This window comes from Haliaeetus leucocephalus, unplaced genomic scaffold (genome assembly GCF_000737465.1).
Source record: "Haliaeetus leucocephalus isolate CR32 unplaced genomic scaffold, Haliaeetus_leucocephalus-4.0 Scaffold151, whole genome shotgun sequence".
NCBI lineage: Eukaryota > Metazoa > Chordata > Aves > Accipitriformes > Accipitridae > Haliaeetus > Haliaeetus leucocephalus.
The window spans coordinates 9,016,498-9,085,383 of record NW_010972587.1 but is presented as its reverse complement, the minus strand read 5'-3'; the positions used below and the strand labels follow the sequence as shown (position 1 = coordinate 9,085,383).

The following is a 68,886-nucleotide window of genomic DNA, read 5'->3' as shown; positions in this document are numbered from 1 at the left end:
GGGCTGCGGTGGCCGGGTGGGGAGGGCTGGGCTGGGCTGGGCTGAGGAGGGAGGGAGGAAGGTGAGGAAGACCGTCGGCCGCCCGGGCGCTGCATTGTTGCGGCGGAGCCTGGGCGTCGCCCGGCGGGGACCGGCGAGGCTTCCCCTTCCCGCCGCCCCCCGCATCCCTCGCCCCGCGGAGGCTGGAGCGGCCCCGACGGGCTGGTGCACCCCGGTGTCAGCCATGTTTGGGTGGGTATGGTAATGAGGACCTTTTTTCGCAACCTTTGTGCGTCTCGGGTTGGTTTTCTGCTCAGGATTTTTTTTTGGGGGGGGGGGGGGGGGTTGCAGTCCTCTGTGTACGACGGCGTATCCGCTGGCTGGCTTCATACCTAACAGTTTTCTCCCAGTGCTTTTCTTACTAATTCTTGCTGTTTCCCATGCCCGTGTTGGCTGGTTTTGTTGCGATTTTGCTAGTATCGGAGCGAGCTGGAATTTCTTCGCAAGGCTTTGCTTTTGTAGTGGAAGTAAATGGGATGATTGAAATGGGTCTGCACAGTCACACTGACCTGCCACATGAGAGGGTGCGGTGGGACTCGTTCCATTTAAGTAAATGGCACTTTGTTTTATTTGTAAGAGATGTAGTCGAGACCTCGTCCTCATCAGCCATTTTATTTTCTGTCTGGTATTGCTACATAAGCAGCTCACTGCTGTCGTATTGATTTCTAAGAGAAGCCTAATTATTTTTTAATAGTATGTCGCCATCGATATGTCACTGTGGCATACTCTAGGACAGGGATCCAAATCTCTGTTTCCCTCTCCGAAGAAAAGTATAAATGGAGTAAAGATTCTGTTACCCGATGTCATGTACATGTGCGCTGGGTGTCTTACGCAGGCAGCTTACTCCCTTTGATTAAAAAATGATGACAACATCCTCAGTTTTCTTCTATTTAGCAGTGTGTTTCCCGTTATCAACATCTCATTAAAAAGGAAACTTTAAAAAATACTTAGGAAAGATTGCTTAATTTTGTCTTGGCTAATATACAAGATTTTAGTTTAGACATAGACCATAGTAAGATAACTGTAGAATTACAGCCTGCATTCGGTGCATATCAAACACTCCCTCTGGGCTCATCTCTGTACTTCAGATTCAAGAACAAAAAATCCCATTGGTTTTGATCTGTGAGTGAAAAACCAAACCATTTCATAGGTGTTCAGATGTGCCACCAATAGTGAAACTGAGTGAGTGAAACTGCTAAGGCATCTTGAAACTAGTTTTGCACCATAAGCTGATTCCTGTTGACCTTTAGTGTCTTGTCATTCTTACCATTTTCTTTTTTCTTACAGGCAAGCAAGCGAAAAAGTAGTGCAGATGAGAACCATGTAGATTGAACAACTCTGTCAACTCTCTTTGCTGTATATTGCAAAAGTCTGTATGCACAAAACTTTTAAAGTGTTGAATTTATCAGGAACGAAGAAAAATCACAGGTTATTCAGAAACATAATCTACTAATTACAGCTATTCCTTTTGGTATAAATTGCATTGTTAAGATATATTGGAGTAGTTGCTGCTCAAGTGATATGGAATTACATCACTTGGGAAGTATTTGTAGTAGGAATCTTTTTGGGAAGACAGATTTTTTTTTTTTTTTTTCCCCTGAAATTCTCTAGTGTACAACCAGAAGTGTCCTCAACATAAAGGATGCGTTCATCTGTGTCCCCAGCTACTTTCCACTGTGCTGATTGTTTCACTGATACCAAGGAATAACGTTCTTGCTTGAAAGACAAAATATCCGTTGATTTTGGAAGGATGGTTTTGGGTCCTTTGCTTATAAAGTTTATAGATTGGAATGGCAATGGATTGTCAAAAATGATAATACCAGTAGCAGCTTTTCCATGTGACTTTAAAGATCTCTGAACTCTCGGTTGCAGAATAACTTTGACAGATCAGCAGGTGGCATCTCAAAACTTAAGCAGCTCCCTTCTTCCTTGAAATTTGATTTAAAGTAACCTTGCCATTACTCAGGAAATGTTCTTAAATAATTTAGGAAAAAAGTGTCATTGACAAACTGAACACTATTCTACTGAAGAGCTGGATGCACAAAACCTGACAAGCCCATACAAAGTAGTGTGAAAGAGCAATGGTAACTGCCAGAACAGTTGCTCTAGGCAATGGCAATGACTGGGCTGAGCTTCCCAGAAGCCTACCCTGAAACAGAGCTCTTTATTCTTATCCTTTGCTCTTAGGACTAGGGCTTCCTTAATTTCTGTATGGGAGAAAGAGAGGAAAAAGGTTGTGTAATGGTGTGTACGGCAATGCCTTGAACCTAACTCACAGTGCCAGTAGTTTTTTGCTGCTGGCAAATGATATTATTTTTGCATTTCAAGTGTCAGAAATGTGTACTGCAGTGCTAATGATTCAGCATGCTCTTCTTAAGCCAAAATGGGGAAGGGATGCAAAACCGGAACAGGACATTTACAGTGTTGGATTTTCTATAGTGGAATTAATATTAATCATTTTCTTTTTAAGGACATGGGGATTTACTGTAATGTAACTTGAAAGCCTGATTTATATTGTGAAATTAAATAATCAGATTTGAGGAGAAGCAAGATTTCTGCTAACCTATTTATGAATAGTTCAGCTTCTTTGCTTATGTATAAAAAACAGACAAAGAAGTAATGACATAAATTCTTCCCGAGGACAACTTGATTTACTTATTCATCCATTCTGAAGCACAGAGGGCAGAGAAGTAAGGTCTCAGGCAAGTTATGTATCTGGTAACATCTAACTTCCAGTACTTGATTTTGCAACTTAGATAACTTCAGTACTGTAATGAAATACTTAATATACTTTTATATCCTCTCACTTCTCAGAAGTGTGATAAGATTTTGTAATAAAGTTGTGGTCCTTTTGTAGTTTATATGATGAACTTGGAAACATGGAGATTTTGTTTCAAGTTGCCAGCAGTAATGCCTTCTGAGTTTGACCAGTCAAGGGTGGAGTATTGTCAGAATTGGTGAGATTACTTAACTCAGCTTCAGATGGAGGGGTGGTAACTACTGAATTTGTTCCTTCAGTGTAAGAAGGGACTGCAGAGTAAGTGATGCATTTTCTTAATCTGGATAGCAAATTACAGTTAGTGCATCATGTAAGTCTGTGAAGTATTTCAGTGAAGTTGATTTGTGAGAAGAAAATACTGAGAAATCTGTGAAAGCAGGTGAGAAACTACAGTAAGGCCAATAAAGTCTTTAGAGGTTAAATGCAATGAAAAGAAAAAATTGTCACTCAAGAGCTCTAGATTGTAACGTTCTCTCTCTCTTAGACATTTCTGTTGGGCCAGTGATTTGGAAGAAGTCATACAAGCTGTTAAGATCCAATCTATTGACAGTGAACAAGTCCGAGAAAGAAATCTTGGTGTTTTTGTCAAATCATTGTGTTAGTCTTATAATAGTAGAAAGTATTCTCCTGCAACTAAAATTTTAAGGAGACTAATCAGGGAGAGAAATTGTCTGTATTTGAGACTCTGCAGGGTCTTGATGTAAGATAAAGCCAGGAAGAACATTTGGTAGGAACTGAGAATGCATCTTTTTTGTATTGCTGGGAAATTCAGTGTCACTGAAGTCTGTGTAATTACCTGTATTTGCAGCAGGTGTGAATTTAGTCTTGTGTCTTTAAATAGTTTTGCTATAGTCTAAATGGTTTGATTGTATAGAGACACCAGAATCAAAACCATTCACTTTTTCTAATGCTTTCAAGTCTCCCGTAGCCCAAAGAGCTCTTATTTTTTTACAGTGTAATGTAGTATGTGTAACATGCATTAGCATGTGTCACATAACGTCACTGAAGAATGCAGAGAAATGTGTCATTGTATGTAATACAATTATCTTTTATTATGATGAGTTAAGTACCTAATGAATCTATATCTGTTACTGACAGTCTGTATTAAACTAGCTAGGGCAAAATGCTAGATCATGTAGTTCACGCTGAAGAGCGGCATAATGGCTGCTTCCGTAGATAGATAAAAATGGGCTTGACTAGGCAAAAAAGGCTATGGTGCATATTCTTATTACCACCAAAGAACACAATGCTGCATTGCAGCAGTAATTCAGTCTGTGCAATGAGTGCTGTAACATAGTGTAACTCTTCGTGAAATAATTATCTGTACACAAATTCCCCCAGCGTTAGCCATTCTTCACAATCGCAGTACTCCCACAAAACGTGGCTTGCTCCTGCAGTCTTCTTTCTTTCTTTCTCACTCAGATATGATGGTCATTAGCTATTCCCCCCATCCTGTCTGCACCAGTGGCCTGATTCCTTTTTGCAGACTTACAGCAGTCCTTTGCTCCTAAAACTTTGGTTTTCCTTTTTCTGTATGGGTTGTTCCCATCATGCTTTCTTCTGCCTAGCTCATAGACTTGTATTTCAGATGCATTTTATAGGTTTCCTTCAAGGTGGAAAAGCTCCTCTTGTTCACTTTTGCATATAACTCTTGTCCAGTGATTTCATACAGACTGAAACCTTTGGCATGAGTATCAGTCAAGATCTTTTGTGAACATCTGCCAAGGTGAGAATCCTGACTTTTAGTTCTGTGTCCTCTGCTGAATCATACTGGTTTCTTCACTGGGAGTCAAGGTGGAGATTTTGTGAACAGGAGCATAAGATGTAAGCTTGTGGGACTGGACTGGTATGCTGTGCTATCACAGTCTACCTTCAAAGCACAGATTATAGTAATGTGAACTGGCTGCAGCTTTATATTGCGTTTTGCTACCCCCACAGCAGCATGTTGGTATGTTAACTGCTTCACTGGAGAAGAACGCAGAGCTCTGAAGAACAGAACGTTAATCTTTTTCTCCCTTTAATGACAAACATTGAACTTAAAAAGGTATCCATTCTTTCCTTTTTCTATTTTTTATGATGTTACAGTAGCCTTCTAGAAAGTTATTTTCTGTCTGGACTTTCTTGATAGTCTTCTGTGAAGTACAAACACATTATTTTAATTTTTTTCCCCTTCTTTCCTTTCCTTCCCACTCACATTGAAGATTGAAACCATTTTTAATCAAAGAAGATTTGACGTTTATTTGTAATTCATTAAAATTTGAATGTGGATAGTTTTGCTGAATTGCTGTGTTTTCATCAGATGTAAAAATAAGATAATAGAAGTAATAAAGTACACTGTGTTAGAAAAGAATGGAGGTTTTATTGGGCTTTCCCTTACAGAGAGGAATGCTGGTTTTAAAAAGGAGCACAATGTAAAAATAATTGTGTTTTAATTTATGTCAGAAAAGCATTGCTGAAAGTTCTTTAGTTATATCAGTTTTTGCAGTAGTATTGTGGGGTGTTTTAAACATGAAATTGCTTTACAAATGGCTTTTTATAGAGACTTGTGCTGTAATTGCAAGAACATGGGGCAGTTGTACTCATTATACTTTCAAATCTGTAAGCAAGTGGGATTTTTTTGTGCCTATTTTTCTGTACACGTTGTGAAAATCTTCAGCCTCGTAACTTTTAATTGTTTATTGGTACTACACAGTTGAGAGAACTAGATGTTCATCTAGTAAGTGTCTGTATATTGGCATGCAGATCTCTCTAATAGAGATGCATCGAAAGGGAGCCCGCCGTAAGATTAATTACCAGTGTAAGGGTGAAGAGGAGCAGGCAGTGTTGGACAGAACTAGTACAACTGCCTTACTAGGCACTGCGTGTAAGAGAGATTGGGAGAAAAGGGCATGCAGCAAAATTTTTCAATGTGTCTTTTGGTGCTTTGACTAATGAAGTTCCTTTGAGTCTTACTGCAAACGCTTGCAGTTTGGTCAGCGGAGGCTTTGCAGGTCTTATCTCCCTGCGCCAGCGTTTCTGAATGCAGGCCTGAAGCTGAAGTAAAAGTTCTATAGGGAGCCCAGATCTCCCAGGGAGCTAATTTGGGTCTGAATTCCCTGTCACAAGGGATTATTATTGCTTAATCTGCTAATAATGTGGCAGTCTAATCAGGTTACTTTACTTCTGCGTGCTGATGCATTAAGGCTTGATTCTTCTTCTGTAGAAGAAAATAACAAAATTCCCACTGTGTTCTGAGAAAGTAAGTTTGGGACTGCAGTTTGCTTGATGTGTCAAAAAAGATTCAATGTTTTACTTTTCAGTATGAGAAAAAAATGGAGATTTGAACATGTCAAGGACAGTGCTAATAAGACATAAAAATCTAGCTGATTTGTTTGATTTAGTAAGTCGTTTCCAAAAGTTTGTTTATGCTAACTCAGATTATTGATTACTGTTAATTCAGGGACAGAATAATTTTCTAAATGTTCTTCTAACTGAACCAGGTACTGTTCAGCAATTTCCATGCTGTTAAGTTCCCTCAAACAATACAGACACTTGTCAGGTCAATTTAAGGTGATTTTTTTTTTTTTTAAGGGGGATTTTACATAAGAAAAGGGATACCATCTTTATTTGTTCATTTCAGTTATGGAAAAGTCCAGAGAAGTATCATATTCTCCAGTAAATGTGATAATAAAAATTTCCCTTCAGTGTTTTCATCTGACACATGACATCATTTAAGCTAGGAAAAGGATGAGTGAAACTGCCTGGAAACCAGAATTAAATCAATTGATCAAATTCCATGATCTAGATCTTAAGAGGAAAAAAACCCCCCAACCAACCAACTCCCAAACAAACAGCTTTAATAAGGCTAAGTTATATTTTAGACATTTTACTTTTAATCCAAGGTGCTCATAATAGTATAGTATAGTAGTATTTTAAAATACATGACAAGATTTAGGACTTGGAGTTTAAAATGATCCCAGTAGTGGCTGAGTCTACGATACTGAATTCTGTAGTTCATTAGTAAATATGGTTGTTTGTTATGTAGGGTTTTTTTCATGATACTTAGGAGAAACGGTCCTATCACATAATGCTGTATTACTGCACAAGGCTGTGTAGAAGGTAGCTAGTAGTTGAACTAACTGAAAGAGCAGTTTAACGGAATTTGGCATGATACTTCCTAATTACTATTTAATGCTAATGAAGAACTTCAATATTGGACTAGATCCAAGTGATGTGGGAACCTCAAATAGCATTTTGCAGGTGAAAGTGCTGAAGTTCAATACCTTGACATTAAAAAAAAAGAAAAAAAAGAGCTTGTTCAGTGGTTCGTGTTTAGCCAAACTGTGCTGGTGAGTGATTATGCTAGGTATCTCCTTATTTAGTCTTAGCTTGGGAGCATTCGTACCTAGACCTAGCTTGGGCTGAGTAGTTCAGTATCCGCCTTCCACGCGGGTTTGATTTGGATGCAAAGGGAGAGGCTTCTGTGCATGTCTTAGAGCGTGTTCTGGGAGTGGCGAGCACGGAACGGCAGACTCCTTGCGTGCAGCAGCTGGGACCACGCTCTGAACATTTGTACCTGGTGGTAGTGTCTGCTGAGGTAGGACTCCTCTCTTGGTTTGGTACTGCCTCCTTTAGCACAGAGAAGAAGTTGTTAAATCTGACAGTCGGAGACCATCTGTGGATTTGTGATGTACCCTGATGGGCTATCCTGCGTCCTTGATGCAGTCTGGCCAATGATACATACTCAATTAGAAAACCAGTACTGTTAGAACCAAGCACCAGTCTGCTGATCATGCCTCCCACATTTTCTCAAGCCCTGCAAGTATTGCAAGTCTGTACAGTGATAGTGCTATGGATGACATCCTGCTTAATGGAAGGTGAATGAAAGGGAAATTAATATGATACTGTGCTAGGAATAAAAGTATCAAGCCCGGTTTATTGTGAAGTGTAGTAATGCAATGTTTAATGCATGACAGGACAGAATGATGCAATTTCTTTTGGAATTGTCTCATCTGTGAGAGCTCCAGATAATCATATTGCTGCCCTGCAAGTTACTATATCTAAAATAATTAATACAGGTATGACCTTTAAAAACATTTTAATAAACACAAATGGATGGCTTGTGCCTTTTCGACTGAAAATATCTTTTGCTAATTACAGTTAGAGAAGGATTTCAGTCCTACAGACAAATACTGATGTAGTTTCACTTGTGCAGCTGCTACATTAAATTCAGAGACAAAATTGTTTCATTTTAATGTACTCCCTGAACTTACTACTAATTACTGGAACTGAGAAGCTGCTCTAATTTACATCAGTGGAACAAAAGGAAAAGAAAAGTTTGAAACATGACTAAAAGTAGTGGTTGGAGTACCAGATGCTGAGGCTTATAGTCCCAAAGCTCCATTAGGACTGCCTAAATGCTTCAACTTAATGTATTATTGGTGTTTGCATTCTGGTTCTACCTAGACATCTCCGTCAGAGCTGAGAGCTACTGAACCATACATGGACTAGAAGAGGGTGTAGTTTTGAAGAGTTTACAACCGAAAAGACAAAACAGATAAAAAGAGGCCTGAGCAAGCAGACATTCATTTAGCCCAGGTATACAGGATACAGTATTAGGATTTCTCTATTGCCTTAACAATTCTCTTTCCCTGTTATACTGTTCTGTGTATAGCTCATACGCTTAATTTTTCTTTTTAAGAACTGGTATCAGTCAAAACAAGGCCTGATACTAGTTCCACCGCATGTCAGAAGGAAGGTTTATAGGACCTAAACCCTTCCAGCGACAGCGGTGAGCGTGAAGCAGATCACAAGCTGGTAGGCTCTACTGTGCTTAAAAAATGTGGGCTGACTGCCAGAGCTGGAGTTGCTGAGAGGAGGCAGTAACAGGAGGGGAAGTGAGAAGGCAGTGACGGGAGTCTAGGGAATGAATGAAAAGAGGTTACGGTGGAGTTTAGTAGGCAACTGGAGTGAAGTTCAACTTCCAAATCCCTGGAAACTACTGAAAAAGGTAATTGTCCTGTCTTGTCAGCCACAAGGCTGGCAATGGCACTTGTGGTGACAGAGGTTTTAGTTCTGCTGGTGTGAAGGCTCATCTTGATAAGCTGTGGGCAGGGTTCCAGTGGCTTAACGTCTTTCCTTCTGGTCTGTCACTGAAGCAGCCGTGAGGTGCTTGATCTCTCAGTTACTGTGCTAACAGTCCAGTAACACCTTGCAGTTCTCAGCTATGTGCAAGTTCATCACCAGATGTTGCAGCAAGTCCATAGGCAAAAGCTGAAAGGTCTCATATTCCGGAGTAATTTCTGATTCCCATCAGCAGTTCTTGATTAGACTCCTTGTGTATTCCCTCTTTAGGGTTTTCATGAAGCTTAACACATAATCTAAATCCCTTTTAAGACTCTTAATTGTGCAGATGGCTTTGCACATACTAGTTTTATCCCATGTGATTAGTGAAGAATTTCTCGAAAAACATTCCTCCCCAAAATCTTACGCTTACCTTCAGTATGGCAGCTGCAAGCAAGTGTGTCTGTCTTTTTAAGTGATTCATTGTGTTAAAGAAAAACATTCAAATGCAGGCATTTTCATGTCTGTACATACACGTTTGAAACAGCAGACTTTTTAAATGGATTTGGTGCTGGCTTTTCAGATGTTTCAGATAGTTTTTTGTAAATAGGAAATAATTAAACATATCTAAAGCATCAAAGCTTATAGGAGATGAGCATCTCCTTTGAAAATTTGATTGTAATTATATATTCCTTGATGAAGAATACAGGAAAATAAGTCACCCTTGCTTTTGAAGCACTAGGTGTGTCCTGTATATCAAAGTTTTAATTGCTGCATGACTTTCTGAAATGGTCTGAAAAACTTAATCTACTTTGAATTTATTAAAAATATATTTTAAACAAGTACAGCTATTAAGTTGGGAAGTAATGGAATTGGGCTCCTAAATTTTATGTGAAGTGCATACCCCATTATGCCTGATAAGAAGAATCTTGGTACGCTGTCAAAATATGAGCAATTAACCTATCAGTCTTTAGGAAATAAAAAAAAAACACAAACCAAAAAAACCACCCTCAGCAAGTGAATGAAATATATTCTACATAAATATTTAAGATCAAACTGTGGACTTAATTCCTACAATTTGGAACTGGTTTAACATCCCTTTCTTTTTCTCCTCTTGTCAAATCATTGAGATAAGCAGAAAAGGATAAACCAAAGCATATGATTTCTCAATTAAGTTTCTTCTGCATAATGGTGCCATATCCTTTTTTATTTTTTTCACAGATACTTTCAGTAGAACAAACGTTCAGAAACAGAAGTCCTTACTCTTGATTCCCTGGTATCAAGGACTCATCAGGCACCATCTTCAGTCTTATCTCTTCAATATTTTTGGCCAAGAAGAAGGAGAGCTTTCTTCAGTGCTTGTGCATCTGTCTCAGCTGAACTCTACTTCCTTACCGTTTTTCTTGTATTACAAATGCCTAAGAACAGCAAGGTAGTGAAAAGAGAACTGGATGATGAGGTCATTGAGTCAGTTAAGGACCTTCTCTCTAATGAAGACTCGTCAGATGATGCCTTTAAGAAGAGTGAACTTATGGTCGATGACCAGGAAGAAAAAGATGCAGATGTTGAAGAAGGCTCAGATGTAGAAGATGAAAGACCTGCTTGGAACAGCAAACTCCAGTATATTCTGGCACAAGTTGGATTTTCTGTGGGATTGGGGAATGTGTGGCGATTCCCGTATCTGTGTCAGAAAAATGGTGGAGGTAAGTCTTGTGATAGCTAGTCATAGCTAAATGATGAAGCTAACCTTTCAGATTTCAGGGTTAGCAGAGATATCCACAGTAAAACCTGCTCCAGCATGTCAGGTTTTTCTTTTAATTTCTGCCAGAGCCTATGAGGAAAAACTCATATTCTTTTTGTGTAGAGAGACACATCTGTTAAAATAAGCAGCAGATTCTTCTTCTAAGATTCCCATTTCCTCTTTTTAGGGAAGAAAGTTCTTGATATGACCTTAACTAGTGGTTGAACTAGTGGCTAAGCAAAACACATATTTATGGAGAGGTTGCATTATTTAGGACCTGGCTGTTGTTGTGCTAAAGTGTTCTTTGTAGTACTTGGACAATAAATCAAGGCATTAAATCTGCATCCACTTTAAAGACCAAAGCTGTGTTTGGTATAAACCCGCTAAGCTTCACACCTTTACTTCTTAATTGCTTTTAGCTCCTAGGCCATTTACTTTCTGCAAGAACAACAAAATACTGTAGGAGTAAAAAGGGTTTTTTTACTGATAATGGATAATTTAAATCATTACATTAAGGGAATACATCTGTTTTGTTCTGTTATGTAGTTAACTATTTTCCTGAAGAACAAGTTACTTTTCACTTAGAACAATAACATCAAGCTGTTTATTTGTTAGCTGTCCATCTATGGTCTTGAATGTAGTATGAAGTATGAGGCTGGAGACCTTCCTTCCTCTAAGAATGCAGGATCAGTGTTTTATCCTATGCTATACTGTACCCTACTATACTACATTAATGTTCATCCTGTTGTAGCTAATTACTTAGCTGAAGTAAAAACAAACCTGTCAACTTTTTATGATACAAAAAGTGAATCTGTACTACAGAATAGAAAATAAAGAATCACATTTTCTTCATGCTGGATTTTAAAAGTTGAGTGACAAAACTGATGTAATTGAGGAGTATAGAAATGAGCCTAGAATATAATCAGAGTATAATTCTCTACTTTTATTTGTTTTCTCTTAGTCAGTTGAAGCAGTAAAAATGGAGTTTATACTTTCAAATATTCCTTCTCCAGGATAAAGTCTAAATTATTTTATATCTAGTTATTGTAAGATTTTTTTTTTTTCACTATCATTTAACTCTTTTTTTTCTCCTTTATTCTGGAGAGAAAGTCATTAAATGGTTGCTGTGATGATTTGTGTGGAATCTAAAATTTTCTACATCTGAAACTAATATTAACTGAAAAAAACACATTGAATGTAGTTTCTGAAAATAACATAGCTTTTCAGTGGATGGCAGACTTATCTAGTCTACTAGAGACAGTATAGAATTGATCACGTACAACTACTAGTTGAAAAAATTAATACATTTGTTAATTAACAATTTTTGAAACAAACTGATTCATAGTTAAAGGTGTAGCTATTTAAATGTTTATATTCCGTATCATTTAATTCTAAGTATGGTGTCAAGATGTCTCAAGGATAGTGCTTTACAGCAGTTTGGTTTGTGTAGTTGTGTCCCTTTTGAAAGTCTGTGTTTAATGTAGTTAGTTACTAATTTTGCAAGCCCATTGGATTCTCCTTTGAACCAACAGAAAAGATCTGTTCGTATGCTCCTTAGGCTGTTGGTTTCATACCGTCAGGCGCTTTTAAAGTTAGTCTGCCAGTGAGTATAAATTTAATTCAGATCAAATATAAAGGTATTAAATTAATAATTAATTTCTCATTTTAGGAAAAAAACAACAACAAACAAAAACCAACCTTCAGGTATTATGGCACTTCATTAATCAAACTCAAAAAAATAAACATGGAGTCATTTCAGGTTGAAATTCAATGTTCTCCCCTGTGCTGTGATTGCAGGAACTTGGATATATAACATAGTCTTATGAAGACATAATGTTTTCTGCACGTGGCTGAGACAAGTTTGTATTTGGCTTTTAACAATAATTTTGCACCATTTTAGCGAATTGCAACCTTCAGAACAACAGAGAAAAGCAAGTGATCATGAGAGCTAAAGCTTTCTTGGTTTTCAAGTTAACCATAATGCGAGATGGTGAAGGTGACACAAAACATTGAAATGTGTAAAGTACATTGGTGCCTGTATATGTGTGTGCAGATGGACAGATAATTCTCACAAATGTGTAAAAGAATAGTGGGGGAGAGGGAGGGAAAAGTTCAAACACATGATAAGAAAACCCACATGCATTTTATATGATGTTGCAGTTTTCTGCTATACATATTTTTTCATACATGTTTCATTCTCGGTAAAATTAGAGTGGTTTTATGCAACCCATACTAAATATCAGTGTCAGAATTGTTCTGTAGTCTTATGATGAGAAAGCTTTACTATAAATACCTGTTGAAGTCTCTGAGTATAAGGTTAATGGCCTTTTCTGTGGATTTTCATTAGAATTGTTTTGATGAAGCATATGGCTACGTCTCCACCTTCAGTTTTGTCCAAACATTTTTCATTTTCTTCCCCATGTTTAAGGAACTTATATCTGGCAAATACCATCAGGTGAGGGGAGTATATTAAAAAGTGGTAAACCAATAAATATACTTCAAATTTAAGCCAAAAATAAATAAAAACTCCATAGTTACTCATTAGTGTCCTTCACAGGTTTCTTCCAACATTAAGTGTTCCAGAGCAATCAGTAAAAGAGAGGTCAAATCGTAACCATGCAGTAATCTTCAGTTTTGGGTTTTTTTAAAAAATGTCTGTGACAAGAACAGCAAAACCGATGAAATAAAAATAGAAAAGACACACACAAGTTAGCCCGAATAGATGTATATTATTAGAGGATTTTGTAGAGAAGAAATTGGGTGTTTACTGCTCTGTTTTCTAGAGAGATTGGGTTTGTTTATGGCTATGGCCTGTGGTACGCCAACACTTCAGAGCTCTGTACTGCTTCAGTGAGGTATCTGTGATACCATCTTTAAAGGTAACTCGTGTATTGCTACACTGCACTCATACTTGGATGCCCATAGGTAGCCTTCCAATCTCTGTTTCTGGGTCTGGTCTGTACCACCAGAACAACTTCCTTCGCTTTATTTCTTGTGATCCTTTAATAGTTTTTCCCGTTGCTTTAATTCATATAGACTCATAAGTATTTAGAGTAATATCTGGTATTTTTTTATGCTCAACTAAGTTACGGCTAGGCTGGGTAGCTCTTTGCTGGCTTTCACACTTGGCTCTTTCCCAGAAAAAAGTTTGTCATGAGAGAAGAGGCTGGTGTGCAGGTGGGACGAACTTCGATCCCCATTGGGGATACAGCTGCAATGCAGGAAGTATCAAGAGAAAAAAAGAGGTTGGGAGGAGACTGAGAGCACTCCAGGGTGCTTATTTTCATGACTTGGGATGAGAGGTTGAGCCCAAAGGAGTTTTAGGCTCTGTGAGTGAGGGTCTGAAGGTGTTCAGTAAAGTTTTGAGGAACTGGCTATAGATCTCTGCCTCCTTCACCTCTGTTCTCGCCACAGGTCTTCCTTACCCCGGTAGTCAATGCCCAGTCCCCACCTGACACTTAAGGCACCTCTTCCACTCTTTGCAGCCTAACAGATAAAAAAACTTTCTTCCTTGATGCCTGACAAAGGTGATTTGCACTGGAGCTGTGTATGCTCTAACTTAGCTTTAAATGTTTTTTATATTTATCATTTTTACACTATACAGTTTATTTATTACTCCTTTACTATATCAAGACAAATCTGTGTGTTTGTTCAGGTAGGCACAGTTCCTATATAACAATTTCATAACCTATGTTAGCGTGCAGTAGGTTCAGAGCTGCCTCGGCTTCCTATGAATGATAGTGAGCCTTAAAAATAAACCACTCAGGTCTATCCAGTCTTGCCATGAGGCTAATAAACAGTGACAAATTAAACTATTTTTTCCTGCTGCTCGTTGCTATCATCTGGTGAATAGCTTGCACACCTTTCGGTTTTTTCAAACAAAGGAAATATTTAAAGTTTATTCTGTTTGGTTGTTGGTTTCCTTTAGGATTAGCAGAAATAAAATGGTACTTTCACATATTAGAAGTAACAAAAGCAAACTAAATTAGCTGTTCTGCTAGAATAAGTGATATTTGAGTGTTATTATGAAGACAAGTGAACATAGTTATCTAAGAGGTGCTTCGAGTGTTGCAGTTGTTACTGGGAGTCTACAAAGTACTGCACACCCAAAGATTTTGTGTTGCATTTTCATGAGCATTAACTAAATTTTTCTGATTTTTTTTTTTTTTTTTTTTTAGGTCAGTCTTTTTAATATCTCTGTGACGTAAAAAGTCAAAAGAACTGGTAAACAGTGATAGATAAAAGCTGTGAGCGGCATAGGGAAATCTGTAGCAGATTATGTTGCCATTATGTTTTGAAGATTGACGTGGGTAGAGTCACATCATGAGTTTTTACAGTTAAGTAATCCGGCTTTCATACTAAGTACCAGCAGATTGAACAGTTAAGTTCTGTGGTCTTATAAAAAGCACAGCAGCTATTGCTGAGAACTGCTGAGGAAATAATATGTAAACTGTTAAAGACTGAGTAGTCATTAGAAGCTACAGTCCGATTGTCTAATAGAAGTAGAATGGGAGCAAAGCAAGTGGCTTCATTATTTAGCTTTTGATCAATAATTTATATCAGTGCCTTGAATTCATTGATGACTTCAATATTATTTTGTGAGTTCTGATTTAAACTATTATCAGACTCAAAATTTAGTTTTACTTCAGTGTGCTGAAAATGTCTTTTTTTTATTTTGCAAGTGTAGTTCTTCTTAAAGCTTATTGACTAAGGGGATTTTCATCTTTTAAGCACAGTTTTGTAAATAGGCACACCTGAACATATTTAAACTGTGAAAGACTAGTGACAGGAAGACTATCCTATCAGTATAATAGACTACAAACCTACAGGTAAAACATAAAACCTTTCATCAGAGTTTTCCTGGTAAAAGCAGTTTGTATTTTGTAATGGTAAATAATTTCACTTGTAGGAGCTTAATAGACTGGAAACCTATAGTGTTTTGTTGCGCACTTGTTATAACTTTGAAAATTTTAACATTCAACATTGAAAATAAGTTGATCTTCATCTGAATATTAGGTTCTTGCTAGCTTTCTGTTAGTAAATGTCCAGTAAGCTATAAGAACTGGGATGTCTCTTCAAAACAGTGGTAAATTTCACCTTCATTGAGTAAGAATTAAATCAGACCCTAGACACCTAACTAAAAACTAGCACAGCAGCAGTTGAAACAAATCTGGAAAGTTATATTTTTCAGGTTATATCAAGAACGGCTAGCAGAAGAAAAGTTCTTCTGTAGTATCAAGATTGTAATGGTTATATTGTCTTGCATTATTACTTCTGAAATTATTTTCCAACTCTTTAATCACTATGAATCATGTCATTTATGTTATTTTTAACCCCCTGAACATTTATAAGAACTTAAAATCAAAACCAATATTAATATTCCACTTCTATCAATAATGTTGCCAAATGTAGTACATATTGTAATACAAGAGAGGCAATTTACCAGTTATCCCATTATGGTGCTTGGTTAAATAAGAAAATTAAGAAATCAAAATAGTGCTGTGCACAGCTGAAATCTTTTGTGTCTTTGTCATTCTAGAAGAAGGATGAGGGATGGGGTTTTTTTAGATTTTTTTTTCCCCCTTATGAAGTTGAGATGAGTTTTTTAATACGAAAGCCAATGTTTAAGGCCAAATATGCAAAAAAGTGTCTTTACAGCTGAAAAATTTTGAAAATGTAGAAAGGGGACCTGGGGATCCTGAACCACGCAGAATTGTAATAATTCAAATGGCTGCTTAGCTATGTTTTCCTGCATTTACAAATAAGAGAGATGCTGAGCTGTTTCCATAGTGATTCTGTTTTATGATGAAGTGAAGATGTCTTACAGTTCTTTGAAGTATGTCTAGCTTCAAGGGAAGGCTGAAACAAAATACTTGTCCAGAGATGCTGTGGTTTCATGTTGACTATAGGGCACAGAAGCCCTTTGCAGCTGTGATAAGCAGTTGTATAATCCAACTATGTCCAAACTGTATTGCACTGAAGCTCGCATGTGCACTATTTGCCATTATATCCTTCTTTGGGGAGGGGCACAAGATCAGAAAGGAGCTCAGCAGGTTTGAATGATCGGAAGACCAGCACTTCAGGTGCTCTGCACAAGCCCTGCAGTATAGAGGTGAACTGCCGGCTACCCACGTTGAATTACAGGGTTATGTCATGTATAATGTAATGTGGATTTAACACCACATTTATTTAACTCATTTAGTTGAATCTAACTGATAAAGCTTGCAACTTGCATTGATACTGCACCGTAAAACACCCGTGTCAGCCCAGTCTTTAAACATGTGCTTAACTTTGCAGCCTTGTGATTAAGGTTGTGGACTGGGACACTGAAGAGCTGGGTTCAGTTCCTGCTCTAGTACAGTCATCCAGTGGGATACAGGGTAAGTCACTTAGGCCCCAATTTTTTTGAGCTTGTCTCTGCTCAGCTATGCAACACCTGTCTAATTAAGACCTCAGGTATCATTTACAGTAGTGTTATATGATTTAAAAACACTATGTACTGTTAGCTTTCAATTAATTGTGTGACCGAATTTTTAAAGATTGTGATGCCAAAGCTTCTCATTTACAGTGTGAATTAACAGTATACTTCTGTCTTGCAGAAATTTTGAGAGAATGTTGATGATAAATCAAGGGTATTTAACGGTATTATTCGTCTCACATATTCTTAAGGCAGATAGTCACCCTCATTTTGGAATGTGGTTGTTACTCTATTCCTCAGTTTTCCTTGTATTTATTTCCTTCTGTCTCTGTTGTCTCTTCATAGTAGAAAATAAGTCCTTTGCGTTCTTTCCATTATGTGCACGCACAAGGTGAACCATAAGAGACACCAAAGTACTGAACAGGAATGTAGCTGCTACCTCAGTAGAAATAATACTTAAGTAGATGCTCTGTGGTGTGCTGAAATGGGTAGATAGGCCATGGTGTTTGGCTCTGTGAAGGGAGTATTGTAACGTCAAAACCGGTATGTTGTTCGGAGCCTGGCATAGGTTTTGACCAAATGCTCCTCAAACAATATCATCATGTATCATATTATCATGTCATGAAAATAAAACACAAGGAGCTATTTTATTGCTAACAATAGACTGTAGACTGTGAGGTAAGCAAGATCAATATTCTTTGTCTGGTCCACTAGTAGGTTTTCTCAGATTTTATTTCTTCTTTTTTCCTGCTATTCTTAGACTCAAGACTGTAGTTACTCCATGCTTAGCATCTTTGTAAGGTCTTTATAATGGAAGATTATGTCCAATTTGTGCGTATTTCATGAAGAGCAAAATAGCAAGTGGACCTGAGTAGGAAAGGATGGTACCAGAAAATCTGAAGCCTCCTGCACAGTTTAGGAAAGTTTAACTTTTCTAAAATAAACTGTATTGCATGAGATAAGCTGCCTACTAAGGATAGGCAAACGACAATGCATTTTGATAGACTCCTAAGAAAGCCCTAGAAATTTGACGCTGGATGAAGAAACTTAAAATAGGTCTTAGCTGGAGTTGAGGATAAATCCCAAATTGGTTTCTGAACTTTGCTCAGCTTCTCTCTCATCACAGAGATGAATAGACTGATTATACGACTTAATAGCTCTGAGTCTAAGCATCTGAGGTCTTTAGATCTTTGCTTTGTAGCTTGCTCCGACATGCTGCAGTCTGCATCTCTCAAGTGCTTTTTTTTAGCCTTACAATGGTTGCAATCAAAAGTCCTAAGCCCTTTGAGTTAGTTGGCCAGCACAGTACTCTATATTGCAGCGTAAGAGCCATGCATTTGAAAATTAGGTGCCACGTTGCTAATTGCTGATGCCTAAATGTTTTGTTAGCTCTAGTACTAAATACTCTACAACGTCAAGGAGGAAGTTAGGCTCTGAACTTGTCAGTGTGCTTAGTGTGTGATATATTTGCTTGCCATTAGTTTTACTGAAATAAATGGAGATACATCCTTAAGTTAGAATTGTCTATGACCACTTCCTGGCAATAAGACCTTGAAAAAAGGAATTGTGTTTTATATATATATATGTATAAAGGTGAAGTAACAGTTGCGTTTTCAAATATGTCTTTACGGAGAGTTTGCGAGTACTGCAAGATCTAGATCTACAACACTCCATTTCATTTCCACCTCAAGTCTGTAGTCTCTGTCTGGAGCCTGGTAGAAGTGGGCTGATACAGTTTTCTTGCTTAGCTGGATAGAATGATTATTCTGTATATTGTGAAATCCCCTTTCTGAGTATCTGAGGTGCACATGGAGAACTCAACAGACGATCTTCTGAAACTGCGTAAGATTGGATGAAATTTGGAATGTTGTATGCACAGTATTTTCTATATTTCTTTTATAAATTCAGTCTTGCTGCTCTGTTACAAGTCAAGGTGTAGAGTTTTTTAAGAAATGTTGATTCAGTTCCTGATTGCCTCATTGTATTTCTAAAAAGTTTGATCAAATGCCTGAAATTTCACACAAGTGAACAACTAGTTTAGATAACAACTGACTTCAGTAATGTTTGTTAGAGTGCTTTAGAAATTCACTGTCTCTGGGTGTTTCGTATCTTACAAGAAGTGTGGCCAAGATTCAGGTAAAATTACTCTTTGCATGCGATCAAAAAAACTTTGCAGTGAATGACACTAATTCAAACTTGAAGCTATTAGGTTTTGCATTTGATGTGTCGAGTTCGACTCTTCTTCCGCTCACTCTGATTTATACTTTTTTCCTTGCACAGGTGCCTATCTTGTGCCATACTTAATCTTGCTACTGATAATAGGGATTCCACTCTTTTTCTTGGAGCTTGCTGTGGGGCAGAGAATCCGCCGAGGGAGTATTGGTGTGTGGAATTATATCAGTCCCAAACTTGGAGGAATTGGATTTGCAAGCTGTGTAGTAAGTTTTTAACATTAATTGTGTGGTTTGCTTTCAGTCTGTATGATTTAGACTTTTTGTTCTGCTGCAGGGAAAGGCCACTGATTTGTAGCTGGGTGTCAAGGTCAGTTTACAATGTTCTGGAAGATCTTAAAAGTTAAATTAGTACATTAAAAAATGTTGATATAGATGTGTCTGTAAAACCAGTCAACTTGCATTTGTGATTCTTTTGAAACTAGGAACTGGGGAACAGAGTAGTCTTCTGGAGAAAAAATACGACTATAAAAGTATAGGTGTTACACATGATAAAATACAGAGAAAAGTGAAAATTTAGAAACTGTCAGGTACTCTAATGGGGCAAGCCATTCAGTTCTTATTCTGACATTTTAGTTAAAATTACGTTCCGTGCTGATGTGCAGAAATATGCAGAAGTTCAGTAGGGATTTTTTTTTTTTAATACAAATCTTGTTAATAAGTGTAACTTTTTGATCTGTGTTTTCTTTGTTTGTTTGTTTGTTTTTTTAACAGGTGTGTTTCTTTGTGGCCCTGTACTACAATGTCATTATTGGATGGAGTCTGTTTTACTTTTCCCAGTCTTTTCAGCACCCATTACCATGGGACCAGTGTCCTTTAGTTAAAAATACATCTCATACGTGTAAGTCTATATTAATGTTCTTAAAAATCAAATAAAATATGTAAAATTTGAGATTTTCAAACAAAAAGGAGAAAAAATACAATTCAAAGGAATAATTGTGGGAAAAAGTGTTGTATGCAAAGCTGGTTTTCAATCTTAATAAAATGTCATTTTATAATACTTGGAAAAAATACAACAGAAACCTAATATAAGATAAATACACTGTATTTGGAAAGGATCATCACTGTCAACAGCATTTTAAAGAGTAATGGAACTAGGAGAGTACTATTTAGTGTGTTTCAGAAAAAAAGATCTGATTACTTTTTTTTCTGATGTTGATAACTGCTTTTTATGCTTACTTGGTGAAAAACAAAGGTGGAACAAGGATATTTCTACATTTCAATTAGTAGGATACTTCCTGGCGAAAAGCAAAAAGTGTTGCATTACTAACAAAGCAGAAAATGGAAAACTGTAAACATCAATGAAATGCATGTGATAAAAGCATTGTTTCCTTTGTAAACCAATAGAAATTAAATACTTGGTCATTGGTTTGTTGCTATAATGAGATGGTCTCACATGGACATGTTATACAACAGCATTAGAAGTTCCTTATTCCTTGGTTTTGGTTAAGTTGTAATAGTTACATACTTTATCCTTGCTGCTGAAATATGAAATATTTCTTTTATTTTCTTTTTATTTCAAATCCTAAATTTTCTTTAATTACCTTATGTGGGGTTTTTTTACCCCTTTAATAAAGAACATAACCAGGGACATTTGAAAAGTTGTATGACGTTTTTATAGTGTCTTTGCCAGAGTTGCTTGCTTCAGTTGTTTGAAATAATCAGTATTTGTGAATGCTGGCACACAGTCAAATTGACTGTATTCCACAAGCTATTGTGCATTAATTGAGTCACAGTGGTTGTTTACATACCCTTATCCTGCCTAAATACTAAGATATAGTGTGTCAGCCTAACTTCAGCAGAGGTCACCTGAACTAAGCTTAAACAAAGAAAGGTATTATATTTGGTAACAGTCAAATTGATGGTTTATTTCAGTGAAGGTCTGACACCTGTGTTAGGTTTCTTAAAATTAGTATATTTTTCCCTTCTTTTCATTAATTACTTCGACTCGGGACCTAGCTTAGAGATATGATTGATTGTCAGATATAAATAATTTATAAAAAAGTTAAGTAAATTTTTTCTTTGAAGGATTTTTTCTATTTATATGTGCTGTATGTCTGGATGCACACAGTTTCTGAAACTGTTTGGTAACGTGAGTAAAGCAGAATTACAGTATAATAAAAAAATCACTTATGGAATACATACAGCAACTTCCATTTAACATAGCTGTGTAGGAGCCTTTTTTTCCTTTTCTCATCACTTTGGTATCATTATGTTATTATTTTATTGTTTATAATAGTAATAAAGTGCCTGTTGATTTGAGTGTCATATCAAAGCAGATATAGTTGAGAATTTATTTTCTGTGTATTTTGAAAATTGCATTCAATTTCAGAGAGATACTTTCCATAGTATATAAATCACAGTATCGTATGTAGGTAATCTAATCTTACATGTCATAAATGGAATGTATGTCTTCATCTAGGCCTGCCTACTGTTTAGTACTTAAGTGAAAAAAAAAATTCCGCCTAGGACTTGGATTGACCATATGCAGAGGAATACAATATCCCAAAAGGGTGTTTTAAAAAGATGTATCCAGAACCTTTCACCGATAGCAGTCACTTTTTCTTTTAGACAATGTCTTAAGGCTCTTTGTGAGTTTAGTTTCTCAGTAAATGATGATGGCACAATTGCAAACATTAAGAATTGGTAAAACATTGTTATGAAATGTTGGGAAAATACTTCTGTCCTGAACCCATTCTTTACTTGCTAACATCTCTTGACAGTTGTGGAGCCAGAGTGTGAAAAAAGTTCTGCAACCACTTATTACTGGTATAGAGAAGCACTGAATATTTCCAGCTCTTTGTCAGAGAGCGGGGGTTTAAATTGGAAGATGACTATCTGCTTGCTGGCTGCCTGGGTCATGGTATGCCTAGCCATGATCAAAGGCATTCAGTCTTCAGGCAAAGTGAGTATACTGTTTCCCTAAATGACAGTGTTTTACTTTGAAACATTTCACGACATTTTTGTTCACCACACCTCTGCTTACTCTCTCATGAAATCTGTAGGAGCAGGTTAGAAGCTGTGACTCACCCCATTATTTGTATAATCTCAAGTAGAGGAATGTTAGTAGTTAAGCATTAAAATTGTGGTAATTTTAGTGGGAATTGTAGTAATTTAGTGGGAATTGAGATCTGAAGAAGAATAATTTCTGTTCTCATCAACGTAACTGTTGCACGTAACTGTACCTCAGCTTTATTGTGCAGCATAAGTCTGTGTGTTCTGTTTCCATGTATACTCACAGTATGTTTGCAGTGCACCCAGGCCCTCGAAATGCCTTGCCATTTTTCTTTTTATTGTTACTGTCATTGTTTGTTACTATTGTAACTGTCATTTATTGTTACATGTCATTCTGACATGAACACAGCTGCTTTTCAGGATTTTGGATTGTTTCTTTTGACTAATGACTAACCATCCCTTTGCATCTGAGTGTGTCACCTTATCTTCTTTCCTTTCCATGCAGCCAGCTGGATTGGCTAGTGAATGATTTGCTAGCTCTGTTCATCTCAGTGGGATTTTCAGATGAAAAATAATCTAATAGCAAAATTCATTGCTATTAAAAAGTTTGGCACTGAGGTGGAAATTTCTGTGACCTCTTTAGTGTATTTCAGTTAAAGAAACAACTAGCAAGTTTAGTGAGAGAATCCTTTTACTAAACTTCGAAGTACAGAATAGATTTGCTTTTCAATGATGAAGCATGAAAGATTGTATTTGATTACTAATTTTTTTTTTTTGGCAGTAAGCATTACTTAGTGATTTGAATCCATTGGTTATATATTTTCCATTGACTCTTGTCTTCTCTCCTTCTGAAGACAAATGAGTTTCTTTTCATGCTGTGTATCTTTACCGTACTATGTACTTGAATTAAAGTGCATTTGTAAAATGAAGCATTTCTAAAACAGTCTGCTTCTGTCCTTGTCATCTCATTGAATTCACACTGAATTTCCCTGGGAGCCCAGCAGTGTGTTATCAGTTAGCCAACACAATGGCAACTGTATTGTTTTAATACAATACAGAATTTATTTTAGAGTCATGTGATTTTGCTTTCTTCTGCAGAGACAAGAGGAATGGGAAGAGTGCTGCATATTTCTTAGAGCATATGATTATCAATTCAGATATATATTCAAAAGATACTGAGTAGTGAATGAAGCTATTGAACATAAAGTCCCTGGATGTCATGTTAAATTTCTTCTTAATGTTTTCCAGATCATGTATTTTAGTTCCCTTTTTCCTTATGTGGTACTTCTATGCTTTCTGATCAGAGGACTGCTCCTTAATGGGTCAGTGGATGGAATTCGTCACATGTTCACACCAAAGGTATGTGCTTAATTTCTGTTTGCAGTGTATTAAAGTTTCAGTGGCAATTTGACCATTATGAATGCTCTCATTTAAGCTTATTGTCTTCCTAGCACATATTTCTGTTTGGTTAAATTGCAAAGTTGTCGTTGATCTCAGTGGCACAATATCAAGCCCTAAGGTCCAAAGGTGCTCAGTGTTCCAAGGGTCTGTGTAGAGTTACCTCCCTTAGGTGAAAGGTTCCCAGACTTAGATGCCTTTACAAAGCTAAGCAACTGAAAGTGCTATTTACAGGATTCAGGATATTTAGAGAGCTCCAGATACTAAAAAGAGAGTGAATGTTAACTCTTACCATTCTCTAGGATTGAAATGCCTAGTTCTGGGATGTCACAGTGAAATGCCTTACCTTGAATGCTGTCATGGCTTTACATAACTTGTGCCTTTTGAAAAAGGACAAATTTATTCCTTTTTAGAAATAAATTAATGCTGTTTGCATAGTAGCCCGAAGTACAGGAGACCTGTTTTTAATACTAAAGTAGTGTAAGTACTCACCAAGCTTTCCTTATCATGTTTCTTATGGTTGTCATGCCAAGATAGCAGCAGGGCTAAGCATACGTTTTTTACTGTTAACCTTTTTACTGGGATGTGTCTCACAGAACTTTAGATTTTCTAACTAAGGAGGTGAGAAGGGATGTTGCGAAACATTGTTTAGCCTGAAGATCTAAATTCTACTCTCAGATGCTTGTAACTGTATCTGAACTACAGGAACAGCATGTTTGAGTAGTCAGAGCCATACTCAGGAATGCATAATGCTGGGCTTCCTATTGTATTTTGAAATGGACTTTCCAACAAGTCCATTTCATAATACAATTGAGCAGAACAGGACTGATGTTTTGAATATGAAAGCCAAATAATAAGATGATTAAAATCAATGCACATAGTGGCTAATGCCAGATGACAGGGTGTTGTCAGTTGTTTTGATTCCAGGTGTTTTGAGCCTGTGGAGAACTGTCATCCTATAAAAATGACCTTTGTTAGCTATCACATTCTTATTTCTTGCATTGTGATATGCAGTTGTGCTCTGCTTCACTTGCTGTCACTGCTTTAGAGGGCCGAGGCTCTGCAGGACCTTGCAGGCTGCTCAGGCAAATTTGGGAAATCTGAGGAACAAAGTAACGTAATGCTTACTGATGAAGAGGAAGTCTGTAGCAGAGATGGAATACAGACCTCTTGAAGTTATAATTTGGTTTCTCAACCACAGCGTTAATCCTTTCTTTACTGGAGAAGTACCACTAGATACTGAGGGAAAGTAAACACTGAAACTCCCCTTGAATAGCAACACCTGTGTGCACTGTTCACTACTTCATCTTTCATGAGTTAGACCTAAAATAAGTTGCAGCTGATGCTTACTTTATAGTTATGTTACAACTTAATTATACAGTTGTTTCAAGTGTTCAGATAAATGATCTTGAAAGAAAAAACAGTTTTAATTTCTTCTACTGGTTTCCAGTTCTGTATCTCAAAATTTAAGTTGTGGTTTAAATTTGAGGTTAGGAGGCCTGTATGTCACACACAGTATATGTGAATATAAACCTTGAAAAGTATTTTCATTATGATCTCTGATTTTTTCTGTACTTGAGCACTGATTTGGACTGTAGGTTCGTATGAAACTACCTGAAGGAATTCAGACTCCCCCACCTATTGTTTCCATTTGCTCCATTGTGCTAACAGTTTATTTGGGTAGGCAGACTGTAAAAAGGTTTGCTGAACTGATCTAGGTTGAAAATTATCCAGGTACATGGACATGAGAGGAGAGGGGGAAACATCTTTTCAGCCTCGGTAAGTTCAGCAAATGACCATATTTTGACCAGGGATGATCACAACACATTCCCACAGAAGAGCTGTGTCAGCACAGCAGAGAACTGGCACACATCAGTGCAGGTGTGAGAGCACAGGGCTAATGAAGAAGGGGAGAATTTCTCTGTTTGGCATAGTTGATGAACAAAGCAGAAATTCTAAATAATAATCTTAATGAAAACTCTAAAGAAAGGTATATGAAAAGCCTGCTCAAGTCAACTACTGCAATGAAACTGTAGGACTGTATGAAGCTTAAATACAGAGCCCCCAAAATTTCACAGAAAATATGTTATAATAGCAAATCAATTACAAGTTTATTTTGAAATTCTAGGCAAGGTGTATCTGAGAACGTACTACCTTTGATGATACCAAATGATATATTGCAGAAAGCGAGAAGTGTTTCGATACTTGAAGCATTTACAGATTTGGTCAAATTAAGACTGTTCCTCGAGCTCACTCTAGTGGAGAAGCTCTAGCATGACCGTGTGATATGGGCAATAGCTACTTGTGCATTGTAATTACAACAAAAATTGTAAGTCAGGAACAAGTTTATTGTCATAAATACCTCCCCCCCCAATATATTGTATTTTAGCTATATATAAATGAATAACGAAGGTATCTGCTACCTATCTATAACAAATATACCTTTATGGGGAACTGGAAAATTTTTCAAAATTTTTTTCATAACAATAGCAGATTTTTTTTTTCCTCAGAGTGAGACGGTCAGTCTAATGATGCTGGCATCTGTGCTGATGCTTGTTAGTTTTACTGTTTTCAATAAGCCTAGGGTTTAAAAAAAGTAAAAATCACATACACAGGTGTAAGGTCTTTCACTGTCAAAGGAATGGAGGCCCTGAATCAACTTGAGAAAATCTAATGTTTAAATTACACATGTACTTCTTTTTTATGATTCAGTATCTAGAAAAATCTGAGGTAGACAGATGATGACTCATAACTTTGTAACAAAGATATTTCTTGAAATATGGTCATCTGAATGAGCAATACAGTTCAATTTTTTGATAAAAAGCTTAGTTGTCCCTCAGATACATGACCCATTTAACTTAGGGTAAGTTCAAGGCACCTGGCTTAAGGGAGATTTGACTCGTGGACTATACAGACTGTGGTGGCCAGAGTTTATTTCATGTGTTGCATTTTGCTTTACATATTTGCATGTAATAGAATTCCATATAAGCATGTGTATCTCATGTTCACTTTTTATTTTGAAGAGTAACAACAAAGCAACTTTTAACATACTTATTGCATTTACAAGAGGATTGATAATCCCCAAATACATCTTAATTCTAACGACGTCAATATGTACACTGTAAAAAAAAAAAAAAAAAAAAAAAGGACAGTAAATACTGTATTAAAAAAAAAAAGAAAAAGGATGTCCTCTCTTATTTCTCGTTATCATATAGCTCCAGTAGTGTCTCATTGTTGGGAACATACTGTATAGCATGTTTCTCTTTAAGGATTATATCGTAAAATAAATAGAAATTCTGGCCATAAGTTCGCTTAACTTTAGGTGTCACATTCAGCTTTCATTTTATCATAATGAAAATGCATTTGTAGTGGAGAATTAGCATTTTATGATATAGGTTTTATTCCTGTTTTTTTTTCTGTTGTCTTTTCATATAATAGAAATGCATTTTATAGCTGACATATATTATATCTAATTTCAAACAGCTTGAAATTATGCTGGAGCCCAAGGTCTGGAGAGAAGCTGCTACTCAGGTGTTCTTTGCCTTAGGGCTTGGATTTGGTGGAGTCATTGCCTTTTCAAGCTACAACAAGAGAGACAACAACTGCCATTTTGATGCTGTACTGGTGTCCTTCATCAATTTTTTCACTTCTGTGCTGGCAACTTTGGTGGTGTTTGCAGTTCTGGGCTTCAAAGCAAATATCATAAATGAAAAATGTGTTATCCAGTATGAATATCCATTTCTTTTTTTTATTACTATTATTTTTATGGTATATTTCATTTATGAATTAACACAGATAACTGAGTTTGATTTCTCTGTTTTATTGTGTTTTACAGAAATTCAGAGAAGATTTTAAAACTTTTGAAAATAGGCAATCTGAGCCAGGATATGATCCCACATCATATCAATTTCTCAAGCATTACAGCAGAAGATTACAATTTAGTTTATGACATTATTCAGAAAGTTAAAGAAGAAGAGTTTGATTCTCTTGGTCTGAAATCTTGTCAAATTGAAGATGAACTTAACAAGGTGAGAGTAATAAGTAAGTCTTAAATACAAAGATTATGAACGGATGAATATTTGTAAGCCTGAAATAAGCTGTGAAGTATACTTGCACAGAGTGTCAGTACAGTCTACCTATGAACAGTGCACCTATAGAGATCCATATGAAAACATGGTTCTGTGCGGGGTTGCATTCCAGCTCACCCGAGGACTTTTGGGTCTGATGTCTTCATACAGTCTTCACTGACCTATAATACATTTTGATCATTATAAAGTTCTGGTTTTTAGAAGAGTTGAGTATGAGGATTTTTCCAAAGACTAAACAGAGGTGTACCTATTCAACGTCTCAAACTATGTTGTCTTCCAATGTTAAGATACAATTATTAAGTATAAATACTACTTCACTAGAAAATAAGAAAGTTACTCTTTACTTATTAGATAATTATTTAATGAATATCATCCTGTTTTGAAATCTTTACAGTAAGCCAGATCTGTAAAAGAAAATTTTCTAGCTTTTTTCAGAGGGACTCCCAGTTTTAAACACTGACCTTTATGTAGTTGCACCAGCGTCTGAAACTAAAACGTCAAATTGGTAACTTAGATATTAAAAGTTTCTGTACTATTCCTGCCATTTAAGTTTGAAACAATAGGTATAGAAATGGAAGTCCTTTATATACTTACTGGAGAAAACAGAGTGTATTTTGTAGCAGTCCTGTATAATAGATCTCATGCAAAATCATCAATGAAAGGGAGAAAGAAGTTCTGACTGGGCATAAGAGGAAAATTTTTCACAATGAGAACAATCAGCCATTGGAATAATCTCTGCAGGGAAGTGGTGGATTCCCCAAGATTCGACCCTTTTAAGATTTGGCCTGCCAAAAAAGGTTGGACCAGATGATCCTTGAGGTACCTTCCAACCTGGTATTCTATGATTCTATGAACGAAGTGTGTTGTTAATATCAATCAACTTACAGATTCTCAGCCAAATCCAATATTTCAGTAGATAGTATTAATTAAGTTTGCAGGCTTGGAAGAATCACGTATTAGATAGCAGCTTCCCACTCTGCCTTCAAGATGTAATCAATGACATTGCATGAACACGAAGTCAGACTGTCACACTACAAAAAAATACTGTCCATGAATAATAATGTGGATTTTTTCTCACTGACAGGCGGTTCAAGGAACTGGTTTAGCTTTTATTGCCTTTACAGAAGCAATGACCCACTTCCCTGCTTCTCCCTTCTGGTCAGTCATGTTCTTCCTCATGTTGGTAAATTTGGGACTTGGAAGTATGTTTGGAACCATTGAAGGCATCATCACACCCATTGTTGATACCTTCAAAGTCAGGAAGGAAATTCTTACTGGTGAGTGGCACAAACTTTCTTTCCTCACTAGAGCAGTAAGCTAATTTTTTTTTGGTTTTGTTTTTGGAGAGCATGAAGTCTTGTTTTTTGACATGAAAGTTTTCAGTGCTGACATTTTACAGAGCAGTAAATCACTGTATTTCAGACTGTACTTCCATGCACAGGCACATTAACATCTGCAAGTAAAACCTTTTCCTGAGTGTTACAAGAGCAGGAACAGCCTAGAACTTAAATTTTAATGGAGGATTTTTGTTACAGGTTACTGTATGGTCAGTCCTTCTGAGTTCTTCCAGAATACTTTCCTTTCCAGCCTGTGTCACGCATCAGGGAAACAAAGGAAAATGAAGGAATGAAAATACATTGCAAATTACTACAAATTATTCCTAAGTAGGCCAAATGAAATCTTAATTTAAAATTAAATGTTTATTATGTTAAAAATCAGTAAGTTGCTCTCTGGAAGAACATATTTTTCCCAGTTGAATGTGGAAAGGGTGTTAAACAAGATGTCTCTTTTATTTTATTTAAATGCCCAAAGTTATTTAAGTGTAGCCTGTTCATGTAGCTCTGATGATCTTGTAGCAATTTCTCTTTTTGAGATAGAACATCAGCATAAAGTGTGAAAGTTAGGTTTCCGAAAATCCTCAGGACAGCTTCAAGGGACTTGATGCGTTATGCATAAATTCAGATTTTGTATCAATACCTGTGACAGGAGGGATAGAAAATAAAAAATATAGTAAGCTGCTTTAGCTTTATCTAACTCTATGAAGGAAATAAAAATATATTTTATAAGAGTTTACCCTGTGATGCAGCAAAGCACTGCATTTCCCTGACTGCTTTTCTTGACTTACTTAGGTAATAAGTAGTATTTAACAGAAAACATGTATTTTTTTGCTTTGCTAGCTCTAAGAATAAAATTCTTCATAAAGATAAATCAACTGATTTTTCAGAAGTCCTAACCTATTGAGCACTTGTTTGGGTTTTTTGAGTTTTTTTAATCAGCTCTTAAATTCTTACTGAATAACCACTGTGACATTTAGAAATTAGCTGTTCTTCCTAATTATATATGCAAATACTATGATATATAGTCATTACTTCTGTAGTAATGGAGCATTTTACAGTAATTCCTTGTTACTGCATTTGACAAAAAACCCTATTAAGATAAAGGAATATTCAGGAACTGCCTTTCTCTTGTAATTTTTTTGAGTGGTATGCATGCATGATTTTTGCTAAACTCAGTTGTACTCAAAGGATTACAACTTGATGTGGTGTTTTTATAATTAACTTATAAAATTGAAATGCCTGGGTTATACTTCATGGAGTATCGGTGGGATTTAACAGGGATTATGCCTGCACTGGAGTTTGTGCTTAAAACCCACAAATCTTCAATTTTTACAGAAGCGATGAGCATATTTGCAACTTTTTGCACTATGGTTCTGGTTCAGTCTGTCTTAAGTTCAGGGAAACCAACTCATGTGCTTTAAGTTATTTTGCGTTCAAGTATTTCCAAGTAGGAGTCTGCATGTGTATGTGCTGAGTTGTGGGCATACCTACCAGAGCGTTAGTTTACAACTAAAGATGCATGTTTTTGGGGTGTAATGGTAAGATACAATGGGAGAACATAAGAATAGCAAGGATTTCTAAATTCACATACACACGGTTCTGGTGGTCTAATTCTTTTCTCAGGGTTAGTAATAAAATTCAGTGTGAAAAATGAGACTTGGGTCGAGGAGATTTTATCTGTGTTCTTTTGGTTTTGTTATCTTGCATTAGGAATTCATATCGATTTGTAATGATCTCTTTAATTCTATAGATTTCTGTTCTCTGAAAGTCATTATAACAGTAGTTCCTACAAGGTTGAAAAAAGTGATTGGTCTTCTACCACAGTATTTTTAAAAGTGTCGTTGTCTTCCTTTCACTACTATAATCAATACTAATTGATTATCTGGGATTTATGCAATGGGTATATTCTGTAAGGATATTTTTATATTTTGGCTCAGATTCATTTCGCCTAATTTTAGACTGCTTAGGTGTATCATTAGCCTAAGTTCCTGGAGTGGGGGGAGTGGGGGAGGGCACTTTAAGTGGGAGAATCAGTCTTACTGGTGCTCAACATACAATTGATTTAACACTTTATTGACCTTTGACTTATTTTTATGGCTACTTAGGCATTCAGTCCTATTCTCGATGAATTTAATAGGAAAAAAATTGTACTGAGATTCATTATGCAGGATAAAGCATTCAAGAAATATATTTCAGATTGTCCCTAAACAAAAGAAGGGGTAGAAATGTTGTTGCTTAGTGCACTAATACATTTAGTCAGATCCTAATGGAACTGCATGCTATCAATGATCTTTTAGGGGAAGTATAGTCAGCTTTTCTATTTTTTAGACTCTTAGTCTGAAACTTTGCTTCTTTTCACATCTAAATTCCAAAAAGTGATCTAGTGACCAAGTAACATGATGTATGATGTTTAGGTTACCAGTTCTGTTTATTTTAGCCTTGCATTCACATCAAGTTAAAAGTTTAATGAGAAATAGTCACTTGATTAATCTCTGCTGCTTAATCAGGACCACTGTAATATGGCAATTCCAGTAATTATAATTTTATAACTTATCTGTTATGTAGGGAATAGGTGGGATTTCTAATATTCTTAAAATTGAGACCCCCTAAAAAGTAAAATGTTATCAACTTTGTTTATATGAAATAATGTGCTAAAGCAGATCTTTGCTGTTTTGAGCTCTCTTTATTTCCTCTTTGTCTATGGAACTTTGTTATAATTACAACTCACATTTCTGTCCTTTATTCCAGTCATCTGCTGCTTGGTAGCATTTTTTATTGGCCTGATCTTTGTGCAGCGCTCTGGAAATTATTTTGTGACGATGTTTGATGACTACTCAGCTACTCTGCCCCTGCTTATTGTGGTCATTTTGGAGAATATTGCAGTCACCCGAATTTATGGAATAGACAAGTAAGTGAAGGAAATATATCTCCCTGTCCATATTAACAGTATTCCTTACAATAATTATTACTATATTAGTAATATTGCCCTAAGTATTTGCAATGTGTACACATAAATACAAGTAAGCAGAAAGTGAGTCAATCTGGACATGAATCTTGTCTGTTTTTAAGAACAGGTTTGGAGCAAGATATACTGCATCAGGACAGTGTAGTGAAATCCAAAGAGCGATTGCGACAGATCCAGAGGAGTATGCAGTAAAAGACGTGAAATTAGAGAGTTAGAAAGGAGGCTGGATATGCAAGTATGAGAAAATTTTTTATTGAAATAAGACAGCAAGAGAAAGATTTCAGGAAGTAATAACCATGGTCTAAGCAGCAGTTGAGGATGAGTATTCTGAATGGATCTGCAGTATTCCAGGCAGCCTGAGAAAGGAACAAAGCAAACTAATGGCAGTAACAATAAGAAAGTTTCGGTTTATGAACTAGATTTAGTTTGGGGTGTTGTAGCAATTAATTGTTCTTTGCATTAGTTGTGAGAGAGGAAATAGAGGAAATGATAGCAAAGAACAGGGTCAAAATTTACTTGGAAGCAGCACCGTTGACAGTGAAGTTAAGTGACGTTCTATCGGTGATGGCTGAAGAGAAAAGACAATCTAATCCCTCTAATTTTTTCACATCTTATGAATGAAATTACCAGAATGTGTTCACTAAGCAAGATCAATGTGTGCCACACTTAAGGAATAGGAGAGTTTGTATAAAAAAATAACTCATTGCATCCACAGATAAAACAGAGTATGCTATACTGGCATGTTGAAGTAATTTAAACATCTGTGATTCCTTTGCATGTACAAAGGGTGACATAGAATGGGTGGTTTTTCATTTGACTTTTCACTTGTTCGATCCGAGTAATCAGCCAGTCCCTTGCCATAATGAAATAAAACTATAATAAGAAAATGTAATTTTATTGTTTCCAGACATTGTTTCTGGTCTACGCAAGTAGTGCCTGGTCTACTTATTAAGGGAGAATTCCCACTTGGGCCACATGTCTATGTGATCAATTATAGGATTATACATGAAAACACCACCATATAGATGCTTTAACACATGCAAACAAAAAATAAAACAGATGACCTGGTTATCAGGTTGATAATGTCCAGTCAGGTAGAGTTCCACTGTGAAGGGAGGTAGACATGCCAAAAGTCAGCAACTTACTTGTGAGGAAGCTGGTGTTTAGGCGTAGCATAAAATATGGTACTTTCCTTCTGAATTGGAGTGTGGTTGATTCATGTTTTCAGAAGAGGTTCTGTCAGGTTATAGGGAAAAGTTAACAGCCCAATTTCTCATTCATAATGGTCACCTGAACCTCCTTCTGGAGTATTCCTAATATTTCTTCTGATATATATTTCTCCAGAATATCCTTCTTCAGGACCCTAGCATTCTTGCTTGCAAAAAATGCCAGAATCAACAACTTCAGGTTGTCATTGGCTGTGATAGCACCAAGGGGTCCTCCTCATAGATGAAGATCCGTATATATGTCTTAATATATTGTCTTTGATCAGATGGGGGTGGGGGGGGAATTGCATCCAAAGGGATTACAGCCAAAGGATAGAAAAAAGACAACATGTGAATCCCTGTAGCCAAGAAGGAAAATCTGCTATGCTGGAATCAGTGCTAAAGGAGCTTTGGTAGCTTTTAAAAGAGGATAAATAGGATGGAGAGGATGAGAGACTTTTAAAGTGAAAATAATAGTTTTATGTTCAACTGGAGATCCCAGAAAGAAAAGGCTATCTATAGAGGGCACAATCCATATGTAGATTCAGCTTCTTTTTAACGATATGTTTCATTGCAGTGTAAACAAAGGATAAAATACCCCGAACTATGCAGTTCAAAAAATTTCTTGAGACTTTATATGACAGTAGCTTCACATGTGTAACTGCTTTGAAAACATATTTATTGCTGTAAGAGCTTTTTTGAGATGCACATTTCAAAAGGGAGTGGGACCACAAGGGAGTTAAAACAGAATCAGTACTTGTGCATCACTCCAAAAGAATTAATTCTAAAAATATTCTCTCTTTTCCTACTGGCTCTGGAACCATGTACTCCTTCGTCAAAAGTACAAAAATAGGAGTTTCGTTCATATCGTAACTTGTAATTTTGAGGCACAAGGAGGCAGATTTAAAACTTCACAAAGCTTTATTTCAGCAACTTATATGATGCAAAACATAGCTTATGCATAAAGTTATTTTTTACACTGCAGCACACATGTGGGTTCAAAATTAATTTTGCAGAATCTGTAAGATGTACTGTTTGTATATGTCCTCAAAAGGAATGACACATGCCTTAGTAAACAACCCAGCAGACAATATAAGATGTAAAAAAGAATCTTATAAGAAGAAAGGTGAGTTTAAGTATCTTTCCAGCACAGTCCAGCAAGCAGTTTACTAAGTCACTGCACTGTGTAGTGATTCCTTCTGTTCATCTGTTTTGAACTAGTAATACAAGCTCTAGTTTTCAGCCTATCAAGTAATCTTAAATTGCAGCCATTTCTATATGTGCATTTTTTCAGTGTGTCTGTTCTCTCAAATTAGGTGCTATGTATCAATTATAGTACTTGAAATCTCAGTGTATGCACTAACAATAACCTTTTATTCCCTTCACAGATTTATGGAGGATCTGAAAGATATGCTTGGGTTTTCTCCAAGCCAGTATTATTACTACATGTGGAAGTATGTTTCACCTTTGGTATTGTTATGTTTGCTGGTAGCTAGCATTGTCCAAATGGGATTAAGTCCTCCTGGCTACAATGCTTGGATTGAAGATACGGTATGTATATAACAGATGCCATCACCACCATAATGATCATATCTTAAGTATTTCAGAAATACATGAAAAGACAAAAATTTGCAATTACAAACTCAAAATCAGTATAAATAATGACGTGGTTGTTTTTATTTCAAGTAACATTAGTGTAAAACCAACCACTTTTTAATTTTAGGGTAGTTCTGCTCTAAAATACAACTGTTTGACACGAACCTTCATGCTCTTTGTGACTTTTTAGTTTTTTGATATATGTTGAAGAAATTCTTAAGGTTGGGAGAGGTTGTTCACTTCCATTAAATCTTACTTTACTGCAGAAAATAGTCGGGTGATAACACTGAATAAATCATTTCAGATTTCACATCAACTTTTTATGTGAAATTAAATACTGAGATTTAGCCATGTCATGAATTTTCCCCTTTGGGACCACATATCACATGTAGGTAACAGCTGCATTAAAACCTGTCTCTGATAAGAATGTTTGATTTGTAAAAAAACTTGTCTGTGTGAACAGCAGAGTCAGTGCTGCGCATTGGCTCAAAAAAGACGTTCAGTCAAGGTAGCTCCTAAGAGTCGTGCTAGTTTGTAGGCTCATCAGCCCTCAGCTGTTTCCACAGGCTTGTCATACAAAATACAGGGAGAGTAAAATGTCAGAGAAATGGATCTCGGGGACCCTTCTGAATGGACAATTGTCTGAATTAGCAGGGAGGGGAAATTGCAGCAAAGACGGGTGAAGTGTAAATACAAGAGGTTGGCTTTACTATAGGTAGATGCCTGCCTCTAACCAGACAATCACTACTACTTTCCCGGGATTCTCAGAAAAATGCTCTTGTTATGTTTGATTCTTGCCCTCAAAAATTAGGAAGAGAAATACCTTAGAATACCAAACATACCATTCCTTTCCATGTGTAAAATTAGACAAACTAAGTCTGTTGGCCAGTGATTGATGGATGCAGTAGAGGTGTGGGGTGCAGTCACTGCCCCAGTAAATGCGTTATAGTTTACATGAAGTTTATACAAAGTGGAACAATTCCACAGAATGATCTGAGACAGTCCCTCCAGACCAGCTACTAGCCTACAGAACAGGGACTTTTTTCCGGGCACAGTTAGATACTACTGCACACTTGTCTGTTCTGAACATCCTTTAAAGGCTCAGTCAAATGTAGCAGAAAGCCCAATGTGAAAATCTTGATTTGGGTTCTGATAGAGTGTTCTGAGCATCTCAGAAAATGTGCGACAGTGTTTTGGTCCTACTCACTGGCAGAAGGATAGCAATCCTACATCTCCATGACTGTTCAAATTTGATCTGTAGTGGTGCCCACATTGTGGGTGCAAGGAGACAGAAAGATGAGTATGTGTTTGAAAACTGCAGGCCTTGGTGAAGACTCCAGGTTTGCTCTTTTTGAAGTAAAGATGTATTGATAGTTTTTCTCTTGGGTTCCTCAGGCTATGGAAGAGTTCCACAGCTATCCAACATGGGGAATGATTGTCTGTATATCTCTGATGGGATTGGCCATACTGCCAGTCCCAATAGTCTTCATGGTGCGCCGTTGCAACCTTATCGATGACAGCTCTGGGAGTTTGGCATCTGTATCCTACAAAAGAGGCCGGATAATAAAGGAACCTGTTAATCTGGAGGGAGATAATACAAGTCTGATTCATGGGAAGAGTCCAAGTGAAGTGCCGTCTCCAAATTTTGGCAAAAACATATATCGAAAACAGACTGGATCACCAACTCTGGACACTGCTCCAAATGGACGTTATGGCATTGGGTACCTGATGGCAGATATGCCTGATATGCCGGAGTCTGATTTGTAACTGCAGAAAAAATACAGTGTTTGTTTCTCTGCTCTCACTGATCATGCCTCTCCTACGAGAAGTGGTCAGCTTCACTTACTAGGGTGCGATCTCAGGTGCTCCATAGTGACGGTCATTAAAATGTCATGACTGTACATACAGGTTGAAAAAACTCCCTTTGGATTAATTTTCTGGATTTTCATTTGCACTGAAGGGAACACATTCAAAGTCAATGGCAGCCTACATCTGCCAGCACAGCCAAGAGTTTGATTTTTTAATTAATTTCTAAATTTAAAAATTGCTATCTCTGAAGTCTGGGTCTCACTCTAATGATAAAGTATTTCTGAGGTAATATAACTGAAAATCCTTTTTTTCCTGCTTTCAAGTTAACTCCCCAGTATTAAAAGTGAGCTCAGAAGTAGTTCACCAAACCCGTGTTTGTGTAAACACTTGTATATACCTTATGTAGATATGCTGTACTTATTTTGTTAGCACTGATAATTACTTAGGCTATTAGCTGAGTAAAAAACAAACCTGCAAACTATTTTCTTATGTAATAGCTGTATAGAGCAATAGTACTAGAAAATAAAGGAGTAGACTTACAGAAAGGTGAGGAAAGATTCCCTATTCACTGGGGACTGCATAAACTGTGGCTGTATATTTTGTGTAAAATATTTGCTTTTTCAGTGTGAAAACAATGTTAGAGTGAGTCACTCCAAGAATCTTAAGGATTGTGCAGATTCTGCATTTTTTTCTATGCTGTGTGCCTAAAAAAGACCTTCTTGATATTTATTGTGGTTACAAGATTACATATATATTATATTTATATAATATACTTGTAATGTAAATATGTATATTATTCTGTATGTAATCGTTTCAAAAGTTGAAGCAAGATGGCTTTTTTAATTAGTCTCCTTCAGTTTTGCTTCTGTTTTATGCAGATAATTTTTTTCAGTCAGTAATTGTTAAGAACTGTATGGCATTACATTTTAACCTATGAATAAAGAGATTGACAAAGTATTTCTCTGTGATTTCCAAATACACTTACTATAACACAGCCTCCTTTTCCCTCAGTTGGGCTATCTGAAAAATAACATTTACCAGCTGAATAGAGATGCTAAAAGAACTTGAACACAAAAAATGCTGTATCAGTCATCTTAATAAACTACTGGACAAGGACTTTTACTGTGAATACAGTAGTTGATGTAGCACTGTAAACTGGCATGATACTCTGGAAGCTAGTACATGATTTATTCCTTACCTTAAAGAGCTTTAAAGTTAGGCATAAACTCTGACTTCACTACTTCTCATAAGCGAAGGGCAGAACCTAGTTACATTGTCCCAGCATCAGACAAAGAACCAGATTAATTTGAGGTAAAGGCAAGTCTCGGAAGCTGTGCGCTTCAAGAGTAGGGTTTTGAGTGTGTCAGTGTGGAAAAGCTATGCTAAAACAAATGAAAAGGAGCAAAGTCTTAAACAAATCAAACCACCTTAGCAACTTGATAAAATTCCTTAGGCATAAGTCTTTTGTCTTTGGAGGGTAATCCCAGATAGTTTTCCATTTCTAACCTGGGAACTTTTGAAGTAATTTCCAATCATCAGAAAGTTGAACTAGCAGCATTACTTGAGAAAAAGTTATATTTAATTATTGGGCATATCTTACATTTCTTAGAAGTTCTGCACATAAAATAGGGTTTGAAGTAGTCCTCATCTCGTTCAACCCCCCTGCCATGGGCAGGGACACCTTCCACTAGACTGGGTTGCTCAAAGCCCCATCCAACCTGGCCTTGAACACTGCCAGGGATGGGGCAGCCACAACCTCTCTGGGCAACCACTTCCACTGTCTCACAGTACAGAAATTCTTCCTAATATCTCATCTAAATATACCCTCTTTGTTTAAAACTGTTACACCTCATCCTGTCTCTACACTCCCTCTTAAAAGAGTCCCTCCCCATCTTTCCTGTAGCCCCCCTTTAGAAGAAGGGTGCTATAAGGTGTCCCCAGAGCCTTCTCTTCTCGAGGTGGAACAACCTCAACTCTCAGCCTGTCTTCACAGGAGAGGTGCTCCAGCCCTCTCATCATCTTTGTGGCCCTCCTCTGGACTCGCCCTAGTAGGTTTTCCTTATGTTGGGGGCCCCAGAGCTGAGTGCAGCACTGCAGGTGGGGTGTCACGAGAGCAGAGAGGCGAAATCGCCTCCCTTGACCTGCTAACCACACTTCTTTTGACGCAGCCCAGAACATGACTGGCTTTCTTGGCTGCGAGCGCACGTTGCTGGCTGATGCTGAGTTTTTCATCCACCAGTACTCCTCCTCCGGGCTGCTCTCTCTCAATCCACTCATTGCCCAGCCTGCATCTGTGCCTGGGGTTGCCCCAACCCATGTGCAGGACCTTGCACTTGGCCTTGCTGAACTTCATGAGGTTCGCACCGGCCCACCTCTCAAGCCTGTCCAGGTCCCTCTGGATGGCATCCTTTCCCTCCAGCGTGTTGACCACACCACACAGCTTGGTGTCATCGGCAAACTTGCTGAGGGTGCGCTCAATCCCACTGTCCAAGTCACCGACAAAGATGTTAAGCAGTGCTGGTCCCAATAGCAACCAACCCCTGAGGAACGCCACTCGTCACTGGTCTCCACTCAGACATTGAGCTGTTGACTGCAGCTCTTTGAGTGCGACCATCCAGCCGATTCCTTATCCACCAAGTGGTCCATCCATCAAATCCATGTCTCCAATTTAGAGACAAGGATGTCATGCAGGACAGTGTCAAATGCTTTGCACAAGTCCAGGTAGATGACTTCAGTTGCTCTTCCCTTATCCAGCAATGCTGTAACCCCATCGTAAAAGGCCACCAAATCTGTCAGGCATGATTTGCCCTTAGTGAAGCCATGTTGGCTGTCACCAATCACCTCCTTATTTTCCATGTGCCCTAGCACAGTTTCCAGGAGGATCTGCTCCATGATCTTGCCGGGCACAGAGGTGAGACTGACTGGCCTGTAGTTCCCCAGGTCTTCCTTTTTTCCCTTTTCAAAATGGGGGTTCTGTTTCCCCTTTTCCAGTGAGTGGGAACTTCGTCTGACTGCCACGACTTCTCAAATGTGATGGATAGCGGTTTAGCAGCTTCATCCGCCAGTTCCCTCAGTACCCATGGAGGCATCTCATCAGGTCCCATGGACTTGTGCACCTTCAGGTTCCTTAGATGGTCTTGACCTTGATCTTCTCCTACAGTGGGCAGTTCTTCATTCTCCTTGTCCCTGCCTTTGCCTTCTGTGATGTGGGTGGTGTGGCTGGAGCACTTGCTGGTGAACACGGAGGCAAAAAAGTCATGGGGTACCTCAGCCTCTCAGCTGAGGGCCCACATTTTCCCTGTCTTCCTTTTATCACCAGCGTACCTATAGAAGCTTTTCCTGTTGCCCTTGACATCCCCAGCCAGGTTTCATTCTATCAGGGCTTTAGCTTTCCCAACCTGATCCCTGGCTGCTCGGACAATTTCTCTGTATTCCTCCCAGGCTACCTGTCCTTGCTTCCACCCCCTGTAGGCTTCATGTATTAGAATGTATTGTATTAGGATGCATGTATTAGAACATATGGGAGAGAGCAGGCATAATTTAAGCAGGTTGCTCATCCATAACTGATCAATTGGCAATATTAGTATGTGTGTAGTGGATCGCCATTAGAGACAGAGACCAAGTATTTACAAAATATTCCTGCTGTGGCAGAGCAGCAGAGGATTTCCACCATCATATCACATCAGGCTTCTAAAATAAGTGACTGCTCAGGGTAGTTGTCATGCATCCCCTCTGTGCCCAGCCCACAGAGTGCAGAATTCTGTTGTTAAAGCTACTTACCTGTAGTGACACATGCTTTTAATTATATAGACCCTAGTTTTAAATGTGAAGTGATGGCCAAATATCTGCTGCTACAAAAGACCTGTTAAAAAGAATGTGAGCAATATCTTACTATCAAAGTGCACTTGTGTTTTAAGCATCACAAAGGGGACTAATGTTATTTAAGCAGACTGCTGAAGATTATTCTGCAAGGGGAATATATGTCTTGTTTTTGCCCTTCTGCCTGTCTCCTTGAACACTTTTAATGAGTATTTAGATTTTCCACTCATTTAAACCACTGCTTCTCAATTGGTTGCTTCCTAATAACTCCAATTAGCATGTCTCACCTCAGCTTTATGAAATTTTTCAGGCTTGAGAAAGCCCAGAATGTATGTCCTGTCTACTGCCAGATGTTCGATTCATAATTTGATCTTAATCATGACAACACCCTGAAGTGCAGAAGTTCCTTTAACCTGGCTTAGTCTGATGGGCTACAAATAAAGGAACTGTCTGTCCTGCCTAAAGAAGCAGGACTGGTCCAAAAAAATAGCTAGATGTGGAGGTTTAAAAACATTAAAAATAATTTATCCAAGTCCTTGGATATTAATAAAAGAACTGCTGAAGCAAAGTATGAAATTTTATGCACAGTTGCTGTTAAAACCAGGGGAGTTCACACCGCTTTCATACTTCAATTTTGGGAGCATATTGCTACTTGCTGTCCTTACGGATAAAAAGAAGTAAAAGAAGAGTAGAGGGCAGGAGAGAGAGGTTTCAGATATTTATCTACTTAAAAGCCAGAATGTCTGTGTGTCATGTCAGTCATAACCACGATTAATTTGCCTCTTTTTTTAAGGAAAAGATCATTGCAAAAGGCAGTCATGCTTAAAATTAAAGAAAATCCTATTTGTGTCTTACACAATCAGAAATAGCCTAAGAGCAAAATCATCTATGTGGAAAGTGCAAATAGATTTCCAATATAATTTATTGCAGAAGGCCTAAGGTTTCTGAAACCAATATGCTTTGTGAGATCTGATTTTCCCAAAGAAAGAGAACAGAATCAGTCAGCATCAGTATGGCACAAACGAAGGCCATGTCATTACCTCCATGCTCTTCAATAGAGGTTCTCAAATTCAGTGAAGTGCAGAACAGAGATTATACAGTCCCGTTGCCTGTTTTTAGTCTTTTCTGATGTATCAAAATTTTATTGATACCTTACAGAGTATCATGCAGAGAAGAAAAAAAGAAGTAAGAATGAAAAAGAATAAAAAAAAGAACAAAAAAAGTTGAACAATCATAACCCTATTCTCAGAGACCAGCAGGTACATCCTAGCTGATGAAACCTCATGCTGGCATAAAGCGAACAGTGATCTTGTCACACTTGGGAGGAATCAGTTATATTCGTGATAGCAGTAGCAGAGAAAAGAAGAATGTGTTTGCAAAAGGGGTTTAGATACGCTGAAAATACTGAACTGTATTGACCACCATGACAGACTAACATGCACTGTTCAGCTGAGATGTAGTGTACACAAAAAAAGCTTCCTACTGCTACAACATCTTTGAGAAATTAGCAGAAATGTAGTTATGCCAGTTAAAAAATGCAGGAAATTTAATATAAACGTTTAAATGCCTAGTTAGATTCTGTGGTTTGAGGAAAAGAGGAGGAAATCGGGAATACAAGATGTTATTTACTTACTTTACCACTGGATGGTGCTCATATTTCACGTGTGTTGGTAAAACGGCCTGCTCAGGAGTTTTAAGAAGGGGAGAATGCTGTATTTTTATTCTCTACCAAGACAGAAAAATCTTCAGAATGATCATGGTCTCGGTAAAACTCAGAACTTTACCAATCTTCTGTACCTTCAGCTGCTTTCATGGATATGTGATTTTTTGTATATCCAAGAAAGAAAGACACAACAAATCTTTAATGCTAGTTAAAAGCAACAACACACTGTCAGTATCCCAGCGCCAAGTTGTACACTTTTGGGTCTTGAGAACAAGCAGCATCTTCTTGAGTCAATATTTTGAAATCAGTAATTTTCTAACATGCCTTTTTAAAAATATCCTATTACTTGCTATTCTCATTTCTTAAATTAGCTAATTGATTAGTGAGGAAATTAATTAGTGGAATAAGAGAATCTCAGACCATAATATTACTACTAACACTAATAATAATATTCAAGACTTCAGTGCTTCTCGCTGCCATCATCAGTAAATGCTGAAAGTTGCAATGAGGTAGATGGGAGCTGAGGGGGCAGAAAGGAGCATCCAGAGGGACAGCAGCTGAAGCAGAGACCCAAACCTGCGACTTTGCTTCTGAGGAAAGCAACTACTGTGATATCTGGTAGTGTTTTAGAAGTAGTACGGCTACTAAAACATGCCTTGGGCAGCTGTTTAACCCTCGTGGTAAAGAGGGTGGAAAGCATTTCTCAGTAGCTCTGACAGAACCACCATAACTTTCATCTATACTGTATTCATCATTACTTAGTACTAAATGAGTGAAAAATATTAACTGACACTCTTGTCTCAAATCAGCATCAATACATGTCTTTGTTGTTGATTTTTTCCCAACAAAGTACACAGAATGGCAATGAGAGGTCCCATGCCATGGTCTTTAAATTATGGTGTTAAGATAAAGAATTTATTCAGTGAACAAACACATGTAGACATTCTCCCTTTTTATTCAGTCCCATCCATATCTTTTTCTGCTTTTGAGATATCCTTTGGATGTCTCATGTCCAATTCAAACTCAGCAGGTGAAAAAAGAAGAATGTGTCTTCCAACACTAGTAGTTAAAGGATAAGAGATACTCTCTTAACTAAAAGAAGAACTAATTAGCAAAAAGAAAAATGGTATGGAAAGAAAAAATAAATTTGTTTCAAAGCAAGTCTAGTTAATTTTCAGATTTTTTTTATTCAAGGAAAAACGAAATACATGCAAAGGAAGAGTCAGCTTTGCAATCCAAAGAATAAGGAATTAAGAAAAATGTTAAAAGAGTCGTGAAAGGGGGTGGAACTGAAATGGAGCTCATTAAAAGAAGGAAGAAGGAAAAAGATACTGCAGAAATAAGGCTCACTCAATGAATGACAAAGTGTAAATTGAATAGGTAGTAGGTGACTGGGAAATTAAAGAGGTATGGAAAAAAAAAAAGGACTTCAGAAAGAAAACAGGTTTTGATGGCTATGTGAAGTATGGTATAATCAAGCCTTTAGAAGAAATAGTCTACAGTTAGATATAGCTGTTAAAAAGAGGTATGAATCAAAGGTGGTTGAAGTTTTGTTAGCATAGGAGGAGAGGGAGAGAGGAGGAATGAATCAGGACAAGAGAATGCTGGGCTGGGAAGAAAGTCTTGGGCTGTGTCGGAATCAATTTCCCTTTAACTACTCAAGTGCCTCTGACATACTGAAAAACTTGGTTATTTTTCATAAAGCATTTTGAGATGTTCTGGGGAAAGATGTTAAAAAATTGCAGCCTTCCAAAATTATTTCATTTTAGCTGTCTGATTTGAAGAAAAACTATCAGGGTAAAATAACAGATAAGTTGTGCCATGAATTTAAGTTTTAAGGAGAAAAATAATTACTCAAAACCACAGAAAAGTCAATGAATGAGGATATGAGGTAAAGAAAAATGAGAGTTTGTGACTAAAAGCTCTGAGTCGGAGACCACTGTGTTACTGTGATTTAACATTGTAGTAAATCTCCTGAGCATTTGCCTAGTGTCAAGGATATGAATAGTCCCAGCCATTACTCACAGACTTGAAATTAGCCAAAAACTCAAAACACCTAAATGATATGAGTTTTACTGCCTGGTCCCTGGAATGGAAACCAGATACCCAGCCTCCCATATGCAGTGCATCTGGACAGTGAAGTGTTCCAAAATTATAGATCTATAAATGGGCAACATTTGGTGTGGGACTTATGTGTGACAGAACTCGTTCTCTAAAGAGGAGAAACTGAGGCACTCTGGAGGAACTGCCAAATCAGACAGGTGAGACATTAATGTCTGTGGGTCTTTACGGAAATTGAGTGTTCAGCTCTGTTCAAGTATAATATATTTTGAATAAAAAAGTGTTTAATAACAGGGATGTTGTATTCAATGAAGATGTCATGAATGTTCTGCTCTCCCCTAGGCAGCAAAAACATAAAAAGACAAACTGCTTACCTGACATAAAAAATGGAGCGGCTTGCAAAAATGTTGTAAGCAATATATGTACACATTACCTATACATATACGTATACATATATATAAACATACATCTAGCTACAATTCAGCTGGCTTCCTGAGGGAAGAGCAAAAGAGGGATGGAACAGTTGGCCCTTAAGGCTCTATCTTTACTCCTCAAGAAGATTTATTTTCAATAAGTTTAAGATTATGCCATAAACAGTCTTGGCTAAATGGCTAAAAGTAAGGTCACTAGATAAAGAAAGAGCTTTTGAATTAGAGAAATAAGAGGGTTCTTGAGACACATTTTGAAATATCGTAAGAAGCCGTAAAATCTTCCCCAGACCTCAGATCCTCTCGGGTCAGCTTAACAAGGCCTCCGTATACCTCGTAGATGTCCCAGTGCAAGGTCAGTCTCTCATACATCTTAATTCACACGTTGTTGTAAGCTTCCTTTTGATTTTGATTCCTCTCTGCTGCCCCAGGATTTCTCAGCTGGTTCCCATTTTCACCCCAGGCTGCACAAACAGCTGTGCTGGCACCATGGATGTGGTGGTGTGCAGACAGGAAGGAAGGGCTGAGAGCGGAAATTACTTAAACCTGCGCTGCCGCTGAAGAAAGAAACATGGAATTTCGCTTTCAGCCTTAGAAATACTCGGTTCTCTCTGTGAAAACTGTGTTATGAACAACTAAACAATAGCAAAAATATCCGCAGTCTCTTAAGGGGTTTACATAATTTACTGTTGGCAGGTAGCTGAAAATTAGCCAACACATGGTGTACAGTTATATGGCCATATAGCCGTATAAAAAGCCCTGGCGACACTAAATAATGAGTTTATCATGATCATTAAAAAACAACAGAATGGAATGAATTGCAATTCTTAAACTTCTTTCCACAGCCTTTTCCTTCTGTTTTCAGGGATAACTTTTTCTAGCCTTCCATATCTGTCTTTTCCCCATTACACAATCACCAACCTTCAGGACTCACTTAACAGTTTGGTGAAACACCTGGCATTTGCAGAAACAGCCTAGCAGCATTTATCACACACATACAAATTACATTCTGTCTGCATCGGATTTCTTAATTGCCTTTGCAGTTTGAATGCAGAGAAGCAGAGTCCGTATTGCTACGCCGGACCGAAAACGCTTACGCCAATACTGCACAGGTCAGAAGAGTCTGGTCCACATCACACTCCAACTGTGTACACACGCTGCATCAATCTGTATTGGCTGTGTAAAGGACCCAGGGATCTAATTCTCTTTCTCTGAAACACTTCAAACCATTCTTAGGTGAAGCACCTGTTGTTGGATGTTGTGCAACATCCAAAAGCAACCGAACAACTCTAGCAATTTGGTGAGGAAGATGAGGAGGGTGTTTTTATCTTCCTGCTCTCACTCCTGCCCACTTTGGCATTCATCAGACCTTCACAGACAGATCCAATTCATTAGCCCAGCAAAATACTTCAAAATTTTTTCCGGTTTATTTTTTTGTTAGGTTGTGAATTAAACTGATTCGTCACAGGATGAAATGTGTGCAAGCACAGATGCAGGAGGGAGGAGGTCACCGTACAGTCGGAAAGGAACAGACATTTGGAGTGGAATGGGCGATGAACCTCTCTCTTTTGGTAGTACTGAAATTATTATATCTGCTCAATCATGTAACATTAGCCCAAGATGGAGACACATGACTGGATAATCTGAATTTTGGCCTAGTAAGAACAATTCTCAGATCCAATATCATTAAAAAGCCTGTCTTATGTGTACATGAACTTTCACAGTATGTATTACTAATTGAATTTATAAAGCATATTCTTATTAAAGCAGGTTAATAATCTTCTAGAACAAATTGTGAGGGAAATGTTAGTGCCTTATCATGTCTTTAATGTGAATATAATAATTTGCCACTCCTTTAGTTCTTAACTCTGCTTGCTTGCAGCTGCTGAATTGACTCAGTAGGTTTCCCTGTCTTGATGTGTGCCTGAGTGTGATGTTGACCTCTCATCATCACACTCTTAATACTGAATGGCTAATTTTGTTTTACAGAATATCATTACTTAGCTATGGGAACCTATTTCTTCAAAGACAACCCAAATGTCTCTAAGTCAGATCTGAGATTTGACTCCTAGCACATTTACACACATATATGAAGATTTGAGTGCTGCCCAGGCAAAATACTTCAGAAACTCAGCATGTGGTATAACAGATTTTAAGACTTTGTCTAGAAATTAAGAAAAATGCATAGTGAAAATGTAACACTTCCGTGTCCTTGCTGGCTCTATGCATAATTATTTATATGCCATACAACATGTAGAAGATCTCACTTGAAAACACAACATCAGGAATAAAAACAGAAGGGTTTGCAGCTATGTTAGACAGTTCAGTTTCTTCAGATGGAAGATTTGAAGAAAAAATGGCAACAAGCATCACATTGCTCTCAGAGGCATAAGCATACCATGTCTCAGCAGCTTCAGGAGCAGATATTAGGCAGAAGGTTAACCCTTTTATCATCATAGAGTGAATCAGCTCCTCAGGAATACGTTATATGTGGAAAGTATATGATGTCCAAACATTAATATCTCAATGATATAGACCTGAAAATAATTTGCTTTAATTTGATTAATAAAGAGAAAAAAAATTCCAATGTTTCTAACTTTTGTGAGCATCAGGAATGAAAGGTATTTTATAAGCATTGCTTGCTTGGAACAAGAAAACAGCAACAGAGAGGGCAAAAATTTTCTTTGTGCTTTGCCTTTGTACGCCCTCACATATACTACTACATGCATGAGGCACAGTGCATGCTTCTGGACCTTCCTTCATCAAAATGCAGCATCGCAGGGGACAAACAGGTCCAGAGAGCTATTTATTTATTCTGCTAGCACATCCTAGGAGCCTGGCTAGGGTATATACTCCACTGTGGAAAGCAGCATAAAGGCAGAAATACTCCCTACCACACACACGCACAAAGAGATCAGTCCCTTCTCTCAAACAGTCTACTCTACTAATAAAGAACCGTAGCTTACAGTTCACAATCTGTATAGGTAAACAGATACAGTGGAAGACACCTACTGTTCCCTCAAGGTAGTGTTTTACTGAGCAAGGAGAAATGAGTACTCAGCTTTGAGTGAGACTTGGATGTAATTCTTGGAGGCAAATCAAACAAAAGCCAAGGAAACCTCATCCTGTCTCAGAGATTTTGAATATTCTTACAATTGCCTTTTATGACAGAAGTAACTCGTGGGGTAGCATCACTCTGTTGCCCCAGCCTGCATCTCCCTAACCCCAGGAGATTTATGACAATTGTTGAAAAAGGGAGAGAAACGCAACAGCAACAAAATGAGTTAATAAATGGGACGCTCAGTTATATTCCTCTCCACTTTCCTTTTTTAACAGAGAAAGTACAGGAGTAAACCCCTCCAAAACTAGAGAAAGCAAGTCCTCTTTTTTTATTGCTTTTATGGTGTTAAGAAGGTGAGTCAGGTGGTGCATAATAAACCAAATGAATTAACCCCTCATTTTGTTACCTGCAGGTCTTAAGGGGAAAATGTGATATTTCACGCTCTGTATATGCTACAATGAAGAAAGTCTTGAAGGTGGGACAGAAGATTTAAGCTTTAAACTTCTGTTTACTTTAATGGGTGTCATGCAGCTTAACCCTGTGAAGACGCGTCTCTATGCAACCATTAAGGATGAAGATTTTCATTTTTGAATCTTACATGTACTATGCATCCTGGCTCGCATGTCACATATTTGAGCCAAACTGTGCAGTATGTGCCAGTATCTTTTTCATTTTCAGTGCTCTGGCCCCTAATTTAGGTTGACAGTCTGGTCTTGAACTAATATAGCTGCATCATCAACAGCATTAGAAAGAATTCATCTGTGCTGGCAAGTGCTTCCTTTTCACATGGAGGAGGCAGTTCAACTCATTGGTAGGTGCTATTAAGACTAAATTATTCTATTTGTAAAAAAACCACTTTTGCCAAGACTGTATGTTATATGGGAGGGAAGAAGAGTATGACTTGCAGGTGACTGTATATGTGGTATTTCCCCACCTTTAACTTTTTATCTCTATCCTTTTTAAAAAATATAGGAATGAAAACAGGTTTAGGAATTGATTCCAATGAGGCCAGATTTGTTACCAAAGCTGTGAGATTGTCATCTTCGTTTTGAGTAATGCCTGGTAATGTAAAAACCTCCAAACCAGCATGGGTGAGGATTCTTCTGGAGCAGATCGAGCTGTCCAATTTCCATGAGGTACACCTCCTTCCCAGCAAGTACATGAGCCCTGCAAAGGGTCAGGTACCAGCCTACAGGAGGCAGGGCACTGTCAGCAATTGGGAAGGAAGGAATAAGGGTTGTGAGAGCTGCTGGAAACAACAATGCAGTGCAAAGGGGGTCGCACAACCTACACAGGACTTCCCTGTTTGCTGGAGTTATGACAATATGGACTCTCCAACAATTTAAGCCTGGGAGAATGCAAGAATAGTTTAGATCATTTTAGCCCCTTCCCAGAACTCTGAGGCCCATGATGCACTTTTTTTTTTCCTTATTTCTTACTTTAAATCTGTACTTGCACAAAGCTCCCATGAAATAGGATGTGCGATCTCCATTTTGCAGGGAGGACAAAGACTAGAAAGATCACAAATGAAGTTTGTGACAGATCCAGATACAAAGATCAGATCACTTTCCTTGGAAAGGAGCTGACACTTTCCTTATGAAGCCAAAGAAAGAAATGTGTCCTTACATTAAAATATATTTTGCTGGGATTAGGAGATGCTGGATACAGGTGCAATTTCACATGCCTAGTGCAGAGCGGTCTAGCACCATAGCCCTTGGCCAATGTGTTTACCTTAGGTTTTCTTCTGTGCTTATTTTATAGTTTTTTTGAACTAACAGCAAGAGCAGGCAGTAACCTAGTTTAACTGAGGATTTTAACTATCCTTTTACCCATTGCTTTTGCTTTTAAGGTAGAAAAAAAATGACTGGGGCTTTTTGCTTTAAAAGTAGAAAATTCAACTGCGTGTTGACATTTTCTGACGATGTGTAGTTATGTATAGCACCTGAGTGTCCTTTGGGAGAATGAGATCACGTGGCAGCAGATGCTGTACGGACAATGTACATGTGGAGCTCTGACATAAGGTGAATGAAAGTCCAAACAGCTGAGCACCAAGAATGTCATGACAGGCATACAATGCAAGTTTGAAGCCTGTTTCACATATGCAATGAATGTCTACAAACAATTGCTATAAATAACTGACAGGAGAGAATTTCTTAAGGTTCAGGTACAGAATTATGCATCAGGGAATACCAATGCTAAACCTAACTTTGACACAGATTTTTTTGTGTGACATCATTTAATTCACCTCTCTTCATACCTGTTATTTTCTCCATAAAGTATGAATATGTTGCAACCCATATGTTAACATTCCCATAACAATAATTTTTTTCACTGATTCATTGAAGACAGTCAAAATGGGATAGTAAGTATTCTTTTTCTAGTTAATAAAAGTTTTCTATTTTTAGTATTAAGTTTCTTCTCAAGAAGGCATAAGGGACTCTAGCTGCACTCAGGTGAAGGAAAGTTATGTCGGATCGGCAGTGATAAAGTGGTAGGTCTCTTACAGTCTGTATTAGACTCAGGCAGCTCCACAGGCAGTAGTGATTCCCTTGATTTTTCCTCTCCACAGAAAACATTCACCACTATCTATCTAACTTAGCCTAAACAGATCTTTTGTAGCCTGGGATGTCAGGTAATGCTCAGGTTGCTTATATCTGAAGCCAGATATGCTGGGGGGCCACTTGGAGAGATAAATACATTCTCTTTCTTTCTCTGAAGAAAACTGGGTTTGTACTTTTGTAATTAGGTGTATAATTCATTTCACTTTCCTTTTTAATTAGGCTGTGGCTGGTGAGGACAGAAATCGTCTTTGTAAGGGCAGAAGTCATTGATATACTGTTCCAATTTTCTACCAGTATTACTACACTGGGAGTGGAATAGTACCACCATGAATCCAATCACTGTAATAACAATAATAAGTACCTGATATGCAGAATAATACAATTATCCCCCTTCATAGGCAAAAGGAAATTCAGGTACATTTTAAAATTTCAGTCAAAAGTTTGCTCATAAATTCAAAACTAAATAGTAAAATACCAGCTGAGATTAACAGATTTGTTAACGAAAGTACATTTTCATTTCTTGTCATTGTATACTGTTAAAGTGCTTCTGGTCCAAAGATTTGCTGATAAGAGCACTGATTCTAATCTGTGCAACACATCTGGCAAACCACTGCATAGCTCTTGGGAAACAGATTAAAGCAGACAGAAATACGGATAGGTACAGTGACAGATAGATCAGTCAATCCCCATGAAAACCATTTCTCTGAATGACAGAAACGCCTCAGAGATGTCTATGACACGGATCTGTTTTCTCCATTATAGTAGTATAGAGCACTATATTCTGGGCAGAGCGTCTACCTATTTCATTCTCTCAAGTGTAGTCATAAGTGTGCATCCAGCCCATTCAATACAGTGTGGCACATAATATTTCAGTTTTATGGAAAAAGGCTTGAGGTAATCAAGTATGAAGTGGGTTAGACAGAATGATGCATAATGCTGCCCCATACAGAATGGGAACTTGAAAAAGCATCCATCAGGGACATCAGCTGGAGCTCTTCTCAAGCGGTTTAGCACCGTAATTTGGCACTCTTACTCCAGGTTTGATTCAGTCAACATCACATAGAGTGAGGGGAATGTGGGTAAGGCTGCTTTCATTGAGAGGACTATAGAACAAAAATGAAAGGTTTATGTGCAGGTTTCAAGGAGGGTTTGGGATTTTGGAATCATTTTGCAAAGATGACAAGCTGAAGTTGGTAGTAGCTTGGAAATTCTTTGTGGAAGAAAGATGCTCATTTGGTAATGATATTTTCTTGAAAATATCCCATTTTTTCCACCTATCTCTGGTAAAAACCATTCAAGGAAACAAGGTGAGAATATCACATTTTGCAACCTTGTACTAAGGCCTGATTTTAATCATAATGGGAGGATTTTTTTCTCTTTTTTAGAAAAACTCTACCACGTGTAGACAGATGCAAGCAGTTTTGGTGGCTTTTGTATGCAGTGAAATAGAACCCCTGTAGTTAATGTACATGCAGATGTTGGGACTTCAGCAGGAGTAGCTTGTTTTAGACAACCGCAGGCCATATCAGGCCTGATTTTCTTATTAGGTCTATTATATCATGGGGAAGTCATGAGTACTCAGCTCCTCACAAAATCAGAGCAGTTGTTTTCTCCACAGTGTTGTGGCTAATAGTCATATTTAGACTCTGGCAGGTTATACAGTCATAAAAATGAGGCTATTTTTGGCAGCTGGGATGTTTTGATGCTCATGGGAATGAGGTGTTTTGTTGATAGTTTTCCTCAACCTGCTACAGCAACTGCTGGTGATGGGTAGGTCAGCCAATCGGAGACACTTGCCAGAGCTGTGGATTTCATGAGGCTAAATTTCATTTCAAAGTAAGTTTTCCCTGTCCTCGTAAAATGTGTTTGTTCTTCGGAATGATTTCATTCTAACTGATAGGCTCGGACTTCAAATAAAAGTATCAGTGTATTAGTAATATCCCTGCAGATAACTTGTCAAATGACCACCCACACAAAGTAACAGGAGTCAGAAGTCATGGCTCAAATTCATCACGAACCACAAAAGATATTTCAGGTTACCATTTCTGCTGCCTGTGCATTTTAGTACTTCCTTTGAATCAGACTTCTGAGCTTTGGAAAGATCCAACTCATGGACACAAAAAGACACAGTACAGCATAGTCATGTAGGTGCTGAAAATATACAGTACTGCTAGCCAAATAAGTTAAGCAGAAAAAAAAATACATGTACTGCTGTGGTGTGTCATTCTGTCTAGTAACAAGGGACTAGAGACACCCTTCAAAATGCTGAAAAAGCCAGTTATCAATAGAACTTCAATTTCTTTTCTCTATATACAGAAAATGAATTTAATTTTAAGCTATGAAAGGAGACATATTTCTAAAGGTGAGCACCCCCCTCACCTTGAGAACTTTGCAGCTATTTATTTCAATCCACAAGCATAAAGCAGAAAAAGATTTCATTCTCTCTGGTCCTGCAAAGAAATGCATACTTACCAGCTAGTCACATTTTGCTATGCGCAAAACTCAATTTTCCTAAATCGACTGTATGGTCTGTTTTGCAACTTTTCTAGGGAAATAGCTTTTTGTTTTTGTGGAGGGAGATGAATGATTTGATATAAAAATGGTCTGTTCTGTTTTCGTACTTGGAAAGTACTTTTTATCCTCATGTACAACAGGAGCCAAATAATAAATAATTTGAAGCAAACCAATTAATTACTTCACATTTTCATAAAACCACCCAATGAGAACCCTGGTGTATCTTTTTAAATTTCACAAGTAGTGGTGTACTTTCCCCCAGTGACTCCCACATAGTCAACACCCAGCAATCAGGATAAATGCATATGTAAGAGATTTCTTTTTTTCTTTTTTGATGGGGAAAAGATACTGGATATCATCTGATACATAATATGAATGCTAAATGATTTCATGATAATATAGGATTCTGTTTGGTGAATGTGCTTACAGGCTAAACAGTGTCTATAAGTGGGATATAATATTGGAATGTGTCAGTGGCTGCCGTTCCACCTATTGCACAAGAAAAACATCAGCTCCACTCAAAGTAATCCCTATATTCTAAGGGACACGGGGATGGGGGTTTGGTGCCAGATTAGTTAAGAAGCAGAATTGGTGGGCCCCACAAGAAGAGGGAGAATCAAGTGATACTTATCATAGAATTACACCAGAATCTGCCTCTTTTTGAGTCTACATTGCTGTGGTTTAACACGATGCCTTTTCCCTGCAGCCAAGGAGAAAAATGAAAAAGGGGCTAAGGTTGCTGCACCCACGCGTCTTGGTTTAGTAGAGCAAGACATCCTGATTAGTATCCAGCTCCGCCTATTCTTAAGAGACCATCCAAAATCCATTTAACAAAGGGTCTAGGAACTTTTGAGCTGCCATCCTCAATTCCGAGAAAGGAGAACAGTTCCAGGAAACCTCTATTCCTGTGTGGAGGTGAAAAATGAGCTGCCTCTAAATGCCATCCAGAAAAGGCGAGATCACAGCTGGCTAGACCAGGTAGGCTGCTAACACCTGGGGGAAGACAGAGAGGGTAAGAATTGAACCAGAAGTGTTTAAAAAATGGACTTGATACCAACGAACTAGCACTATACGTGACTCCTAAATCTGAACAGCCCTCACGAACTGGGAAAAACTCTTATTTCTGTTTGTCAGGCTAGGAACTGCATAGCAGGACGTCAAAAGAAAGATTCAGTAGAACTTCAGACCCTGCTTTTCCACAAGACACAGTGTCCTTAAAAGAAAGGGGAACCGTACTGGTCAACTTGGTCGGCCCTGTGACAGACTAGTGGTGTGCAGCTCTTGTGTGCACAGGTGCTATGTGAAAAATTTGGCCTTCCTCTGGCAGCTTTCCTCGCTATTCCTACTGTGCAAAAGCAAGATTTGAGGGAAGTGGAGCAAAGCTGTTGGCAATAAAGCCTGCATTTAAATTGAAGCATAGTAAGAACCACATGGTAACGTATGGAACAATGGCTAATCAATCATTAATCACTCTTATTTTCTGGAAGAGAGCATTATTGTTAGTATAATAACAGCATATTGTTACTCTGATGGAAGACGTAGACTGGAAAGCAAGAAACCATTTGCATGGTGCCAGCCACAACAGTATATTAGAGTTATTTGCTTAACTGTAAATTTGCTTCAGGTTTAATGGTAGACACCTTATTTTTGCTGGTTTCTGCTGCTGCTGCCAGCAACTGCATAAAAGTCAGCTTCTTGTTGTCTAAAAGGTCAGGGAGAAATACTGCGCTAGTTATTCAGAGCTGGACACATTTATGAGCAATTTCTTCTGTAGCTGCTCAAAGCATTCTGTAAACATCTCCAAAAATCAGTGAAAGTTTCAGCCTGAATGGATGTGGCTATCTATAGTCATAACAAATGATCTGGGACTATATGTGCAATATGGTTGATGATAAGCATATGGCTTCACCATATTTTAGAGTTGTTTCCCCAGTAAATCTCACTTGAATTACGAAAATTGAAAATATAAGAAATCTAGACATACTAAAATGCTAGTGATCCTACTTTTAAAGCAGGTTTGTATGTGGGTAATTATACAGAAAGAATGGGTTGATGAGTATCCTGAACCATCTTATCTTTACTTTCCTTGCCATTTGTACCCATTTACTGAAATATCTCTTTACTTCATAATTACCATTCAGACATGCAATGTACGTAACTAAATTCAAATACCTCAATAAAAAAAGAATCTCTACCCTATGGAATTGTTGATTTTCTCCAAAATCTTTCCAGTTTGTCTCCAGATAATGCCCAGAATAAGATGCATTAAAATGAAATCACTAGTCATGCACAGAATCCACACATTTTGTTTTGATGCAGACCTCTGTGTTTATAAAACAAATCTGTGTTTTCCTTTTTAACCTCTGCAAGCACCCCACTGTAAATTTGTGCCTAACTTTCCTTGGCCTTCTTGGCAATAGCTTTTCCAATGTATCACTCACATTTAATATCCATTTTAAGAATTAGCATAGATTTCAAGTCTACAAGGAATTATCATAGCTTGACCTGCTTTCAGATGTAGACTTTAAACTGGTAAGTGATGTATCCAGTCTACAGCTTCTGAGCTAAAGAATTTTTTAGAAAATGGTCTAGCCTTTATTTAAAGACTGCAGATGATATAGAATTCATTGCCTTACTAGGGAAGCTGTTTCAATAGTTAGCTACTCTGTGTTAAAAAATGTTTTCCTCAATATTTGTCTGAATTTGCCTTACATTAGCCACCAGGCATTGAACACTGTGTAGTTTCTGCTTGTTAGATTCAAGATGCTCATACTTTAAGAAATTTATTGCATACTTACCTACAGAATGTAATAAAATCATCTTTATTTTTCTCTTGAGTAAATACAAGAGGTGGACATCATTGTCAAATAATGATTTCACAAATGCCATGCAGAGAAAGGCAGGAGGAAATCACAATATCTACTCTTGCACCTTCCAATCCTTATGTTCTGCTTACACATAAGAGATTTACTGTGACATACCCAAAAATTGCATTTGCCAGAAGACAATTTCAACTGATTACCCTTCAGGTGGTTATCTCAGCATCTTTTTCTTAGTCACTACATTTTAAAAATCGCCCTCCAGATTGTGTAGCTTATTGTCTTTGTTTTTATCTGCACAGACTTTGCATAGATGTGTATCAATGTGGATATCGATAAGAACTAATCTTTCATTATTCAATATAGCGGTGGGTTGACCTTGGCTGGCTGCCTGCCCACCCAGACACTCCCTCCCTCCTGCTCCTCAGGAGGACAAGGGGATAGCGTAAGATGAAAAAGCTGGTGGATTGAGTGAGGGAGACCTCTCACCAGTTACCATTACAGGCAAAACAGACTCAACTTGAAGAAGATTAATTTAGTTTATTGCCAATTAAATATAGAGTAGGATAGTGAGAAACAAAACCAAAACTAAACATACCTTCCCCCCCCCGCTTCTTTCCAGGCTCAACTTCTCTCCTAACACCTCTACCTCCTCCCCTCCGAGCGGTGCAGGGTGATGGGGAATGGGGTTGTGGTCAGTTCATAACACTTCAGGTCTGCTGCTCCTTCCTCCTTGTACTCTTCGCCTGCTCCATTGTGGGGTCCCTCCCATGCGATACAGTCCTTCGTGAACTTCTTCAGCGTGGGTCCTTCCCACGGGCTCCAGTTCTTCACAAACCGCTCCAGCGTGGGTCTCCCACAGGCTGCAGCTCCTGCCAGGGGCCTGCTCCTGTGTGGGCTCTCCACAGGCTGCAGCTTCCCTCAGGGTACATCCACCTGCTCCGGCATGGGGTCCTCCACAGGCTGCAGAATGGATATCTGCTCCAAGGTGGTCTTTTATGGGTTGCGGGGGGACAGCCTGCCTCACCACAGTCTTCCCCACAGGCTGCAGGGGAATCTCTGCTCTGGCCCCTGGAGCACCTCCTCCCCTCCTTCTGCACTGACCTGTGGGTCTGCAGGTTGTTTCTTTTACATTTTTCTCACTCCTCTCTCCCAGCTGCCAGGCAGCATCTTTTACCTTTTCTTAACATTTTCCCAGAGGCGCCACCATCTTGTCCGAGGAGCTCGGCCATCTTGTCTGAGGGGCTCGGCCATCTTGTCCGAGGGGCTCGGCCATCTTGTCCGAGGGGCTCAGCCGTGCCCTGTGGCGGGTCGGTTGGAGCTGGCTGGAACCGGCTGTGTCGGGCACGGGGCAGCCCCAGCCTCGTCCTCAGAGGCCGCCCTGCAGCTCCCGCTGCCAGCGCCTGGGCACCCGCACCCCATACATCCACCCCTCACCTCTGTGAAACATGGATTTAGGAATTATTATTAAAATATACATTCATCACACAATCTCCACAAACTTCACTTACAACAATAAAAAGAGCTCCCCTTCTGAGTAAAACTAATATCATCGCTACACCAACAAAGGCAGACAATGTACACACACTCTGCTGTTTGTCCCTTTACCACATTAAACCAACAAAAAATTCCCCACAAACATTCCACTTTCTGGCAATGTCCACACCAAGGTTTGCCCAGTACCTCTCCCAGTTACTGTTCTTACCTGGAATTCCTCCAGAGCCGATGTATGACACCAGAAAGGACTGGGGTGGGTTAACCTGATCTCTTCTCACAGCAGCCCCCCCACTGCCAAAACCCAGCCATGTAAATCCAATACAAATACACTTTCTTGTGTAACTTACACATTTAATGAAGAACAATTTCATGTTTTCTCTCATTTCACTGATAAACATACTGAAAATCATTAGCCACATACATATTAGCTAGATTCCTTTGTATCCTTTATTCTCATTCTTTATTTTTAACTGTCAACTCAGCTTAATGGCAAATGCATGTTCTATTCGTATCTGCTCATTTTTCCTAGATAACTAATAAATGTATTTAAAACTTCCAAATCACACACCAGTTTTTTGACAAGCAGCAGTTAATCATCTTTCTAGAACTTCAATACCTTTTTTCATAAACCTTTGACAGTGTTCCCTCAGACAGTTTTCCTCCGACATAATAACATTTGATACAGATGATTTAACTTACTGTGGATAAGAAAACACAGTACCAAGAATTATGCTAAAGCATAGGGCCATATTTTAACTGGCAAACTTATTAAGAATTTGAAACTGTGTGCAAAAACCCTCTCTGGCCCAGTAAGCATGGACAGAAGAGCAAGGAATATTCCCCCCTGCCCCGTTCTTAGGAAAAGTTCATTTTCACAAAGGTTTTCAGAAACTGTGTTTGAGGCAGTGGAGGCTGCATAGTGTCCATAGCAAACACTCCCTCCCTTCTACAATGAAGGACCTAACTTAGGGACACAGCATCCTTGTCTGAATAGGTCAAAACCCAACAGCATTGGCACTGTTAAAATAGTAAGTGTGTGGCAAAAGGAAACCAATAAAAAGTTGAATGTTTCTGACACCTAGTCTGATATCTTGTGGAATATAGCCTGTAGGATTTTATGCAGGAATCTGCAGCAATGAAGCCTTTGGCTGCACTAACAGATGTCCATCCTTCCTTTCCCTCAATGTAAGAATTTTCTTCTCTTAGCCTGTTACTATGTCAATGCTTTTATTGCTGTAACAACCTTATGACCCTATACGTCAGCCCTATAATTCATGAAGGATTTGCAATCCCAGTGTAGGGTGTCCTTGAAGTTTATCTCTTTCAACAAAATGAGAGACTACTATTTTTCTCCATCACGAGGCTTTGTGCCAGCTGAATTGCAGAGAATAGGAAACAAGTTGCCTCGTAGTATGAAAACATTAGCCAAATCATCAGGCAATGTTCATTTCTCTAATTCTGTTGCTCAGTGCTAGCCTAGAATATGGTACTGTACATCCCAAGCACAAATACAGTCTGAGGAGTGAACTGGTTGAGAGGAGCTCTGCAGAGAAGGACTTTGGGGTGTTGGTTGATGAGAAACTCAACATGACCCAGCAACGTGCACTTGCAGCCCAGAAAGCCAACCAAATCCTGGGCTGCATCAAAAGAAATGTGACCAGCAGGTCGATGGATGTGACTCTCCCCCTCTACTCTGCTCTCGTGAGACCCCACCTGCAGTACTGAGTTCAGCTCCGGGCCCCCCAACATAAGACATAGATCTGCTTGGAGATGTCCAGAGGAGGGCCATGAAGAAGATCAGGGGGCTGGAATACCTCTCCTGTGAAGACAGGCTGAGAGAGCTGGGGTTGTTCAGCCTGGAGAAGAGAAGGCTCCAGGTACGTCTTATGGCAGTCTTCCAGTACCTAATTGGGGCCTACAAGAAAGCTGGAGAGGGACTTTTTACGAGGACATGTAGTGATAGGACAAGGGGTAATGGCTTTAAACTGAAAGAGGGTAGATTTAGACTAGATGTAAGGAAGAAGTTCTTCGCTGTGAGGGAGGTGAGGAAAAGGTTGCCCAAAGAAGTTGTGGCTGCCCCATCCCTGGCAGTGTTCAAGGCCAGGCTGGATGGGGCTTTGAGCAACCTGGTCTAGTGGAAGGTGTCCCTGCCCATGGCAGGGGGGTTGGAACTAGGTGATAGTTAAGGTCCTTTCCAACCCAAACAATTCTATGAACCATTCTATGATTTAAGGATACAATCATAAAGAACAGTGTCCTTTCCATTTTGTTTATATGAAGTTAGAAAAAGGTTCCATAGTGTGGAGAGTAGCTATCATCTGTTCCATGTTGGATTAGGTAATCTTTCCTATTTAAGGATATCTACTCAAGTAACTGCTTCTTCCATACATTTCAGAGTTTTCAAAGGAAACACATGTTCACTGTTATTGTCATCAGAATGAGTTTTAAGAGGATCTTTAAAACCTTTGGGGTTGCTTCTATAATTGTAACCAAAGTTAATACTCTTTGAAATAAAATACTCTTTTTAAATAAAGAGAATGGTATATTATTATTCCAATAGTAGGAAATACAATACTCATTAATAAGATTTTATGTCATGAAAGTCTCATTCTCACATGCATACTTACTGTAAATGTAGATCAGAATAACTTCATACTGTATTCTTATAAGGTATTTTAGGAAAATTAAGGTGGCATGGTATTTTAATTTCAGAAGTGTTGCTTTTCCTTACTTATGATCCATATTTTATAACTTGAAAATGACAGTGAAACAAGAAGCAAAACTATTTATTGTAGGCATACTTAATATAGACAGTAGATTCAAAGCAATACTATGAATAAAAAAGTAATTGGTAAATTTAAGGCTTTAAAACCAGAATAAGTAAAAATATCTGAAACACACCCTGGCAGCCTCATTTCACGAGACTCACTCTGCAGTTTCTTATTTTTCACTGTTTTCAAACTGAAGTTAATAGACAGTTTAAGTAAAAAGAAAGGGTATTTTAGCCCAGATGCATACCTCTAAGTCTTTGATAATGAGTTAAAAGTGTAATCTTCCTCCACAGGAACCTTCAGAGAGATACGCAACCTTCAGAGCTCTCCGTGAATTATTGAGTACAGAAAAAGAACAGGCTCCTACATCAGGCAGCCTGTAATGGTACATAAAATAAAGATGAACTTGATGCTGCCCATTTGGTCAGCTAAGAAATGGTCTAATTTAAATAGCAACTTTCATGGGTCTTCAGAGGTAAGTTGCTAGAACTTTGGTTTTTTTCTCACTTGTCCTTCCACTTTATGAGCAGAATAATAATTTTGTCCTTTGGTATAAAAATACATGCAAAGAAAACATCAGATCCTATGTGAACAAACTCCTGTGCCCAGGTGTAGCTGCTTAATGGTCAAGAGGACTCTGTGCAGGTGGCTGCCCTGAAAAGGTGAAAATTAAAGATATAGGGCCTGATATTACAAATATTAGGAAAGAGGATACTCTCTTATCCTAGATTAGGTTTGAAAGAGCATTATCTTGGTCTGTTTCAGGGTATGTACTTACCAATGTAATGCCAGTAACAATAAAAAAAAGAAATCTGTATTTTTAGCATGACTTTCTTGAACTTCTATGTTGAGAAATTGTAAGAAGAAAAACATCTTAACTGTACTACAAATAAAAAAAAAAAGATAGCTTTGCTTTTTGCCTATGAAAAAGAATGGTTTCCCATTTTGATTTGTATATTTGTAATGAAGGTCAGAACTCTTCCACTGGGGCAGGTTTTAGAAATGAACAAACTTGAGTCCCTTACAGCTTTTCATGCCATATTATTTTTGCACTCTGAATCAAATTCTAATTTTATTTACTTGGGGTTTTATATTTCAGTCACCAGTATTAATTTTTATTCTTTAGTTCTTTTCAATGTTTAAGTCTTCAAAATTTTTTTCATAATAATATTTCCAACCACTTCACTTTTAATTACGTTTCCAGTTTTAACTACACATCATTTCACTTAGGTCAACTTTCTTTTACATTTCAGATTCCTTTGAAGGGCCTTTAGTTCTGAAGTAAATCTGCCTCTTTTTATTTCCTCCTTCCCTTGTAAATTCTGCTCAATTTATTCTAGCCAGTCTGGTTCTGATTTATGTTTCATTTATTTACATTTCATTATTTTCACCTTTTAAACTTTTTTCACCCTGTGATTTCTCATTTTCCAATTCTTTTCAACTGCTTGGAAGTACCTCCCCCACACCTATTAAAAACCCCTTGTTTTTTATTGCATTAGCTCCCCCCCCCGCCATGCTGGAAGAATTCTTCCTTCAAATATTTTTTTTTTATTTTTGAACATTGTTTTATTTTCAGCTTCTTTGCCTAGTGCTTTTGAAAACAGTTGAAAACTGATGCTCTTTAAAACATGGCTTGTGATTTTTCTATTACAAGATAGCTAGCTTTTTCTGTAACTAACACTTTGAAATAGTTTAGGATTTTATTGACATCTTATTTTAAAAAAGAAAAAAGAGAGGGTGGGAACATATCAGTCTCAGTCTGGCATGTTTCTTCTCACCATTTGACTGTGTTAAAAATGAAAAAGGAAATGAGGATCTGTTTTGCTCTGTATTAAGATTGGCCCCAACATGGAAAGAGAAAAAAGGCCTTGTTATGAAGGGAGAGGACTGATAAAAATCATGATGGAATATTGAAAATAACATTAAAGGCAACATTTTGGCTCTAGTACTTTTTTTTCACGCTGTTAAAAATGAGACAAAGAAGTAACCTTGTTCTCTGTTACATTTCACACTTTTTGGAAAAGTCCTCTTGATTGAGACAAAAGTCATATCTCATATTTCTGTTTTCTAAATTTATTTTCTTTTTCAAGACTGCATTTTATTAACTGTTTCTGAAGTCTAATAAGCTTTTTTTCTACACATACTACAATACTATATTTCCTTTTAGATTTCAGTTTCACACCATTTGAAAAGGGAATGGCTTTTAAAACTGAACCTGGCAATGCAATGGTGAATACACATTGTGCAGCATGGAACAGGGGACAATGTTCAAAGGAAAGATTCCTATTTATTTTACAGGACATTAAACTGATCCCTGCTTTTGTTAGATTATAATTACACAACAACATCTGGAGTATTCAATGACTTTCACAGGAAATTCCTGTTGTCCTCTATATTCTGTTTATTTCAGCTTGTTTTGTAGTGTCAGAATATCTCTCTCTCTGGTAAAAAACCAGGTGAATTATTTAAGTGTTTTGATCTTTAATCTTTATTGACATGAGGAGGTTGGTGCACAGGTGTTCCCAAAGCTACAGCATAAATTTAAGTTATATTGGCTAGGTATGGCAACATGGTTTATCGAGCCCTCATGCCATGAGGCAGAATGGGTGAATATGTCTCATTAAAAATTCGTTACGTTAATTCATATCTTTTGCAGCCTCCTGTAATACAGTACATTGCTTTATACAGGATGACTCCCAATTTGATTTCACATTAATTGCCTTCCTTATTCTTGCCACAAAGCAGAGATGAAATCTGCCTCACATTATTACAATTTGATCAGAAGGACCTGTCTAGACCACACAGTGAAATATTTCTCAGGGTCAAAACTGGAAAGATTTTTTTTTTTGTATTGTGGGGTTTAATATTTGTATTCTATAAACTGGGAAACTGTTGCTTTTAAAACATTTATTTAAGAAAAAAACCTAAATTAAATTATTACTTCTTTCATAGCAGCAGAATACAGGCTTAAGTCAAGCTCCTGTATGGACTTTAGATAACTACATAACCTAAAAACTCAGAAATCTCTCTGCTTTCTAAGGTTTTAAACAACTTTTAAAACTTTTAAAATAAGTCTTAAAACTTTAAAACAAAATGAAACATCAAATTAGTGTTTGTGTGCAAGCAAAATTTTCATTAGAATGGCTTGCTTTCTCTTTTTTCCTTCTTTTTGAAGCCAGATTTTCCCTGAAGTGTTTCAGCTGCAGGGAACTAAGGAGAAAGTTTCCAAGGCTCTTTAATAATTCAGAATAGAATTGCAGACCATGAAAACTTACTATCCTGGCCACCACTGTCATTAAATACTTTCAAAACTATGTTTGATGGCAGAGAAATTAATAAGTGATTGTTCCTTTGGGTGGACAACCTAAATCACACAGTATTTGGCTTATTACTACTGCTAAGAAATATTTTCTGTCAACTTTTTTTCAATAACAAAATTAGTTTTGAATTAAATGAAAAAAGTGCATAGTTTCCTCAAACACTCTTTTGACCAACACCCGAGTTTGGCAAGAATGCTGATTCTTTAGCCAATACATACACAAATTTTTGAAGTTCGTGGACAAAAATGTCCAGGTTTCAGTTTCCTATAGTAGAAGAATCATCAGTGTTTGGGTTTTTAGGTTTGACAAAAAAGTAGATTTCCTGTTAAAAAATGTAGAGGAAAGAGGAAAATATGCTTATGAGGAACCTTCTCCATCTTTACTTTCTAATTAACTCTAGTACTTTGCAAGAGGTTGAGTTTATAAAGGTCTGCATGTAATGAAATTATACCCTGTAGACTCTGCCATTTGAACTTGTTCAATTTCTCAGTTGTTTTAACTGAAATCCTGAGACTTGCACATTTTTATTACTGATTCAAATTATTAGGGTTAATAAACATTTAAATTTTATGGACCTGCCTGAATTTGGTTCCTATACCATTATTAACAATTATGAAAAATGTACATTATTCTGCTGACATACATAAGCTCTGTATTAAGGGAATAAATCGTGACATACACAATTCGTTTCCTTTAGTATTGTCAGACTTACAGCAATTTCAGAAGGGCAAGTCCACTTCAAGAATGAGGACTTGCACAGGTCTGATCTCACATGCCAACACAGATGCTAAATAAATAAATCAATATTCACTTTCACACTAAGAAATATAGTTCAGAAAGTTATTTAATAGCTATTCCTTGTAAAACATACAATATAATAAAAAATACTGCTTAATCAATTTGCCCCATATTTCTTCTGACAGAATGTGTGCAATTACGTGGATAACACAGAGGAATTATATTTTTACTCCTGAGGGCATCTAAGTGAGGTTAGGGTATAAAATAGTACTAAACTCACTTTTCTGTAGCTTTTCTCAGTTGTAATTCATACACTTTCCAGAAGTAGTTGTGTACTAAACAGAAAAAAGTCATAACAGGTATGTAAACAGCTGTCCTCACTGTCAAAAGCTTCAAATATAAAGGCATCCCAAAAATTTCTTCAAGATGAAGAAGGCACAAAAGACACTGAGGAAAAAATAATAAGTTAAAAAAAATCAAGTGTCTATAGTTGATCAGACTAAGAATTCTACCTCTAACCACTCATTTCCTTCATGCTAGTTAAAGGTAATAAAATGCATGTAACAAAATATATAAAATCAATATATTACATAAGAACTCTAGATGAAAACTCCTTGGTTTATGCTTCTATACGTTGCGTACCCACACATGTATAGCTAGATGGACAGAAACAGAAACATAAGCAAGAGACACTTAGTGAGGGAGTAATCTACCATCACAGTAAGAGAGAGCTCAGTGGAAAAAGGCAGTAAAAATATTAAAAAAAAAAATAAATCTGGACAACATGAAAACTTGAGTTTGAAGTTTAGTAAGGAGTTCCAGCAGAGATGGGAAACTAACTATAATACATTCCTGCAGGACAGTATTGCCTGTTCCTTTTGCTGTGTGCTCTGGATTTCATCTATACTAAAAATTTGGAAAAAATCAGTTTTTGCTTGAGGGCAGATTCCTGAGGGACAAAGTGATACAGGAAGTACTATTAATTTTCTTCTTTGAACAGCATCCCATTGTGCCAGAAATGCAATATTACAGTTTTGTATAAAAAAGGAAAAAGACTATTTTTTTTTCCAGAGGGACTTTTCTTTTTTGCTGCTCACTGGTGATGTAACATTTATTAAAGAGGGCATAAATATCTGCTCTATTCCGAGGAAAGCATAGCTGGTTTGTTTGTGTTATTTACTAAATGAATTTCCTAATTCAAAAAGTCAGATTCTTAAACACTTCAAGATGCAAGTAAGTCCCCATGAAGGAATTCAGCAGTGTTCTAACTCCACTGATTTCAAGGCCGTAAAGCACCAATGCTATGAGAACACTGTCTTTGAACAGCTGTCTAAAAGCTGTCTGTAAATCACCCTACCTGACTGTGCCCCACACCGGGTACAGAGGACATACTGCCAGGGCACACAGGACAGCCCCGTCTTTACAGTGGTTGCAAGCTCGTGTCAGGACTACGCAACAGGTCACCCTTATCAGCCTAATTTCTAGCTAAGCAAGCCATTCCCCGGTATTGAACCATCTATGCTCAACGCGCTACAACAAGATCAACAGCAAAGAAACAAGGGGCTCTCAAAATTACTACTTTCTGGAAGTTGGTTTAGTACGAATGCGAGTTGAAAAGGTGGTTAGCCGTATGATTAGGAGAGCAAGGTATTAGTGTGTGTGGATAGAGGATGGATGCCATCACAGCTCTAGTATCATGTGTCCTGGCAAGTTTATGAAAGGAGATTATGTAACATCTGGTTTTGATAAGAAACATTTACACATAGGAATAATACCATGCATGGATTACAAAAGTGAGAGACATGAATGCTGTTGCTGAGGGTGCAAGAGCACACTATAATAAATGCTTTGTGGACTGGCTTTTTACAGTGAACCCCTTGAATCCAAGCAGATGAAACAACTTACACAGCACCCATCCATGACTTTTTTGTAGTGTCAACAAAAAGAAATAAAAACATAAAGATGTTGATTCTGCTGAGTCAATCAGTTCTAGGGGATTCTTATACCCCTTCCCCTTTGAGGCCTAGATACAGAATATCCAGGAAAACATCTGTGGGAACTATCTGTGGGACTACCTTGGGATCCCTCCAAAGTCAGCCTAAAGGACTGTTATTTATGAGTAATAATCTATCGGAACCTTAGTGGAGAGGGAATGCAGGAGTGTCACAGCTGGACTTCAGCCCTGGTAAGGTTCAGCTGACAGAGCCAGAAAGTATCATCTGTACCAGTCATAGCAAGCAGGTCTATAATAGTCCCTGTGTCTGTCTTTGACCCCTGGTCCTGCCCCTTCTCAGCCAGTTTGCAGTGTTTGAAACAAGCTGATTTAAGTCCTTGATTTAAGTAAACATTAACTGTTCCTTCAGCCACAAACAGCTTTGTGTACAAGAGAAAACCATGGCAATTAGACTTTCTGCCAAGCAACCTCATCTCCATTGCCATATTCAAGTTAGTGCCATCAGAGTCTCACATTGTTTCTACTAGGATCAATACAGTTTGCTCAGCCTTGAGTTTGGGCTGCTTGGGCCTTCAGCTGGGACAAATTTATATCAGGACAAATATAGATGCTCTTTTCTACTTTTGAAGAAGACTATATATTTGCACAATTCCTCATATGAAGGCTGAAAGTAGACGTGAAGCATTAACATACCTTGTAGTTCACTGCTCTTGCAATAAGGGCACTAGCTCTGGGCTTACGAGAGGAAGATTTGTATTCAGACTTGACATTTTACACCCCCAGACTCCTTACTCTCAGCTTCACCTACCTGCTCTTCCTTCTTGGTTACCTAGTCATAATTGCAAATACTTGTATATGCCACTTCACGTAGATTCCTGAAGTTTGCATTACTCTGATTCATCCTAGGTTGTCCTCCCTCCCAGGTTAATAAAAATAAACACCTCAGCAAGGAGCCAAAGTTAAAACCCTTGACAGAAAGGATAAAACTGCAAATTTAATTGAGATGTACTACCTAATTTAGTCATCTGCCTTTTATATCTTTATATATACATGGGAGCACCATGCAAAGACTTACCAAACTGGCTTCTTTGATTACAATTTCCAGCAGCTGTGCGAGGCATAGCTTCTGAATCACCTGGTGCTGACTCACAGTGATTCATCACATCAGTCAAACTTTATAGTGAAACAAAGAAGAGATTTATATACGAACAGAAGTCTTTAGGTACAACATCAGAAGCAAAAGTTTACAAGTAAAACAAATACAAATAGCAGGTCTTGCTTAAATGTAACAACCAGATGCCCCTTTAGTATTTTTCAGCTAGCCTCCCTGAGACACTTCAGGAAACCCCACCTGCCTAAAGACCTCCACCAATTCTGAAGACAAAACTTGCTAGGAGCTGCGCGGTTGTGGGACTGATGACTGGGCATCCTCTTCTGAGTTCTCCATAATCTTTTTCATTCTTAACCTGGTTTCATGTCTAATATATGCATTCTTGAAGATTTACATCTTTATCTCTTGGTTACCTTCTAGATGTTAGGTTTTGGATATAAATTCAGATTCCTTTGATGACTCAGCTCTGATGAAAAATGGTTATATTTTAACCAGCTATAGAGTTGTCAGGGTTTAATCCCAGCCAGCAACTAAGTCCCATGCAGCTGCTCACTCCCTCCTGCCCACAGTAGGATGCGGGAGAGAATTGGAAGGGTGAAAGTGAGAAAACTCATAGGCTGTGTCCTGGTTTCAGCTGGGATAGAGTTAACTGTCTTTCTAGCAGCTGGTACAGTGCTATGTTTTGAGTTCAGTATGTGAAGAATGTTGATAACACTGATGTTTTCAGTTGTTGCTCAATAGTGTTTAGACTAGAGTCAAGGATTTTTCAGCTTCTCATGCCCAGCCAGGGCACCTGACCCAAACTGGCCAACAGTGTATTCCATACCATGGGATGTCCCATCTAGTTTAGGAACTGGGAAGGGGGGGGCAGGGATTCGCAGCTTGGGGACTGGCCGGGGGTTGGTCGGCGGGTGGTGAGCAATTGCCCTGCGCATCATTTGTACATTTCAATCCTTTTATTACTACTGTTGTCATTTTATTAGTGTTATCATTATCATTATTAGTTTCTTCTTTTCTGTTCTATTAAACCGTTCTTATCTCAACCCAGGAGTTTTACTTCTTTTCCTGATTTTCTCCCCCATCCCACTGGATGGGGGGGGAGTGAGTGAGCGGCTGCGTGGTGCTTAGTTGCTGGCTGGGGTTAAACCACGACAGGCTGAGATAAAGACAGTTGAACAGGGAAAGCAAAAGCTCTGTACACAAGCAAAGCAAACCAAGGAATCCACCCACCCCTTCCCACGGGCAGGCAGGCGTTCAGCCATCTCCAGGACAGCAGGGCTCCAGCACGCAAAGCGGTCACTTGGGCAGACAAACGCCATCACTCCCAACGTCCCCCCTTCCTTCGTCTTCCCCCATGACGTCCCATGGGCTGGAATATCCCTGGGGTCAGCTGGGGTCAGCTGTCCCGGCTCTGTCCCCTCCCGACTCCTCATGCCCCCCTCGCTGGTGGGGGGAGAAGCAGAAAAGCCCTCGGCTCTGTGTGAGCACGGCTCAGCAGTAACGAAAACATCCCTGGGTTATCAGCGCTGCTTCCAGCACAAATCCAGAACAGAGCCCCATACAAGCTACTATGAAGAAAATTAACTCTACCCTAGCCAAACCCAGCACAAGAGTCTATATAACTGCGGGTATTTTTTTCTTTTTTTCTGAGAAAGGTTTATTGTTTTTTTGTTTGAACTGCTGGCTGACTACTTCCTGCCAAGCCTAAGTAGTTTAATTATACCTCTAAGCCCTGTTAGAGCTACTAGTAACATATATTAAATGTTTTATGTAAATCATTTAAATACACAAGCATTTAGCCAGAGTTATGATATCCGGTTTTGACTTTCTTCTGTAAAACCTTACTACAGAGGCTTTTAATGTTATTAACTGATATGGTAAGCAAACACTTTGTTCATACTACCACACTGAACTGACATCTCCAGGATTCTCTTTCTATTTAACCTCATGATGTTCAACAAGGCCA

The 68,886-nt window shown here is 38.0% G+C and overlaps 1 protein-coding gene across 1 annotated transcript; it reads left to right on the top strand.

Annotated features, from left to right (window-relative positions):
* Window positions 1–10,079: 10,079 nt before the first annotated feature.
* On the top strand, window positions 10,080–37,560 carry SLC6A15 (solute carrier family 6 (neutral amino acid transporter), member 15). Its single transcript, XM_010561835.1, has 11 exons — window positions 10,080–10,563; window positions 19,300–19,457; window positions 19,965–20,091; window positions 21,974–22,155; window positions 23,454–23,564; window positions 27,087–27,328; window positions 27,439–27,631; window positions 28,776–28,968; window positions 31,777–31,936; window positions 34,587–34,749; window positions 36,190–37,560. The coding sequence occupies exons 1-11, from the start codon at window positions 10,275–10,277 to the stop codon at window positions 36,559–36,561; spliced, it is 2,190 nt and encodes a 729-aa protein (XP_010560137.1). The 5' UTR covers window positions 10,080–10,274; the 3' UTR covers window positions 36,562–37,560.
* The last annotated feature ends 31,326 nt before the right edge of the window (window positions 37,561–68,886 follow it).

What these genes read in the sequence shown, in the direction of transcription:
- SLC6A15 (XM_010561835.1), top strand. Translation starts at nt 10,275, where the DNA reads ATGCCTAAGAACAGCAAGGTAGTGAAAAGAGAACTGGATGATGAGGTC. An exon ending in TAAAAATACATCTCATACGT is followed by an intron (nt 20,092 to 21,973) that starts GTAAGTCTATAT and finishes ATCTCTTGACAG; the next exon opens with TTGTGGAGCCAGAGTGTGAA. An exon ending in CGAATTTATGGAATAGACAA is followed by an intron (nt 31,937 to 34,586) that starts GTAAGTGAAGGA and finishes TTCCCTTCACAG; the next exon opens with ATTTATGGAGGATCTGAAAG.